The sequence below is a fragment of the Amblyomma mixtum genome, chromosome 5, assembly GCF_055824585.1.
Source record: "Amblyomma mixtum isolate Tamu chromosome 5, ASM5582458v1, whole genome shotgun sequence".
NCBI lineage: Eukaryota > Metazoa > Arthropoda > Arachnida > Ixodida > Ixodidae > Amblyomma > Amblyomma mixtum.
Genome location: NC_143016.1, coordinates 51,269,362 through 51,337,009, shown reverse-complemented (window position 1 = coordinate 51,337,009; position 67,648 = coordinate 51,269,362). Strand labels below are relative to the sequence as shown.

The following is a 67,648-nucleotide window of genomic DNA, read 5'->3' as shown; positions in this document are numbered from 1 at the left end:
CGCACTTGCATGTGGTTGAAAATACGCTATAGACCAAGTTTTATAAAAAATATCGATCAGGCTTCATAACGGTTATTGAGCATGGCTAAAACTTTTAATTTTACTATCGCTGTAAAAACTGTTATCCTGCTTCATAATGCATCCAGACGGGTTGCTTAATGTATTGCGGTGTGTTCGCCAGAAGGGCTGTCCAAAACTTTGAAGCTTTCTACGATGCGTAGCACCGCCAAATAAAAGAGAAAATACACAGTTTTTTTCTCTTGTGGCTTTGTCTGTAAACAAAATGTTTAAGTGAGGTACTTACGCCCTCCAGGCTGTCCTGCTGGGCAGCAGCGTAGGCGACGAGGCAGAAGAGAAGGATCTGAAACGAAGTGAAACAAGAGGCATCTCGTTAATGCACGTGGCGGACGCTCGTTCCTCTCGGTGAAGATCTACTCTGCGATGCTTCAAACCGGCTCCGATCACCAGTGGACTATCAAACTCGGCGACGAATACGAAAGCTGGCACCTTGGTGTACATTGTGGCTGGCTGGTTGGTTCCCTTGCCGGAGTGGTCAAATGAACTGGCGGCCTGGTGTCGGAGGCAGGAGCCTTATATACTAGTCTCGACTCATTCCGCTGTCATCACGCGCTCCGCTGATACGAGTCTCTTCGGTATTCCCGGCAGGTCGCGCTCGTACGGCGCGCCCAGGCCTGCCACTCTTGACAGCTTTCTCCTCGCACTGCATTAAGCGGAGGAGAGACAATATCTCCACTGTGGGGGAGGGTGGGATGCGACCTGCACTGCGACACAGCGTCTGCAGGAAAAACGGCGTATTGAAAAATAATAAAAAAAAATCTTCTAGTAGAGGACCTATGCGATTTCTCCACTTTCTTTTCCTTTTACCTCAAGTGTTGCCGACCTCGCTACCGTTCTTATTTTCCTCGAAACTAATGCTATTTAATATTCACGCAACTGTATTTTTATAGGCCGCCGTATCTGAGGTAGCAAACTAATGAATTCACGCATCAAAGGCGTTTATTTCTGCATGCCATTCCTGAGAGCCCAGTATTTCCCTGTGAGCTGCTTAAGAAAATCGGAGGGAAGGAATCACTGGAATGCGCTTTCTTCACACCGACGCCTGTGTCAAGGATTAAAAGAATATCAGGCTCGCCATTTTTACCAATAATCTGGAATGCTTGAATGCCCAGGGGTGATGATCGAAATGCGCCATGGGATTAAGCAGGTAACTTTAAAAGGTGCAGTGAACTGGCATGGCCCGAAAAACTTTTCTGTTAGAAAACTTTTGGCAGGTTAAAAGACAGCAATCGCTTTATAAGGTTTAGCAGTGTCATTGCCATCAACTTTAAGAACGTTTTCAGTGTACGATAAAAAGAGTACCCATAATATCTTTTGGCATGCTAAAAAAGTAAGTTTTTGTTTATAAATTACACTGACGATTCACTTAATCAGTCAATACCATTTTAATCATTAAGTGTAAAACTCATATGATTGAAGTTGTCTATAAGCTATCAACTAAAAAAAAACTTCGACGTTTATTTCTTTGTCGCCTACGAGAAGCAACTAATTTCTCCGACGCAACTGCAGAACGCTCTCTTCCAGCTAAAAGCTGTCACAAAAAACTGACAACGACTATGAATAAACCATGATCACTGTAACAAATGAAGGCCCGATGCTTTTCTCTATCTATCCAAAAATGAAATATCATGTTAGAAAGTCAGATTTGCATAGTTGGTTAATACATCGCAAAATACCAAGTGCAAAGTTAAATTTACAGGAAATGTTGATTTGGCCGAAACCTTAGCTTGCGAAGTTGCAACAGTGGCTTGTTTCTTTATATGTGACAAACGTTGTACTTGAATACACGATGCTTTTAAGTTGAACACACGTACAGAGAAGACAGCTGTACGGGACAACTTCCCGAGACGAAGTACTGTGAAGCTGTCCTGTGTAGCTGTATTTCTTTGTATTGCTTGTTTTATTACGAAAAAAAAATACCGCATTCATTCATGATATTTCGCACTTTAGGCCCTCTGTAATGACCCCTTTCTGTGAATTAACGCGCTTAGTATAAGATAAGCACAAACAGTTGAGAGCTTTGTTATCATATATTGACATCCTATCAAACGGAATTTCCCTTTGCCACCTGATCTTCACTGATTCAAAATATTCAGCTAATGTCAAACAGATGAACGTGTTTCAACTTTCCTGATCACGAACGTTAAGTCGTTTAACTCTTCAAAAAATACATTTTGATGTGCCGATTTCTTAGTGTTTACTTAAAACCACTATACCGGCGCGGTAAGCTGGATAGACGCTAGGGATCCAGTATTGAAGAAAGTGCTGCACACAAGACAGAACGAAGTAGGAAGGAGCGGTACTTTAGGCAACTCCCTCTGGTGACTAATAAAAAGGCCTGACTTTTATCTATACTGATACTAGGCCACCCGCCCACATGTCATCGCCCTCGGCGCCACGCTTATCGTAGTCACACGCGTAGACCACCGACATGAATAAGGAATCGAAGTGGAATTGTTGTTGCTAATTATATCAATGCACAGCTATACAGTTTTTCCACTAAACACCGAGAAATCTCTCGACCACTAACTAGGATGGGGTGCATCAAGCCATGGGGTGCACCAAGACGACAGAATGACCAAGAGTTTGACGGCATAGAACTCAGACGGTTCCGAACAACACTTCGAGAGAACACTTCTAACACCTAGATATTAAAACGTGCACAAAAAAGACTGTAGAATGCTAGTTTTTCGCTGCGGTCGCATAGATTTTGGGGGGAAAAATCAGCCCATTAGGAGTAGAGATCTTGGAAAGGATTTTACTCCGGTCTTTACTTGAATGAAGCTGTACCAATGGAAACCATAGTGGTGTCGGAGCTAGCTTAGGGAGATTAACAGTTTATGCATCTGACCATACTGCACTGGGACCAAACAGACGCCGGCGAAATTTCGGAGCTCGAAATGGGTAAGACATTCGTAGTATTCATCAGCTGTAACCGCAAAAGCTGTAATTCATATTTAACTTACAGGGGTACAAGTGCTAGTTTTAATGACGAAGCAGTGAACATCATTGCTGCCCCCTAGCTGCAAATACCAGACGGACAAAGAGCATTCAGGAAAAATGTTCATCTATAACGGCATTGCGACACGGCAACCTTCGAATGTTCCTATGACACAAAGATTTGCTAAGACTCTTTACGCTTATGGCAAGGTTAAGCTTTCGCATTGGTTTATTCTTTGCCTCTCCATCGCCTCCATCGAAATCTGACTGCCGCGGCTAGGATAGAACCCGCGTCGATGGGGTCGGCAGCCGAGTGCCATAACCACTGAGTCACCAGTATTTTTATTGTAATCGCCATATATATATATATGAAAGAAGCCAACAGCCACAGAAACCAAGGGGCACAGGGGATTTTTTTTTTATTTATTTTATTTTATGGTGTTGATCAATTTAGAATATTACTGAATATGTTATCGCCTAAAGCTAATTGATCAGAAAAGCAGAAGAAAAAACAACCACATGCCGCCGGTGGGATCCGAACCCACGACCTCCGAATTCGGAGGTCATCACTTCATCACTGGTTTTAATTTTTTGTTTCATGCTGTCATGCTTAGCGAAACTTGGTGCAGGGATGACCGCGAGCTGCCCAATTTTCCGTCCTACCAGTCATACAGTGTGAATCGAACAAATCGTCGGGGCGGTGGTGTAATGCTGTTGTTAAGAGAACATGCGAACAGCGAGTTGCTTTCCGACTTTTGTATCTGCTGTGATGATTTTGAAATTGTAGCAGCTTGCGTGAATGACTATACGTTTTCTGTATGCTACAGACCACCATATGGAAACCTTTCTAGCTTCTTTTCTTTTTAATAACAGCTGTTGTCATTTACTTCAGAAACTGGTAATTACTTGGTGTCTGCCGGGGATTAATAAAAAAAAAAAATTCAATATTGACCTGTTGACCATCCCTGCACCGCAAAAGGCCATGCTAACCATTTTAACCTCAGACGGATACAACCGAAAGCGAAACACTGCTTGATATGTTTATCACAAATGCCGATTCTACAAACGCTGCTAGTGGTGTAATATCATACGACCTAAGTGACCATTTTCCAATATTTTTTCTGTTAAGAAAGCATAATCTTATAGCGAACAAAAATCATCAGTACGTCTCCCTTCAGACCATTACACAGACTGGTTTATATGGTTTAGGGCGTTACAGCGTTGTGGTATTAAGGCAATTCTAGAAACAGATAACGTAGAAATCACGTACAGCAAGCTTATTGATGAGATATCTCGAATATACAAGCGCCATTTCCCGGAACAGAAGTTTAGACTGGGTAAAAAAATAAGAAAACCATGGATAACACCCGAATTGTTAAAACAAATAAATTGTAAAAATGCGCTCTACCACAAGTTTATTCGGACCAAGGATACAAGCGTAATAAAGGAATATAAATCATTTAGAAACCAACTGAACAGAAAATTAACAGTGCATAAAAAATTCTATTTACATGACCAATTTGACAGCTGCTCGAATAAACCTGATATTTTATGGCAGAAGCTAAATACCCTCTTGAATCGTCGCAGGTCATCTCCGCGTGTAGAAAAGCTACTTCTTGGTGGCAAAGAAATATCGGGGAGTGCTCTAGCGAATAAGTTTAACGATTATTTTGTGGGCTACTCCAATAGTTGTGCGTCGACTGATATTTCGACATTACTGCCTGATGGAAATCAATTTTCACTTTTTTTTTCGCCCTTTTACGCAACTTGAGGTACAGTCAGTTTTCCTTTTACTCAAAAATAGCTTAAGTTGCTACGTAGAAGGCATGCAGGTCAGGCCAATCAAGTATATGCTCGATATTCTTTCTCCATATCTCACTTGTATTTTTAATATGTCTTTGGCGAGCGCTATCTTTCCGAGGAGGATGCAGATTGCAAGAGTTTCGGTCCTGTTTAAGACAGGGGACTTAAACGATAACAAAAATTACCGGCCTATTTCCATTTTACCGGTGCTATCTAAGGGATTAGAGAAGCTAACACATATGCAAATGTTTAATTTTTCAATAAGCATAATCTTATTTCCTCTGCCCAGTTTGGATTTAGAAAACGCCGATCGACGGATTTAGCAGTACTTGAGCAAAAATAATTTTTTCTGTCACAGTTTGACAACAAGAATTTTGTGCTCGGCCTTTACATCGATTTCACTGAAGCATTTGATTGCATCCAGCGTTCCATATTACTTGAAAAGCTTGAGACTTACGGCGTTCGAGGACACAGTCAAAATCTCATAAAATCGTACCTAGATCATCGTCATCAATATGTACAAATAAAGAACTGCCGTTCAGATTTGAAACAAACCAACAGAGGTGTTCCTCAAGGCAGTATTCTTGGCCCGTTCCTTTTCATAGTCTATATATATGACAGTTCATATCTACAGAGATGCAAAATACATTTTATACGCTGATGACGCTAGTATATTTTTTTCATCACCTGAACCTAGTAGCCTTCAGAATGCAGCCAACTCTGCTCTAAGCTCTCTTCATAAATGGTCCGCAGCAAACAGTCTACAAATTAATACAAAGAAGACAAAAGCCGTAATTTTAAGGCCGAAATCGAAGCAAATGAACAGCAGTCTCATCACCCTTCTTTAGAAAACGAAAAAATCCAAATAGAGAATAGTGTTAAAATAATTGGAGTTTTCTTCACACAGAATATGCTTTGGAATGCGCACATTGAATCTGTTTCAGGGAAGCTATCCCGTGTTTTTGGTAAGACGGCGTGACACAGAGCTATATTACCTTTCAATATAAAGCTTCTTATTTACAATACTCGCTTTCTTTCTTCTTTATATTATCGTGTATTGGTATGGGGTACCACGACACGTACAAATCTTGAAAGAGCCGTCGCGGTGGCGCAGTGGCTATGGTGCTCGGCTGCTGACCCGAAAGACGAGGGTTCGATCCCGGCCGCGGCGGTCGAATTTCGATGGAGGCGAAATTCCAGAGGCCCGTGTAATGTGCGATGTCAGTGCACGTTAAAGAACCCCAGGTGGTCGAAATTTCCGGAGCCCTCCACTACGGCGTCTCTCATAGTCTTAGTCGCTTTGGGACGTTAAACCCCATATACCAAACCAAATTTTGAAAGAATACATATACTGCAAAAAAAAATTGTTCGAGCATTTTTTAATGTACCGTATAATTCTCATACTTCAGAGCTATTTTCGAGAGTTTGTCTTATCAGTTCCCGATCAAAGAATTTTAATTCCTTATCCAGTAAAGCTACTGATAGAGCACCCAGGCAACCAGGTACATATATAACATATATAACAGTTTCCCTCACCACGACAATCTCTCGAGTCAGCTAATTCCTTACTACATAGTCAAGAAACTCTTAAAGAAGTGACTGCACCCTGTTCACGAACTACAATCTCCTGCTATGTGTCCATGACTGCCTTGTCCTATGTTGCGATAATGTTCGGAAAATAGGGCGACCACGATCAAATCTAGCTGAAGTCCTGCCTGTGTGCATTCCTTTTTATGGTTTGTCTTTTGTGTGCGCAAATATATCCGAAAGTATGAAGTACTAACCCGCCCAAAATGAAACACATCTATTGTACTCTGTGGTTTTGTCCTGCTGGTGAATTTTTCTTCCCTTACATTCTGTGCATTTCTTGTTTTTGTCTGTCATCGGCCAGCACTGCCTTTCGAAGAGTGGTTACCAACCCAATCCGCGCAGCAACAAACCTTGCTCGAATTCTCTTACAAGTTCTTTCTAATATAAACAAACTTTTCCGCTCCCCTATACGAGTGCTGTGCTTGGAAGTGACTTTAGGCACATAAGTAAATCATGACCTGAAAGGTAAGAGCCCCATATCTAGTACAGTTATTATTGTTTTTCGGGATACTTACCAATTTTACAACATGAAGATGCTAGGGTTGGCCTTTCGTGTAAAATATTATATGAAAATCTCCCAGCTATCGACTGTTGAAGGTGATCAAGGTGCCCGGTTTACACAATTTGTGTGCGTGGACTATTGCGTCTTTTGCGAGGTTAGTGTCTGGGTTGAGATTAGCATTTCCCTCCCTACTTTTTCTCACTGCAGCTGGATGTATGTACATTTTGAGTGCCAATTTGATTTTACATTTCTTTTCCCCATTATATATGCACACTCAAACGTCGTAACTCAACTAGAACACGCAATCAAATTTTACGGTGTGCAGTTTTTGAAGCTGAACGGGTGCTGAAGAGATTAGAAGAGGTTTCTTAGGGACAGAATTTTTGTCACCGAAAACAGCGCTTCGTTTTTCTTTTACTCCTTAAAGCATAAACCGTTGATTAAACGCTGAACTTTCTTCTTTTGGGGCACAGTCACTGGTAATAAAAATGTAAAGACGCCGTGGCCTACATGTGAACTTATGAGGAAAGTATCATGATTCTGCGAGCAGCATTCTGATCAGCTTGAACTGGGTTTAACGTTGCATGATAAGTGCTGAAAAAAATTCGCCGCAGCTGCCAAAGCCTACAGGACAATTCGCTGTGAAGTAAAAAATTACCATGAATTTTCTTAAAGCAATATGTCACATGGTCTGTGCATCTTCTATGGGCTTCTTTCGGGCTGCTGAGGAATTGCGATGACAAGAGTCTTCATATTATATTTGAGCCCCAGACAGATACAACAGATCTGGTGCGGAGGATACATTTACTAACGGTACTAATAGAGAAACCTTCGAATACATCTTGGGATTTTTTTTTCGTTGCAATGGTTAGTACTTAATTTGAGAACTGAGCAGTAGTCTCTTTAAAGACTCGAATAGCTTACAATTATACACAGAACAGCTTTATTGTCAGTAAAGAAATAAGCACATCTTGTTAAAATTTGTCTGTTTCGTTAATGCTATTTGCCGGTTTTAGATTGGCCTGTTGCCATAAAGCGTTGCCTTGTAGCCGTTCATAAAGCCTGAAATTTTCTAGCGTGCTATGAGAAGCGTAAAAGTAAGCCTTTAACCTTCAGTACAAAGGTCATTGAGAATCATAGTTGTCACATATATACCTTACAAAGGTTGCCGACATCATCTACCTGGTCGTTTTCTTTTAGCAATATGTTATTTTTATTGATTTCATCAATGATTTATTCCTTATATGTTTTCTTTTAGGCGAATATTAGACGACACCTTTCAGCTCTGGGAACACTGTGATCCGGCTTCCATGCCATTTGCTGTGGGAAATTGAGTACAACTATACATATCAGGATATTCAAGGTGAGGCGCCTGTTACAGAAAACATAGAGTTTCTGGCACACTTTTTCTGTATACTAAATGTTTCTTGAAAGGTGCCTGAAAATACTCGTTTCACTATATTAAGAGTGCGCGCCACATTCGCTTGTCTGTCGAACGCACAACCGCACCGCATGCAAGACTTATGCTTCCGTTATAAAAGCACAACTACTAATACAACGCCTTTAGTTTTCGTAGTCATATCTTGTGCGCCCGGCTAGGCTTTCTTGCCGGCAAATCCAACTCGTAATAGTTGGCCAAATGGAAAGGAAAAGTTTACCGCCGCATGACCACCACATGAGCGCCGCCAGCAGCGCCAAGGCGGTCTGCAAGGTTGCCATTTGTGCACAGCTCCTCGTTGTGCACAAATGGTAGTTATGTTCGCTTTCCGTAGAAACTTGAATCGGTTGCCCCCGATTCTCCGCGTCTTGCCAACTGCTGTTATTTGCACAGTGCAAAATTGCAAGCCCGTTTCTATTTGTGCTTCCGTTTTCTCGGAGCTTCTCTGTTTATCACTGCACGCGTCGAACACGCGATGCAAGCCGGAATAATTGGGACCACAAAATCTGTCGGGTCTCCACTGTAGCCGCTTCAAATACAATATCGAATATTCCGGAAGCTCTTCAACTGGAAGCGTTTTGCGGACTCTCTGTCGTCATCACAGGTCTGATTCTTTTGACTCAGAAAAAAAAAAGCTTTATAATGTTCCCATCTGCGCGAAGATGCACGGCCTTGGTTCCTATTGCTATTCAATTTCTGTAGCAAAGGCCTCATCTTGTATTGAAGGCCGAAGACCATTGTCTTAACGAAAGAAAGTGATAACATGTCATCGGCCGCAAAAACTAGTCGTAAATTTGAGTAAATGAGCGGAAACTGAAATGAGCTAAAAACCTATGGTGATTTTGGTAACCCGCGCTGGTCGGCGAAGAAGACTAATAGCAACTCTTCATTCGACTGCAACAGCAAATTTTCATCTAACATCAAAGTAAAGAAAGATTCACTTGACAAAATTTCTATTTATGAACATTAATTGCGCAACACACCGAAGCACTGAAGTTAACGCCCCGGATGATGACCACTGGCTTATTCAAAACACGCCTGCAAGCAGCGACGTCTGTATAGACGGCGATAAGCCGGGTCAATGACCCATGAAAAGCCGGCAGGTGGGGAGAGATAAATTATGCGGGATGTGTCACTTAAAAGTAATCTGGAGATTGATGTAAAAAACTAATCTAAAAGGAACGCCGCGTCCTCCACTATTTAACTGAGAGCACTTGAGAGTCAGTTGGCCTAGACTGCAGTAATTTTGTAACCCTGCCTATCCAACTAAATAATTAAGGCTAATTAGACAACTACTGAACTCTTGGGCTTCAGGAACAAAATGCCAAAAGGAAGGCTGTGATTACCCTGGAAACCAAAACGGCTACAGTGCTTAAACTAAGTTGGACTCATGTGCCATCTTCGCCAAAAGTAAGGAGGCTGCAGTTAACCGTGGAAAAGACGGATTGGTGGCGGATTGATATTTGTGTCGCCAGCCTTCTTCAGCTGAAAGGAAATATAATAAGTGACGTGAACTTCGGCCACGGCTAGCCGGTTGGAGATGACAAGTCTCCAGATATAACAAGAAGCGGTAAGGGAAGCTTGGTTACTTTTGTCAAGAGGGTAACTTTGTTTTCACGGCCTCAGAAGAATGCTCACGAGAAACGCAAACTAAACTACCACGCACTAGCAGAGCTCCTCTAGCGCTCACAAAGAACTACATGCGTCCTCTACCTGTGAAGACTGTTTCTGATTACTTTTTCCGTGGCCGGCAGAAATACGCCAATAGCGTGCAAAACCAGCGCGCTTTCCTTATGAAGCCCGCAAGGTGTTAAAATTAGCGAATCGAACCTCACGACAAGCTCTGTTGGAAACTTAGCAATTTTTTTCAGAAACTTTGTAGGAAGGGCTAAAAATTTTGCTCAGGATCTTTTCAGTTTTCAATGTTTTGCATTCTGGCTTCAATTCATAAGCGGAGCCTGCCTCTCAAGCACTCATAAATTTTGTCCAACGTTGCGTGAAAGCGCGACGGCAGGCATGGGCAGTATTGAAGCGACAATTAAAATTAGGGGTTTTTGAGAATGGAAAGGGTGCAAGTACCTGTCTCACTTCTCGGTGGACATCTCAACTGTGACGTAAGGCAAGGGAGGAAAGTGGGAGTGAAAGAAGAAAGATCGAAAAGGGTGCCGTAGAGACCATAGTGGAGGGCTGCGGTATAATTTCGAGCACCTGGAGATCTTTAACGTGCACTGACATCAATTCGCACACGCGCGCCTTTAGCATTTCGCCTTCAACGAAACGCGGCCACCGCGGTCGAGTTCGAGCTCAGATACTTCTCCTCAGTAGCCGATCGCCCTCACTATTGAAGGAAACTGTATCTTCGATACTGTCTTTCGATACATTATGTGCATCGCCATCAGTTGCCGCTTGGCAGAAAAGAAAGTATCAATGTTTTGGTATCGAAAATACATTAATGGAGTATGCTGTATTTCAACGATATTCGATACTCAAAATTACCGAGGAGAGAAAGAGAACATTTCTACTGCGGAAACCAAGCGTGCAGTGCTGTCTCCCCACCAATTTTAGGGCGCCGAAGTGGCTTCCCTTTTCTTTCGCTCCTTGTTTAGTCCGCTTCAAGCAGGAGGCATCCTGACTTGGAAGTGAAATGGTTATGCCTACCTTCTTTTGACGGAAAGTATCTTCGCGCAAGAGGAAAGCTGGCTTTTAGACAACATGGCTTCCCGCCCAGGGCCCCACTAAACCATGCAACATTATTTTTGTTGCATGCTCAGCAAACACAACGGGGTTGTAAAAACAATATTTTATGAAATAAAAAATGCGAAACAGCTGGCGACGAGCTCAAAGAGTAGGTAGCAAATGAATATTCCATGGATGTTGTACTAGTGATGGGATTATAATGATGAAAAGAAAACCAACATTTTAACGAAAACTTTCAACTGATTTGATGAGGACGTAAGGGCTAGAATTCGAACCTGTGGTCGTGAACTTCAGCTGAGCTCAGCATCCACTACAGTTTTACGCATTAGTAATTTTACCGAAGAAGGAACTGAGAACTATGTCGTTTCACATAACCTATCATGTGGTTAGCAAGGGAAGTACGTGCCATTACAGTTAAAACAAAGATTTCTGACATGCTTACCTAATACGGCGAATATAAATGAAAGGAACATGGACCTTGTATGTGCACTAAATATATATTTTTCTCTCTGTTATGTTCTGATTTATTTTTATTCACGCAAATACCACTCATTTTTTACACATTCGGTTTTTCGCTAAAGCCAAAACATGTCAGAAAATGAGCCCAGCGTTATTCAATAAGGGTTCCAGTGCTGCAAAACAGTTTTGGTTACCAATTATTGTAAAGCTTGAACTACTTGTGCATGTTGTGAGAAATAATTGAAAGGAACGTTTCTTTTTTTCCCTCATATCTAATTAAAGACTGCTTGTCCTTTGAGTAGGAGGCAGTGCCTCACCACCATAAGGGCGCTGAACTCAGCTTCTCTCGTGCAACCGGTAGCATGTACATTGTATCGGCTCCAAGCTGAAGCTGACCACTTTTATGGGGAACAGCTGCCAACTCTGCTAAAGTACAGTCAAAGCTTGACGAAAAAGCTGAAGCAGACCACGTCAACAACAACAAGTGCCGGCCACTTTTGGAGGAAATTACGCAAGTGTTTACGCACAGGTTCGATCATCTTTTGCAGCTAAAAGCTAGTGCAAAGAATGCAATAGTTCCTGCTGCTCCTCATCCCTATCGCAAATTGCAATGGCTGCAAACAGAAGTAGAACGCTTCCGCCACCGTGCTGAGGAACCTGCAGAACAGGCTGTTGTTGACTTGGCAAGCTCGACTAACGTCACGCATTCTTCCACACACAAATCAATAATATGATCTTCGGCTGCGGGATCAAATTCATCGCCTGGTGCATTTCTTTCAGTAGATCAAGGGTTATGGGGCGCGGCTGCTAGCCCAAAACACGGAAGAAGAGAGGAGGGGGGGGAGGGCGATTACGGCCGCGGCAGTCTTATTTTGATGGCGGCGACATGATGAATAGCCCCAGTCGCTTTGGGAAGTTAAAAACGCATAAACCGCATAAAACTATAAACTTTCTTTGCGTTTAGAGCAGCCAAAGCAACAACAAGCCATAGCTTTAAAGAGGTGCTAGTGAAACTTGAATTTCTTGCCTACGCGCACGATCCTCGGGTGGACGCGACCATGCTTCGCTCTTATCCGTTGGTAGAAAGCGTCTTCATCAATTACAACACGGCAACGTGCTCTTTTTTTGCTCCCGTAGAAAGCTTGTTTTCATTTGTTTCGCTGATAGCAAGGCCGAATAGCGGGGCTCTTTCCTACCGGCGGTTTGAGCAGATGCTGTTACTTAAAACTTTTAAAAAGTAATGGTAGCCTCGCAAGTAGAGAGATTATAATGTTTATTTTATTGATGATTTTGTTTTTATTTTACATTTCATTTGTTGTTGCTTAATATATATTTGGGGACGTTTTATTTTTGTTATCTTGTTTGCAGCTTCCTACACAGAACGTTCATCATGAAACGTCTGCTAAATCCACTGCTGAAGAAATAACTTATTGGCTTTCCTAAACGCTGGAGCTCGCATCTTTTAGTACCGGGCAAAGCCAGAGACAATTGCTGCATAGAACGAACAAAAAGCCTAAAAAAACTTTAAAGTTGATACGATTGCTGTTTAGTGGTGACAGAAAACTTCGCGCGAAAAACATCGGCTTAAAAAAAAAAAAACGATTTCGCTAGTCTACAAAATATGGCCCCGGATTTTTCTTTCCTTGCCTTCTCTGTTTATGGCATTAGTCCAATGCTTAAGTGTTAAAGAAATCAATGGCGCCGAAGGTGCACCTCGAAGTTGGAGCATAAATAAATTCCGGCAGCCGGGCTTGTTTAAGCCCTTCACAAATAGTTCGCTATACTATACACACTAAAGAATCTGGAAAAGACGGAGAAATTAACTTAGGTAATCACCGTATTATGGGTTGCGATAATGTACCGAGGCATCGTGATGCACTATCTCTTTCCTCTAAGTTTGTCTTGCATCGGCAACAAAAATGCACTTTTTCACTGCGTCGGGTAGCGTTATCAAAAGTAATTTTTTGAAGTATCGAGCCCGCCCTGCCTGACGGGAATTTGTCACTGCCGCTCGCACTGTATGTCCGATCTGGACATGTTCCGCGTGCTAGATTTTCCCACGTCTTCAGTTGCTGGCGCATCGAGGCACATTAAAGACCACCGCTCTAGCAATAAAGGACTGAATTCTTCGGGACTGCGTACGTAGTGCGGCTGTCAAGCGGTCGCTTTTGGATTTGTAGTTTTTGGATGAGACCAATTAACTCGCAACAGCACTCAGTTCGTTTCAGTTAAAATAATTTTAGCTGGTCCACACTGAATGGGGCCCCTTACCAGCGAAACCAGTGCTTCCAGTGTCGAGGCAGAAGGAAACGCCGGATCTACAGTGCCTCTGGCGCTCATTGCTGACATCTCAAGTGGCGGGATATGCTCTCTTGAGATGAGAAAATTGACGAGGGGCAGCGATGCAAGCATTCATGATGATGATGATGATGATGAAAACAGTAGAGTAACATAGTGCACTAATATAACGGATTAAATGACTGCGTTCGTAAAGTTTGAGTACAAGAAAGTTGCCATTTTTAATACCATTACCCTTCATGTGGCTTGTTGATGGGGTATTCTTTTATGTATTGTTATTTGTTTTGCTGCCCAAACCCGTAGGAGAGCTCATTCAACGCCCTGTGTCTTAGCTTCCTATCAGTGTGGAAAAATATTCTCTGTTCCGGAATTTGCCCTCATTGTCAAACGGCAGTTCCAAATTATAAGGCGCCCACAGCTTAAATGCAGGTCATGAATAAAAGCTTCTTTGACCGGAGCGTCATCAACAATCAGATATTTCTTGGCCAATTTGCCAACAGGCCTCTCGCATCTCATCGAAAATCTGATATACTTAATTTTCTGCAATGTCGCAACGATTACACTATAGCGCACATTCTAGTTTCCGCAAAATAACGTCTTTCCTGGCGATCATTCGAGGCACTTATGATTATACTTTTGTCTCCCTAGGGGTAAAAAGCCTAACCTTGGTGCCAACACGAAGTGAACAAGGGAGGAATAAGCCTGGAGGTGCTTAGCCTGCGTTTCGACAGCAGGACGTGTCTTCGTCTTGGCAAAGCGTTCGTCATAGGCTGGGGTTAAGTATGCCCTTTGCTCCGAGGAGGAAGTTCCGGTGTGGGAGGAGGGTGTAAAGTGGGAAGGGTGGTGGGGCTATCAAAATCCCTCCTGTGCAAATTGGCTAACTGTGGTTCAGATCAGTGTTGCGGAGACGTGTTGAACAAGCCCCTGAAGCTGTTTCGTTTTATTTAACAAAATTACTGATCCCACTACCATAGTAGGAGCACCAACATCATCTTGGTGATACCTCCCACTGCAGGACAAAGTGTGCTATTTCCCTCCAATTAATCCCGTCCTGTGCCAGCTGCGGCAACCATACCCGTGCAAACTTCTTAATCTTGTCAGCTCACATAAATTTTTTGTGACCCCTGCTTTTATTGGTATCCAGTCGGTTACCATTAATGAGCAACGGCTGTCTTTTCTTCGCATTACAAGCCCAGCAAAAGCCTATTTCTTTTTATTAGTTTCTACTAGGATGCCAATAACCTGCGTTTGTTCCCCGACCCGGTCGCTTAATGTTACGCCTATCATTTTCCCTTCCATTTTCAAATGGCACCCCCCTCCCCATCCCCACCTATTGCACTCCCAACAAATCCTCTCTAGGCAACTCCAGACCCGAACTCTTCCCAACCCTCCTCTTCTATCCTACTCCCGCCCCGTTTCCCCAGAGTACACTCTGCGTAGAATCGCAAGCCACCCTGGACCACATCCTCTTCGGCTGCCCTACCGATCCTCCCCCACAGGGACAGCCCACCATTGGAACATGGGAGGCCCTCATCGCGTCGCAGGACTCGGACACGCAACTTCGCTGTGTGAACAGGGGTGCCAGTGCTATGGCCCTACGTGGCCTGGACACATATGCGCGTAATGTGATGGCTGTGCGGTGACCCTCAGACCCTGAACGGTCCAAACATGCTGGCTCAATAAAGTTTTTCATTCCCCCACCTATGCACGGAATTAGAGATCCTTAGCAACCTATGCTGCATCGCATGTCTCACCACCATCTTGGACAGTTGCTCCGCACCAGTTGGGGACTGGGGGCGGAAGGTTATTCGGTGTATTCATCCATATAAGAGGTTGTGGCCAAGTTCTACACCACGGTGGCCAAATCTTGTTTGTTCTGGGGAGTGAGTGCGTTGTTGGTTCTATTGACCAGTATCAGGCCGCGTGCTGGGCCTGGTTATGCTATTCCATCTGCACAGGCATTTTTTTTAATCCGGTCGAGAATTGCGCCGCACTGGAATCCGAATCTCGGTCCTCTTGAACGCAAGGCGAATGCTCCACATCCATGCGATCACTTCGTAAGAGCATGCTGTTATAACTACTTCGAACACCATGCGTAGTAGCCATTCAGTGAAATTTATGCGCGTGTACCAGCAGTTTGTAAATAAGCACAGACCGCGGGCACAGGAATCTTGACAATCCAAATCTGTCAAATGAAAGTCCCCTCTCCCACGTCCTGGTACGGTGTTCAGTTACGAAATGATGCTTGGTACCGGCACTACTTTCTTAAAGACAAATTTGTTAAACCGCCAAATGAGCAGAAATTTGTCCATCTCTTTATTTTGCATATATAGGAAGGCAAAGTGTTGGATATAGGGTTTAACTCCCAATGCCGCTAAAGGTGAATTAACTAAAGGTTACTGAAGGTTCCATCAGAACAAGCCCACTGCTAGAAGAAAAATTTTAGCGCGATGTCAATACGTGGTTTAATTGTTCACCATGTTTCTTAACATATCTGCTTTGAGTACTATTTGCAAAAAACAAAAAATGAAAACACAGAGATGCTTTGTATAAATGGATCGAATAGTGAATAGTTTATTTCTATAATTTCTAGATAACTATAGGTGTTTCTTAACGGCTCTTGGCACGGCCAAGGGTGTAGGTGAGGGGAGCGTGGAAGGCGACTGGGTGGGCAGCCACGGCAATTGGGGTGACGTGGTGGGCGGTGGCGAAGGACACTGGGGCGGCGTGCAGGGTGAAGGTTGGGGCAGCGTGCACGGCATGGACGGCCACTGGGGCAGCGTGGACCACTGGGGTAGACTTGACCACAACAGGAGCTGGCTTCACGGCGACTGGAGCTGGAGCTGGGGCAACGTCGGCGGCGTTGGAGATGTACTGGGCATCAGCTGGGTTGGAGGTCTTGGTTCCTGGCTCGTTGGTCTCGACAACGACGTGGAAGCCGTCAGCGTCAGCGGTGTACTTGACGGTACGGGTCAGGCCGTTGGCGTCAGTGTAGCTGTAGGAACCGACCTTGTTGTTGTTCTCGTCACCGGTCTCCTGCTGGCTGATGCGGGTGCCGAACTCATCGGTGTTGTCGTAGCTGAAGGTGTATGGCTGTGGTGGCTGGCGGGGAAGAAGAAAAAGCTTGAGTGGCCTCTCTTGGCGCACATAAAATAGTCCATCCTCATTTGGGGCCGATAAATGGCGAGAGAAACATTAGGGAAGAAGCGTTTATCATCACACTTGTCTCCGGACACTATCTCACAGATAATAAAAGGAGAATAAAAATTAATTACACAGCGCCGTTCACCTAATATATGTTTGTTACGATGCCCTGGAATTTTCTCCGTATGATAGACATGCTTTTCTCCAAATATCTTGTGCACGTTCAACGTGCAACGCAAACCTATCGATCGTTAATTAAGTGGAGAAAGGGCTCATTTCACCAGGGTTATATGCGTTCCAGTCCGATGTACCAGAGTTGGAATGCCGCTGCTTAGTTCGAAGCTAAGATCTTTTCTGGGAAATTTAGGAATTGCGAAAAAAGGAATGTTTTTAAAAAGAGCTACTCCCAAACTAAGCTCCCAAGTTGACTCTGTGCAGCTTCTTTCGAAGTAAGCTGCCCTCTTGCGTATAAATATCAGACACGCACCAACTCGCCACTGAGCTCTATAGGCAAGGAATTCGTCCAGGTTAACAAGATTTCGCCACTTGAAAAATTGCAAAATTGCGACATAAGCTCTCTATGTCTTGGCGAATGTTCGAAAGAACCTTACCCCGTCAGCGGCTGGCTGCTGGGCGGCAGCGAAGGCGAGGACGCAGCAGAGGAGGACCTGCGCGACAAAGCACAATGGACAGGCGTGAACACTGGTTCAGTACGCCACCACAACTAATGCCGCAGCGTTTGGAATTATGGCATCCTTCATTCAACGGTAATCCCAGCACGAAAGAACACCGGCGCTCGGGTACATGCCTTGGAGAACATGGTGTCGGCAGACGCTGGCTCCGGTTTGATGGACAGTGCTACCGTTCAGCACTGGGTTTCTTATATACCCCCCACCCTGGTTCATTACGGATCTGGTCCCCACTAAAGCCAGTTTCCGGCGCTTTCCTCCAATGAGAGGAAGAGGCGACATTCCACAACCACACTCACTCCTCTGACGGCAGCCGCGGGGCATCGCGTGTGTAGGAGAGGAGGTGAAACGGTGGCCGGTCAGTTACGAACGAATGCACAGTCAGTTGGGTACACTCTCTCCATCGTCGCAGTAGAACCGTTAGTGCCGCACTGTGTTGGGCGGTTTTCTGTTTCTTGACACGTTCCGCCGATCCTTATCTTGTTCTTGTCTAGAGAGACGCGCTGGTGTTGTACAATAGCGAATTCAGTCTTCGGTTTCTCTTCGTGAAACGTATCGCTATTCGGGATGTCAGTCTTTTCCTTATACTTTCTTTTGAACACGCATCTACCTTTTGCAATATGCGAGTATGCGTCTACGTGCGCGGTGAACAAGCGCAAGGTTAAAAACCGGCTTGAAGGTCAGGCCGGACACATGCATCGAAGCGGCCAGGAACAGTACCGGGCTTCTTGTTGAGGACCGCCTTGTTTTCTTTTGGGCGGCACTTGAGACGCGAAAGTTAGGAAATAGATTGCGTTTATATGATATTACTAGTGGTTGCAAGCCACACTACCTGCTCTTCCAGTCTAGTGCGTGACTGTGTTCAGTCAAAGCAACTGCCGGAAACGACAGCCTTTGGAACTCGCTGAGCTCGAAGATTTACGCTGCCGTTCTGAATGCTAGTATAGGCGGCGCCTCTAAGCACCTACACTAACTCAAAAAAGAAACTAAGGACGGTCACACAGGCTTTCGTTATTGCAGGCCGTTTATCAAGCGCTGTCCGATGGCGTAACTAATAGCGCGAACCGATGCCAAAGGTCGGTCTCTAGCTTCCTAGCTGGCGCTTTCTATATTGCGTGACCATCCTTGGGTCATCTGAATAACACCCAAGTTGTCGGTACTGCTTTTTCTTCTTCAGAGAATTTCTTCCATACAGCACGCAACGGGTTTCGCACCGAGCATGTAACATTGATGAATTGTAAGAAAATCTTTTCTTTCGTACCGGTACAATGCGAACGTACCGGGCTGATGCCTGATCGCCCGTATACCTCTCATGTATGTTTTATACGAGAATTGCTTGAAGGTAAGTTCACTGAACACTTAATATCCGGCATGTCGTGGCGACTGTATTTGTTGATAGTACGTGTCAGAGCGGTCACCTTTTTAAATGGCCTTCTTTATTTATTTTTTATTATTACCCTCAAGGTATAAACATTACAGAGGGGAGTGGGTTGTATTCAGTAAACAAACAAAAATATGCACAGCAATAAGAACATACAAGTAACTGTAAGTGACAGTTGAGGTTGGTTACAAAAGAATCTAAACAAAGTCCCATAACACTTAATTAATATAACACAATGAAATTCGCGATAACGTTTGAGAGTAGAGAGTGGTGAAATTAAATAATATATGAACACACAGGAAGAGAGGTAGGTTTTATACAATGTTAAAAAAAACTGGCATGGTCTATATTGCGCACGGCAGACTGAAATAACCAAGATTTATTGATTGTTGCAACGGAAGAGGGAAGGCGGTTCTAGTCTTTAGATTTGCGGGGTATGAATGAATCGGGGAAACATTTAGTGTTGCATGAATTTATGCCAACTTTGTGAACGTGGTCAATGCGTGATGATACATATGAAGGCGGAATGAGCAATTTACCGTGTAAGTCATCATGGTAAAATATCTTATGAAAGAGGCATAACTGTGCATGCTTTCGACGAGATGTGAGGGGTAGCAGATTGAGATTAGTCTTCACTGAGGATACACTAGCGGTGCGGTGATAATTAGAGAAGATGAAACGAGCTGCATTATTTTTAATCATTTCTAGCTGGTTAATGAGATCAGTAGTGCCCGGGTCTCAAACTGACGATGCGTGTTCAAGTTGCGAATGAACTAACGTTTTATCAAAGCGAAGCTTGGTGCTAGAAGGGGCCGAGCGAAAGTTCCGTTTTAAGTAGCCTAGCATGCGGTTAGCTTTGTTTTCAATGAATTCGACATGACTGTTCCAGCTAAGGTTAGAGGCGATATGAATGCCTAGGTACTTGTCTGACTCTACTGATTCGAGAGCTACATTGTTAAGGTGATACGTAGGTGAGTTGCTAGATGACCTTGATACGCGCAGGAATTTACACTCGTTAACGTTTAGCGTCATTTGCCATGCTTTGCACCAAGAGGAAATGTTGTTAATGTCAGTTTGGATTGCGCGTACGTGATCATCGGTTATTATTTCACGGAAAAGGACACCTTTTGATAAAGACACCTTTGTATTATCACGGAGCCAGCAACAAAACTCTGACCTTGTACTCTGCTTTCTATAAGTATTGAAGGTATTGACAGGGGATATGTCATTTTTTTAATTCACTACCCGCAGTAGAGTCCCTGATATTCATAAAACAGCGCCTTAAAATCCTCCGACAAACATCCACATTTTGCAACAATGGGCACATGCTGAGGCATCTTCTTTTTTTAATCGAGGGGCGTGCTGTGAGGCATGCCAAGAAAGGTATATAGGGATGCAGGACGTGTATTGGGCGCATGTCATGACAGCTTCTCGTAGATACCCGGAGGCATGCTATCAGCTTTGAGTTTTGGGAATACGGCGTAGAGTATGACGCTATACCATCTTCAGGAAGCTGAAATGTGGAAAAGTTGCAGCAGTTATTCGCGCATAAAATAATGGGGATGATTGAAATAGCGCAGGGGTTATCGAATTTTGTTCAATTAACAGTATAGCGTATGTTTCTTTTTGGGTGTGGGAAAATACTCCGCACTTTTATGTTTTGCATTCAGATGGATGCAACATCTAAGTTTAACAAGTCGAAAATTTCTTAAAGAAACTCGGTCCCGAGAACTACTCTCAACTTACGCTCATGCCACACTTCTCGAATAATAATAAAAAAAAAAGTAGTTGCTATTGGCTCGTGCACTTGGCTTCTGTTGTCTTGACCGCAGCAGGCAGTATTCAGATTGCCGGCCGTTCACGGCAATTCCATCATACAAAAATGTTTGGGAATTAGGTGTCGGATTTGCTCACGCCATTTGGAGTTTTCACATCAGCGTCAGAAAATTGTGAAACAGAGTAAAAGTGAAAGGTTCATCATCATCGTCATTAACCTGACTACGCGCATTGCAGGGCAAAGGCCTCTCGCATATCTCTCCAATTAACCCTCTCCTGTGCCAGCTGCGGCCCCCATGCCCCCGAAAACTTCTGAATCTCATCCACCCATCTAACACTGTGCCGCCACCTGCTACACTTGCCATAGCTTGAAATCCACTCCGTTACCCTCAACCGACCATCGGGTATCCTAGCTTCGCACTACACGCCCTGTTCAAGTCTATTTCTTCCACTTGATTCCGACTAGTATATCATTAACCCGCGTTTGGTCCCTGACCAACTCTGCCCTCTTCCTGTCTCTTAATATTACACCTATCATTTTCCTTTCCATAGCTCGTTGCGTTGTATTCAATTAAGCTGAACTCGTTTCCTAAGTCTCCACGTTAATGCCCCATAGGTGAGTATCGATAAGATAGAGCTGTTTTATACTTTTCTCTTGAGGAATACAGGTAAACTGCCATTCACGAAAGGACAGAGTCTGCAAAATTCGTTCCACCCCATTCTTATTCTTCTAGTTCTTATTTTTCTAATTTGACTCTCATGATCCGTATCTGCAGTCAAAACCTGTAGTACGTAGACCTATTCCCTACCGCTTCCAGCACCTCGCTGCCACTTGTAAACGGCTGTTACCTTGCGAGACTGTTGAACTTTTATGCATATAAATTTTTGAACTACCGTATTCATATTCATTGCTTTCCTAAGCGTGACAATACGCATCTTTTGCCTTCGACGCCATTTCAAATCTGCAGAAATGATAAAAAAAACGGCTACGCATGCTGTTTCAATCTGCAATATTGTCATTCGAGATTCCTTGCTGTAGCTATTTGAAAAGAATTTCTTTGCTACTCATAACCGGCTTTACGACAGATATAATCTGCCCTTAATAATCGATCGCACGATCTCCTTCCTGAAAAAGTGGTTCCGCTGCATCAATGAGCGGAGAAATGCTCACATCTTGGCAGTACAGCAAAATCCTGTACGCAGCCTATCGGACGGAAACGAACACATAAACGCGGTAGGAAAAGCCGGTTCCAACTGTCGCCACACGTTTCAATATACCCCTTCTCCCGAACAGGCGCTGCAAAAGTGACTTGTGACGCTATTGGCCAAGTATAGGTTTTGCTGCTAGAGAGGACAGCATGAGCCTTAGGCGCAACCATAGATTGCACGAAGACGTTGTCCTAGGTCTACCTTATGTTATTCCGAAAACCCTCGTGAACCTGCTATAGAGACAAGTTTCGTGGTAGCATTAACCCACTAGTACAAACAAACATACTGCCTTGTGGGGTGCTGCCACTGCAAAGTAACTTGCTTCAGAGTTGGGATGCGTGATCTGTGCAGACTTGTCTCCTTTACGCGCGGAGGTAGAGTTGGTGCGATGCTTTATGACCCATCTGAGCCGTCGTTCTATATAGGAAACGGCTGTGTTGACACCTTGGTAGCAATAGTACTTTTCCTCTCCTCCTCATCTTAATTCTGATCGTTTTCTCATGACCGTTTTTTTCCCTTCTCTTCACTCTTGTGTTCAGTAGCCTCTTTATTCAGTGTAGCATTTATGTTTTAAGCACATTTGACATCATTTATGATGAATTCCGGTGAGCCTGGAGACGACCAGGATGTTAAGCGTACGCGAAGCATTCCGTACTTTTCCGTCAAGATACTCGCAGCATAAAAAAGAAAGCTTCATTTCTCGTGGCCTGTTCCCGGTTGGTAAGCCTACCGCCCGTAATATGTTTCCAGCAGCAAAACTCATATGCTGCCGATTATTTACAGCACCAGAATTCATATTCTCCGCTTTAGCAGACTATTTGGGACTTTTGTGTGGATTACTCCTTGTAGCTCATGGGACGTGATAGTATTTTTGTCATCTGTTAGAGCTGGTTGACTTGGCATAGCCCATTTTTACTTACATCAGACGGTTTCCCGCTTTATATTTCTGCCGCATTCTTCCCACCTCATAGTTCGCGCGTTCTTACAAACCAGTGTATTCAGTGCTTTGCCATCACTGGTTGCATGTTTAATGATTGTGACAGTCATTTTTTTTATGAGAGTTTTTGCATGAACTTATGTTATTGTGCGCTCTCTCATTGCCTGTTTCTAAAACTAATTTTACTTTTCAGGATCGCGAAAACATTTCTGCAAATATTTGGTTTCAATCCTCTTACTTTCGCGCATGTATACTTTGCTTTGTCAGGACGTTATGTGCAATAAATGCCATTTTCATTTTGCACCAAGACCTTCGTCTGCAGGCTGCATGAGAAAACTTTGTCCATGAAGATATATATGGCTTCGGAAAAAAAAACTTATTTTGCGCCTGCGGTGAATTAGCGCCCGTGTGATGTTCGCGAAACTATTGAGCATTTTTTCAATTGCTAACGCGTAATCCAGATCTGGGATGCACGCCGGTGGACTGCTGCAGCGAAACAATTTGATTTGTCATAGCGCACGGCAATTTGCTGCCCTGTAATGTACTGATGAGCCCCAAGGTAATTTTTTTAAATTTATTTTTTAATAGAAAATGCATAGAAATTGCTAGATAAGCAAAAGTGCATTCAAACAAATAAGAAAACACAAGAATTCTAACAAAACAAAATTAACCGGCAATTAATTCAGGTTAATGAAATTTGTGAGCTTAAGTGAGAACTGCATTAATAAATTCGTTTAAAGGAAGGAAGCGGAATGTGGCAGGCAGCACATTCCAAGCCTCGATGGTATGAGGGTAAAAATATATTTAAATGCATCGGTTCGAGCTTATAAAGGGACGAGGTTAAGTTCATAGTAATATCTTGCGGTCTTATGTTGAGCTGAAATAATGGTACATGAAAGTCGACAATGATCCTGTGTGACACAATACAAAGATTTCAAAGATTTTAAATGGCGGCGTCTTGATAACGTAGTAGTTGCAGTGTAGGAAGAGCGAAGGTTTGGACAAAAATTGCGACAGTACTGATGACAAATGAAGCGAACGGCTTTTTTTTTAACACCTTATAACTTGGTAATATCATTTAGTTTGTGAAGTTCCATATAACGCAGGCGTAATCAAGTAGGGGACGGATTAATGATTTTTACGCAGGCGTCTAAATAGCCGGATTCTTAATGATTGGTGCACAGACAAGGTCATACCAATTATTAAAGCTGGCGATCGCACATCTCCTCTTAAAGGGCCCCAGAAACACAATCGTAGTTGACTGTTTTGCCTGTTGATCGCATACAGTGATTACAATGGTGCTATTAGCGTCGGTAATACCACGTATATTCCGTTTTTTATTATTTTGATGTGCTCCCAAAAACAAATTCATGGCTCTGATGGTGTCCCCACACAGTGGCGGGTTTTAGCAGCGGATATGACATCACCTGGCGCGAGCTTGATGATTGAAAAAACAGCAAATATACTGCAACTTGTGTGAATAAATAGAGACACATTTTGTCACCTGTCGGTGTTTTATATTAGATCAACAAAAACAACTTGTTCGTCTTAGATAAAAGCCCTGCAAAGCAAGCAAAATAAAAATGCACCACCAGGGGCTCTGGCATGGAAACGACGCTACCAGTCTCGGCAAGAACGCGTTACAGAGAGCAGGCAACCATGGAGTGCAAATTTCCGCGACGTTCTCTGGCAGGCTGTTTTGATTGGTTGCGCCAGGTGCCGTCAGTGGGAGAGCGAAATAGGAGTGGGAAGCCCCGCCAAAATCGAGTTGAGGGCAGCGTTTTGTTTGCTTGTATTTTGAAATTTCTTCATTGAATAACTCCCGTTCCTGTGCATCGATTCCTGTAATTCTTTTTAAGTCAGCATCTGTGTGACATAAGGAATCCACCTGAAGTATAGCCGGTATCCTCCCATGCAGTGTTTCGCAGCCTCTTTAACTACCGACCCATTTCATTAACTAGTATCTTCTGCAAACTACTGAAGCACATCATACATTCGCAAATCACAACATATCTAGAAGAGCATAACATAATCTTCAAATAACAGCACGGCTTTCGCAAGGGATGTTCGTGCGATAGGCAGTTAGCGGAATTTACTAATGACTTGCCATCCTGTATTGACGTCGGCAACCAGGTCCATGCCATATTCCTAGATTTTTCTAAATCTTTTGACCGCATTCTTCACCACAGGCTACTAACGAAACTAAAACATCTTAGCATTAACACATAAGTTGTTTTATGGATAAAAGTTTTTTTTGTAACTCCGAACACAGTTCACAAATATCAACCACTGCAATTCTCCTTTTATTCCAGTCGCGCCCGTCGTTCCACAAGAGAGCGTCCTTGGTCCATTGCTTTTTCTAATATATATCAATGATTCAAGACTGTTCGCTCATAACTGTGTTATTGACCGTAAAATTACTACCGAAACTGACCAACAATCGTTGCAGCCAGACCTAAACGCGGTAATATGTAGTGTTCTGACTGGCAAATTACCCTAAATCCTACCATGACTAAGTGCATGTCATTTACACGTTCTTTTTCTGGCATTCTAACCTCATACCTTATACATAAGAACATTGTCGAGCTTACTATATACTTCATACGAACACCTACGAGTAAATTTTCAAATGAATTTAACATGGCATCATCACATGAATGTTACTCTTGCGACTCCTAATCGCCCATTCGGAATCATTCGGAATCACGAAATACAGACTAAGGCAAGCACCCACACATTTAAAAAAGCTTGCATACGCCACCTTAATCAGATCTAAAATTGAATATGCATGTGCAATGTTGGACCCGAGCCAGGATTACATGATACGTAACAATGAATCCCTGCAAAACCATGCTGCTCGTTTCATTTTTTTCGGACTATTGCCCGTACCCCAGTGTTACATCTTTAAAAAATTGCGCCGAATTAGATCCCCTACTACTAAGACGAAAACACGCACGCCTACCTCTGTTTGACAAGCTTTATCACCCCGACGTTTTGCATGACGACTTCTTTCAGCCACCTTGCCTCATTTTCCCTCGCCGTGATCTTCCTTACAAAGACCGTCGCCCAGTGTGTCAGTCATCTCTCTACTCGCAATCATTCATACCTAGAACCATAAGTGACTGGAATAACTTACCATCAGATATTGCTATCAAGCTTCACCCAAAAAAATTTCACAAAGTGCTGTATATTCACATTAGAATGTGACATCCATGTGCACCACTGTACTTTTATAGAGTTAATTTGTACCACAGCATTTAACGCAGTCAAATGCTAGTTTTATTTGTAAACTCAGAGAAATTAACAATGTTATGTGCTATGTACAGGGCCGTATCCCACTTACGTAAACATTAAATAAACATTACGGTCTTCTCTGGCTCAAACCTTGGCAAGCATAGTGCTGCATAAAGGTGTCATGGCAACACTCTAGTTAGGCAGGTATGCTTCATCCCTCAGCAGGGCAGATCCAGTGGGCAGGAGTGACTCAGGATTCCTCAACGCGGTCAATGAGCACCTTGAGGTGAGCAGAGGGGCATGCCTGAGGCACTCATGATTGACAAAGGAACACGGAGCCCTCCTTCATGCAGAGCGTGGTAAGGGGTTCCGGATCTTCCGGCGAGACGTTCGCCCCTACCATAATCGAGCTCAAGCACCGACACAGCGGGTCCCCACTAGTACTTGTGTGCAGCAGGTGTGGAGAACAGGCGGCAGCGTAGTGTGGAGGACCGGACGTGAGGCACTCATGCTCAACAAAGGAACACGGAGCTCTCGTGTAGGCAGAGCGTGGTAGGGGTCCGCAGGACCCTCCGATGACGCCTTCGTCCCCACCCCAGTCGGGCTCAAGAACAGGATCAACGGATTCCCGCTGGTGAATGTGAACTGCACAGGTGGAGAGCTAGCTGGAACACAATGTGCAGGCTACGAAGTGAAATATGTCCAGAACGCTGCCCAGGAAAAGCGGGCTGCAAAAAATATAACAAGAAAGCAGCAAAAAAGAACAAAATAGCAAAGGCTATTAGAGGCACTGGACTGAAGTAGGAAAAAAGAAAGAAAAACAAAGAGTAAATTGACAATACATACATCTGCGCGCGCTCGAAGTAAGAACTTTTAGATGAAATAATGAGATTTTAAGAAAAAAGGAACAAAAAAATGCCTTTGAAGTTTTAACAAGCGAAAGCTAGCAACAGAAAATGACTACTGATACAATAGAAAACCACAATTCTTGGAGCCTGAGTTACCGGGGAGTGTAACAAAAAAACTAACTATTCGGCGAAGTGTTCTCTGCCCATTCGTAACTTCGGCTTGCAACAACGGTTTAGTGAAAGTGGGACAGAGATATATTGTATTGTAGCCGTCCACTAATTGTGTCCTTGTAGTCGAGCAATAGAAGTCCCAAAACCATTCGTTTTGGAAGCGCTGCTTTATGGCAGTGTTGATAAGTTTCAAGCAATAACTGTGTCCCTCCGCAGCGTTGCGAGGCAGTGCGTGCGCTTTTCAATTGAGACCCAAAAAGCGACGACAACGACCTTCCGCGCAACCTCGGTGGCACAGTGGTTACGGTGCTCGGCTGTTGACGCCCAAGACGCGTGTACGATCCCGGCCATGGTGGTTGCATTTAGATGGAGGCGTGATGCTTGAGACCCTAGTGGCGTGGAATGTCAGGGCACGGTAAAGAACCACAGGTGGCCGAAATTATCCGGACCCCATTGCCACGGCGTCCCTCATAGCCGGAGTCGCTTTGGGACGTTGAACCCTATGAAACAAAATCAAACCTAACTATCTCCCTAAAGTAAATCCAAACAAACTAACACCAAAAGCAAATACAAACAAATTACAAACTCTTTCGAACTTGCGCTCGAGAAGAGAACAAAATTTTTATTTCAAGTATAAATCTCTGCTTGAATTCATTCTTCAGATCAAGTGAAGCAGCGTTGCCTTCCCCACGTGCGCCGAACTGTATATGTGTACTACTGTACTACAGACGCCAAGAGCCACTTTCTGAGAAGACAGAGCAGCTGTCTGTTGATACGCCTTTTTCCCCAGAGATGGCGCCTCCAGTCGGCAAATATGCGTGACGAGGAGCACATCTGTAGAGCACGCGCCATCCGGACTGGCTCAGCTCGCCGTATATCTATCTCCTCTTATTTCCTCGTAGTTTGAGAGCTTCATTGTTGTTTCATTTGATCTGCATAGTTTTTGATCTCGTTAATGAAAATGTCTGCTTTCATATCCTTTAGAAAGCAAGTCTTATTGCGCTGGAAAAGTGCAGATTTTATTTGCAGCGCTCGTATACCATTTATACGCAGCGGATAATTAGCTTATCATGCTATGCACTTTAAAATTTTAAAAGTTTGTCTCGTAGGCTAGTTCAGAAATCTCTAGTTGCTTCGCTAAATTCAGAGTTCGAGTTGCGTGTGGTGCCTTTAAAATAAAGAACTTTGACTTCTAATGAAATTTTCTCCTTTGCCTCTTTTGATGGGATCACTCATTGGCCGCAAATGCGGGTGCTTGAAATAGCTTCAAACAAGCAGCCGGTCTGGTAGATCTGCACTACTCAAGCTTTGAGACAAATAGCTCCGGCTGAAGGTAGGTTAACACGTTGAAATTGTACGCTACATATCGAGGCAAAGAGAAACGAAGACACAACGAAGGCTGTCTATATGAAAACTGAGTTGATAGTCAGCACTCTTCGCTACACTCAGAGGAGAACGGGGAGGCCTTCGAGCATTTTTTTTCCGGCAAACGACACGTACACTATGACGCGATCTATTTTCTTGTTTAAATGTCTCCTCATTTCTTAGTTGTCCACTCACGTAAAAGGTGGAGGTGGCTCCACAGGCCAAGCTGCCATGTTTTGAACGTATTTGCTTCTATGAAAGATGCGCTACTGCAGTACTTCTACCTTGGGCACTCTTCGAAAGCCCTTAGAAAAGTGCCATTAAAGAGTAGCTTCATGTAAGCGCTCAAGCCTTTAGTATTTAAAGCTTCTCCGCATATTTTTATTGACATTTCGCTGCTCAAGCGAATAGTTCAGAAATAATTTTACCTGGTCTATTAAGTATTTCGTCAGACTGAGAAATACCGCCGACTTGGTGAAGAGACTACAATCACTCCTCTGTTGGTTTTACTAGAGTAGGATGATATGTCTTTTTAAAGTCTTGAATAAGTGTAGGTGACAGCCTGTGTGTGGTCGTTGTGATATATTTGTACGCAGTCAGATTGGTATCTCTTTGTTATAAACAAGTTGCTCTCACAGACGCTGTGCCCCGAAATCCTTTCTGTCGTATCATCACAATCCTATCACCGACTGCTGCCTGCAAAAGTGGAGAGCAAATCGAAAGTTATAGAGGAATAAATGCACGTTTCTTGGCACAAAGAAGCGAGGGGTATCTTTTTCGCAATCTCCAAGTGAAGTTTACAAGCTGGCGTAGGGCATCAAACGTAGATTTCCTCGAAAAGCTGCGCGTGGGACGTGCCCCAAACAACAACGACTAAAGCGTCGCTTTCTCTGGCTCTGTGCCTGCATGATTGTGGACTCTTCGAAGTGAATGGAAATGCAGAACTCGCTCTGTCGTATGTGTGGTATCCATTTCTAAATTAAAGCGTCAGCTTAAGAAGTGTCCGTAAAAGCGGAAATGGCGACAGCCGTCTGTCAGGTGCCAGTGACAGACGGCCCACCTGCTACGGTGGGTAGGCTGTCGCCTACCCACCGAACTTCTTAGGGCTACGTAGTAGGGCTACGAACTTAGTATACTACATATACGAGCTTACAATGTTACTCGGGATATAGCGAACCTTCGTATGCCACCTCGGATACATCGACATTTGGTGTGCAAACCTCTAATATAACGAACATAGCGCGCTAACCTCGGATATAACCAACCTAAATATGCCACCTCGGATATAACAAATGTGTCAACCTCGGATGTAACGAACATTCGGCTGCTTACACATGCAAAGGATCCCCCGAGACTCACCCAAGAGTTTTATATTTTTGCATGTCCGCACTGTCGCAAGGCTCTCGCTACGGAAAGGGTGCCTGACCTTCGCCTACAAAAATGGGTACAAGCAGCCCCTGTAGAAGTAAAATGTAGAAGGGTATAATAAAAGACAATTCATTTCTTCAACAATGGGCGTTTGGGCTGCACTTCCATTGCCATTGTGAAAGTTTCACTGCAACTGATATGTTTCCAGTCAGTGACGTCATTCTCTTCGCAGAGAAACGCGACCACAAAATGCGCAATCAAGGTAGCAACAAAGTTACAACAACAAATAAGAAGAATATTGCTGAGATGTACGTAGTTCGTTTGAAACAAGCGCGATAAAGGCAATTATTGATGGACTCTTAACAGTGCGCATGCTAGAGGGTTCCATTCACGTATACTCTGCGTAAAGAATGAAACCGGAAAGTGCCAGAGAGAATGGAAACTTGTTTAGTTTGGGCGTGAGGTGATAACGTACATACTTACGTCCTTTGAGATCTTGATAGGTATCTTAATTGCCCACTTTTAAATGACTGCGCATAAGTTGACACATGGTTTGAAAGCGCCCTAGTTTGGCTCTTTTTTGAAGTGTTGGCAGTCCTGAATGAGCGAGTAATTGTCTCAGTGAGTCGATTAAACTTTGTTTGTGATGTACACAACTTAGCGCCTTTGTTTGTGCTCCTTCAAGTTTTTTAATTAGCTTCTTGGTGGAAAGAAACCAAACAGCAATCAAACGCACTAGGTCTGGTCTGAAGAATTTTTTTCATGTAAGTAACATGGTTTCAGGTGGGGCCAATTCGAAGCGCCTATTAATAAAAATAACTGTTTAAGGGCGGTTGACGCGTCATTGCTAACATAAGTATCCCATCTGAGGTCAGAGGCAAGTACTACGTCTAGTTGTTTGTATTCGCTGGCGGATGGAAGAGGAATGTTGTTTAAGGTGTAGTGAAAAAGTGTTCAGTGCTTCTTACCGCTTACAGATAAAAGAACAGAGTCGTTAGCGACCATAGACACCTGCCATTTTCCGCACCACTTGCTCACAGCTGTTACGGTGTTTAAAGCTATACGTCACTGACAGAGTTATTTTCCTGGTAATGTACTCGATCACCGGAAAAAAGTCTAATATTGTGGGAGATGCTAATAGGCAGGTTGTTTATAAAGTTAAGACCAATACTGGAACTAGAACGCTTTGTTGCTGTATATCAGTTGTTACATTAGCTGTCGCGGACATCTAGTTGTTAATTTGGGCAAACTGAGAACGGTCAGTGGGGTATTTACTAATCCAGTTTAAGATAGGGCCTATTCCTAAGGTTATTTTAAGTTTCGAAATAAGTTTGGTGTGCGATACGCGGTCGAAGGCTTTCGAAAAGTGTAAGAAAATGATGTCCACTTGTTTCTGCTGATTAATAGCGATGGATATATCGTGCGTAAGTTCAATTAGTTGAGTAACGGTTGATAGCTTTTTAGGAAATTCACGCTCAAAAGGTGTTATTGTTTGGTTTTCTTCTGATACGCTGCTGTGAACTTGAGGACAATGTGTTCAAGTAGCTTGCATTCTGAACTAGTTAATGTAACTGGTCTGAAATCTAAGGGATTTTAATTGCTACTTGATTTCTATACACGAGTTATTTTAGCTTTTTTCCGGTCTTTAGAAAGGGTAAGGGATGATAACGCCTTTCTAAAAGGTAGAGCCGAAAATTGTGTTACCTATTCGACATATGTGAGCAAGAATGCGTTGGGAGTGCTATCACCTCGGTCCTTTTTTAGTATACAAATTTAGTAAAAGGTCTGACTCCCATTTAATGTATTCAGCGGTTAAAATTTCGCCACACTAACAAATAAAAGCCACTGAGCCAAGTATTCGGAATTTTCAAAGCTCAGGGTTAGCCTGTTGTCTTAATTGTTTTTTACTCGAGAGCTCCGAAAGAAACTTCGATCTACGAAAGTGGCTCCATCAGCGTCATCGTAGCATGGCGGAATGAGACAACACCCTAATTCCGAGACTGTCTACTAAAAAAGAAGCCTAGTTGGGCATGGCCCTTTAGTTAATTAGGATGCAAATATTCGGATATATCGAAGAATGAAAAGGAGATAAATTCCATCAATTACGCCATCTCTTAGGGCAGAAACTCAGAGCTTTACCGCGCAAAAAGCGTGGACTACCAGTACACACACTCCAAGTTTCACGTGAACCCCAGAGCGCGCACTCCCCACCTGTTTGCCCCGCAAAGCTTAGGATTACCTGTGAAACACTGTTCAAAGCACAGGAAATCTCGACAAACACTTCTAGTTTGCACGCCTACCATACAATACCGCTTGGTGCTGAACACGCAAAAAAAAAAATTACGGACGGCAATAGGGGATATTCAAAATTCCGCAAGTGCGCTTTCCCGCATAACAATGTTGCCCCTAACAAGATGGCCGACTTCGCTATAAAGGAACTACATGGGCTTCAGGACAGGCGCTAAAGGTGTGGATAGAATGTAAGAAACGTATTTTGGAAGAATCAAACAAAAAACCAGTCTTTCTTGCTTTGTTTCAGCTGGAAACGTATGGTCCGCCATCTTGTTGGGGGCTACATTGTTATGCGGGAAAGCGCACTTGCGGAATTTTGAATATTCCCTATTAAGACTACTTAAGTGCTGCGAATCCGAAAGCATTTGAGTCTCATCATGGGCTACTAGTTAACTATGATTATTGGCAAGTACTGGTTAGTAAATGGCGTCAATGGCTCAAAGGCCATGAGGGTAACGGCCTTTAAGTCAAAGGCATTTAGGGTGAAGGTCTTCGAGTCAAAGGCTTTTAGGGGCAAGGGACTTATGTATAAGGCGTTTGCCCTCAACGTCCTCACCCTAAAGGCCCTTGACCTAAGGGCCATTGCATGCCTATACATGGATTAGGTCCTTTGTTGACTCTTGCTTGCTTTTCAAACCTTTGTGCGTCCCAAGCTTGAGTATGCTAACCCTATTTTTGATCCGCACCACAATAATCTTACTAACGCCCTCGAATTGGTTCAGAACCGCGCAACACGATTCATTCTATCTAATTATTCCTACCACTCAAGCATCTCAGCACTAAAAGCTCGAATCAACTTGCCCCCCCTAGCCTCGCGCCGTAAGATAGCACGTCTTAACCTTTTTCATAAATTTTTCCATTCTTTGCCTCTTGATAACCCCTACATAAAAAGAGCCCACCGCATCGCCCGGTTCAGCCATAGTAACGCAGTGTATCCCCTACATGCCCATACTGTGACATTTCAGCAGTCATTTTTTCAGCGTACTGCACGAGACTGGAATGACCTGCCCACCGAAGTTGCCATTATCATCAACCCACTAGAATTCAAGCGGAGCGTCGCCAGCCTTTCATCTTAACATTTTTTACCATTGTTTGCCAGATACCGTCCACTCCCTCATGTAATGTCTCAACCGAGACCTTTGAGGAAATAAATAAATAAATAAATAAATTATGGTTGCTATGGCAGCTGTGCTGATGCCGTCATTCGAGCTTTAGAACCGTTTCGTCTGGACAACAGCGCCGAGCTTTGTTGCGGATAAGCCATATTATGCACTGACATTAAATCCCCGCAGGAATTGCGATTGTTTGGTATACAACCCGCTGATTTTCTATGGCCGCCGGAAATAGCAGGTGTGACCGCAAGAAGCATTTTATAGGTCAAATTTTGAATCGATGACCAAGAGTCGACCATTATAATCACCATGTTCGTGCAAAATCTCACGGGACTCTAGATTTTTTTTTAAGAACAAGTTTAGATATCACAAATGAGTTCTTTGGCATTTGCTACCGGTAGCCAAAAGATGGCGTTAGCTGCTGATGTACAGTAAAGCCATCTCGTCCCTCCTGCTCCTATGCCGGCACTCCTTCTCTTGGCTCCTCCCGGGAGCCGATGGTGGCGGCACCTAGGCCGGGTGAAGCTAGCAGACGCTCCCAATGCTGGCCCTTTGGCGCGCAGTAGACCCCGCGTGCGTTTTCTGCCTTGGCTTTACTCGAAATGAGATCATGGCATGGGAGATTAAAAAATTCGCTGTGGCTTAGCTTGGTTAAGCCCGGTAATTGCGAAAGCAATATCCGTACCTACGCCATGGTTCAGCTGGTGGTGTAGCTGGTGGTGGTGCTTGTGGTTAGACACTTGGCAATGCATCTGTTATACAGTCCAATCCAATCCAATCCAATGCAATCCAATCCAATGTAATCTAATCTATTCTAATCCAATCCAATCCAATCCAGTCCAGTCAGGCCGCCGTTCATGTGCACCGCCGTCGCACACGGACGGCGCGAGATCGCGAAGCAATGTTAAGCCGCTGGTGGTTGGCACAGCTACTGCTTTCTAGCGACGTGAGTCGAGCCTAATCTCTTCAGCGTAACGCCACAATCGCGCTCCTAGCGGAGAGCGCAGGAGTTAGGCGCCGGTGGTGGCACCGCCGCGGCTTGCGACGGCGCGAGTTGGTCGCCCTTCTCTTCGGCGTGATGTCACACATGACGTCACACAGAGGTCAACTAAAGGTCAATGGTGGCACCGCCGCGCCACGGCAAAGGCTGAAAGTTCAAGTAGTAAAGCTTTCGCTTTAAAAGTTAGTGATCAAAATAACTGCCTCCAGCAGCGTTGGATTCATTTATCGAAACTTTTTGTACTGCCGTCTATTTGATTGGGTGCAAGCGGTGGAGGTGGCGTGCGCAGCCTAGAATATCCTCAGAGGGTTGTTTCTCAACGCTGGCGCTTTGACGCACAGTGGACCGCGCGCTCGAATCAATTGTTTTCATCTTCGGCCTTCGATTCAACCGCAATGAGATCACGGTGTTGGAGATTTAAAAATTATAGGTGGGGCTAAGACAGAAAAAAACAAGGCTTTCGTAGCCCGCGAGCGAACGAATCCATCTAAAACCATGCCAAACGGCATTAACTGTGAAGAAAGACTGTACTAGTACGAGCTTCACACCAAATCCTCCGAAAAACAAACGAAACGACTGACAACTGAAGAGCGGCACTCGCATCGTAAATACGGGGATCCAGCTCATTATCAATGCTTTCCCGGCCGATCCTATGTAGCCAAACCTTTCGGCGAACCGCATCGCTTTTTGCGGACGGAATGACGAAAAACCTTTCCCACTGCCTCCTCGGTTGTTGCACCCGCAAGCGCAAGAAAAGCTCGGCGACGCCGGAGCGCGTAGACACCATCAAAGCTAGTGAAACACTTCTGTCAAAACTGTGTTGCACCAAAAGGAAACACGAAGGAAATATGAACGTCGGTGCTCGTGAGTTTTAGTGCACAGGAAGTCCGCAATCGGCTCCTGTTGAGTCTTCGTCCATGTTTCAGTCTACGTTTGCCTTCGATCTTTTCCAAGCAAGAAAGTTTAAAGAGACATTTTGTGTATAAACAATAGCATCAGTAAACTAACGTTACGCTTTCAATTTTCAGAATCCAAAACCAAGCGCAGATCTTTGAGATTAAATTTCTTGTCGCAGCAAAAGAATATACAAAATCAAAGGAACACAGAAATAATTTTAATCATACTCATACCAAACAGTTGTGGACAAAAGTATTCCTGAACGAGAAGAAGTTTGTGAACGCCATTTTTTCATACATTGCAAGATTTCACTATAACATCAATATATCTGTAGATTTCTTGATGGCAGGTTTGTACTTTTTTGCTGTTAACATTTTTGCTGTCGTCAAAAGCATTCCCATTGGTTTTTTATGGAAACCTTAAATTTTTTGTAGTCAAAATATTTTCTTAGAAAGTTGGATATGGCCTGCCGATGCCATTGAAATGTTAACACGGGTTTAGATTGTAGAATATAAGTGGTCAGATTATTTCAAGACCATGAATTTTTAGAAAGACGCTGCTTTTGAGCTACTGCGGTTCTTAGGTTCTCCTGTTTTCCTAGGTCGGCTAATTTCGCCTGCATGGGCGCTGTTTTACATGTCAATGTTGTTTTCCAGAATCTTTGTAAAATAGCAAGCTTATGAAAAAAAATCTATTTTGTTTAATAGTAAATACAGTTTGGCTCTTAAACATTAATATAACATAATTTAATATTTGTTGTCTTTCTGGCCAACACGGAAGCAACGTTTCTCTGTTACGAGAGAAACAGCGTTACTTAGATAATGGTGTAAATCTTTTATGATCAATGTAGGCGTCAGGTATGTCAAACCTCTTTTCTTGAAGAAGTCTCATGAAAGCGCTAATTTCCCATATCGTTCGATATAGTTTTCTGGGTTCACTGCAGTATAGGGCATACACAGCCGGAGTGCAAGAAGAAACGAATGCAAAAGATGTTGCGCTTTTATTGTTCTCCCCAACAAACGAGGAAATCAAAAGCACCACAGATAGACGAATGCTCTTCGTTTCGAACAGTGTTCGTAGGGACAGCACACATAAGTTTCACGAGAACAAGATGAGCATGAAAGAGATAATGAAGCAGGTTCCGTCGTTTCGCGAAAGTAAAAATCAGCAGTGGCGGTATTCATTGAGTATATGCGGTGTTGCTGTGAACAGCCGCTAGCCTCCACAGACAGTGCTTTAGCAGACAGGCTTCAGTACAAAATGTTATTTAACTTACATTTACACAAGCAGCCTTGCTGTGGACTCATCACGAGGACCGCGCAGGGCTTCGTCGTTGCATATATTAGCTTATGTACAGTGTCAGCACCTTAAGATTGTACGTGTCGTTTAAAGGAACTCTTCCAAGACGCTGAAGGATAATGATTGTGGCACTGCGTACTACTAGATCAAACATTGCCAGCAGAGAACAAAAGGCAAACAGACCAACAGAGCAAGAGAAAGCACCAGCCGATGTGTGAAATAGCTGTGCATGGCTGTTGTGCATGCTATCCATTCCTAGCGTTCAATGGCTGGGAAGCGTCTACAAATCAGAACCAGAAAGCAAAGACCGGGCAGAAGGAAGTACAGGAAGTCACTTAGCTCTTGGCACGGCCAAGAGTGTAAGTCAGAGGCGCATGTGCGATGGCGATCGGGTGGCCACCTACAGTCACGGGGGTCAAGTGCTGAGCGGTGCCATAAGAGATAGGCGCCGCGTGGATGGCGAAAGGCGTGGCGTGCAAGGTGACCGGTGTGGCGTGCAGGGCGTGGACCACAGGAGCGGACTGGACGACATAGGGCCTTGGCGCGGGTCTCACGACGGCCGCTGTCTGAGCGGGCCTGGGTGCGGCTGGGGCCGGCGGGGTATCGACGGCGTTGGAATAGAACGGAGCGTCGGCCGGGTTGGAGGTCTTGGTTCCGGGCTCGTTGGTCTCCACAGTGACGCGGAATCCGTCGGCGTCGGCTACGTAGCGCACAGTACGGGTGATGCCGTTAGGGTCGGTGTAGCTGTAGGAGCCGACCTTGTTGTTGTTTTCATCGCTCGTCTCTTCCCGAGTGATGCGGGTGCCGAATTCGTCCGTGTTGTCGTGGCTGAAGCTGTATGGCGTGGCGGGCTTTAGGGTGGTTGGGGCGCGAAAAAAACAAAGTGCAGGTGGTGAATGCATTGCAGGCAAATGTACGACTCTACCACTTCTACTCATTTGTTTTGGTTTATGGGGATTTAACGTCCCTAAGCGACTCAGCTATGAGGGGCGCCGTAGTGAAGGGCTCTGGAAATAGCGACCCCTGAGGTTTTTAATGTGCACTGGCATCGTTCAGTACACGGACCTCTGGAATTTCGCCGCCATCGAAATACGGCCACCGTGGCCGGAATCGAACCCGCGTCGTTCGGGTTCAATGAGCCACCGCGGCGGCCTGCCACTTATATTGCTTGCTTTGCTCAAATATCCATCGTTTACGAAAATAAAATATGACCTCTATCGCTAAGAGAGCTTCGTTTGGCTATTCATTTTAGGACGTAACAGGGCTTCCTTGCTATCGGTAGAACTTAATGGCGCAAAAAACTGAGAAGAGATTTTCGAACACTAATTCTGCGCTCGTGCTTTCCTTAATTTTTCTTATTATTATTATTTTGCTACCCTGAAGCAAGAAATGTCTCATATAGTCTTACTGCGCGTTAGCACTAGGCAGAGGCACAATGTTTCCGGAAGCATACTCACGAGTTCTCCCGGAAGCGCCTGGCCGGCGGCGTAGGCCACCAGGCAGCACAGAAGCACCTGGAAGAGTACACAGTGCACGTTACATAAATGGCAATAACGTCGTCCCGCTGGTCCAGGGCCTGTCATATTTTTCGGCTTTAGGCACACACACAAACACACAAGCACACCGCACGGCAAATTTCGGCACAACTCCACTCTTGTCGGCGCACCTTGCTGAGCATGCTGAAGGCGAGATGTCGGGGAGGGTATGTTTAGACCGCTGGGGACACTGGAGTCCGAAGAAGGTGTTCCTGCTTCCGCGTCGCGTGAGTCAAGGATGTTTGGCGGTCCGTCTTAACCCGTGCACGTTTTTATACCCCGCTCCTTGAACGCCTTGCTGAATCCCAGAGCGAGCAAGCTTGAGAATTTTTAATTTCTTTACGTTTTTCTGTTGGGCTCTCACTAGGACGACCTTCCAATGAACGGTTCGGAGAGGGGCGAAATATTTTTTTTTTTAAACAGGTGGACACGCTATAATGTCGCGCTAGCGACGTCCACAGAGCAAGAGCCAGAGGACAGAAGTCGCGTAGAGGGGAGAGGGCACGGGATGTCCAGTCGCCGCGTGATCCTTGCCAACTTGCACGCATTCCGTTCGCCTTCTGCTTGTGGCACTTCGAATACTATACCGTCCATCCGGAAACTAGTTTCGTCAAGTGCGATGCGCAGCCAGATATTGCGCTATCTCAGTTGTCGCCGAGAACTGCAGTGGAAACGGGATCTATATGGTAATGGAAGCGGTTCAGGCAAAACGCGAGCCGCTTTGCCTGCGTCCGAACCGCCGATGGAATTGTTATTCAGTGCGACCATTGTGCCCTTCGGTGGAGTCTGCGAGTACGTGCTTGGGGAAGCAACATGCGTATATTCGAGGCCGCAATTTGGGCAGGGAAGGAGGAAAGAGAATCCTCAAAAATCGCTATAGTATTTCAATTTTTGTAATCTATTACGACTGAGGGTACCCACTGCGAAATACATTGTGCTATTGGGTGGAGTCCGCTTCATTGATTGGTTGTCTCAATGAAGGCCCAGACGATCACTATCGTGCCATTTGTATTCACTCGAAACTTAAATATTTGAGAATACTGCTGATAGCGGCAACGTTCGGGAACTGAGCGGCATATTCAAAGATTCTGATTAATGAACCGTTCCTTTCAAAAGAATAGGGTCTGAAAGGGCGGCAGAAGAGGTTTTCCGCGGAATTCTGTATTTTAGTCCTCTAGGGCTCACTTTTAGATTAAACGTGCGTTTTTACCCTTGCTTGCCAGAGCGTTCTCTAAAACACGTACAGGCGCCCAAATCTTTAACTGGCGAAATAAAAACTGGTATGGCGCAAGAAACGGGGACACAGAAGGCACACAAAACACAGGACTGACGCCAACTCGTCAGTTGGCGTCAGTCCTGTGTTTTGTGTGCCTTCTGTGTCCCCGTTTCTTGCGCCATACCAGTTTTTATTTCATCATGAACCAACTCGCCCAAACTAGAGTTTTACTTGACCATATTTCTCCTACAATGGGCCCTTTCCTCTTTCGAAGCTTCCGCACCGAACCTGCCATTACGTGTCTCAACCTGATTGCTGTCTCAACCTGCCAGTCTCGAGTTGGCGTCAGTCCTGTGTTTTGTGTGCCTTCTGTGTCCCCGTTTCTTGCGCCATACCAGTTTTTATTTCATCATGAACCAACTCGCCCAAACTAGAGTTTTACTTGACCATATTTCTCCTACAATGGGCCCTTTCCTCTTTCGAAGCTTCCGCACCGAACCTGCCATTACGTGTCTCAACCTGATTGCTGTCTCAACCTGCCAGTCTCGAGTTGGCGTCAGTCCTGTGTTTTGTGTGCCTTCTGTGTCCCCGTTTCTTGCGCCATACCAGTTTTTATTTCATCATGAACCAACTCGCCCAAACTAGAGTTTTACTTGACCATATTTCTCCTACAATGGGCCCTTTCCTCTTTCGAAGCTTCCGCACCGAACCTGCCATTACGTGTCTCAACCTGATTGCTGTCTCAACCTGCCAGTCTCGAGTTGGCGTCAGTCCTGTGTTTTGTGTGCCTTCTGTGTCCCCGTTTCTTGCGCCATACCAGTTTTTATTTCATCATGAACCAACTCGCCCAAACTAGAGTTTTACTTGACCATATTTCTCCTACAATGGGCCCTTTCCTCTTTCGAAGCTTCCGCACCGAACCTGCCATTACGTGTCTCAACCTGATTGCTGTCTCAACCTGCCAGTCTCGAGTTGGCGTCAGTCCTGTGTTTTGTGTGCCTTCTGTGTCCCCGTTTCTTGCGCCATACCAGTTTTTATTTCATCATGAACCAACTCGCCCAAACTAGAGTTTTACTTGACCATATTTCTCCTACAATGGGCCCTTTCCTCTTTCGAAGCTTCCGCACCGAACCTGCCATTACGTGTCTCAACCTGATTGCTGTCTCAACCTGCCAGTCTCGAGTTGGCGTCAGTCCTGTGTTTTGTGTGCCTTCTGTGTCCCCGTTTCTTGCGCCATACCAGTTTTTATTTCATCATGAACCAACTCGCCCAAACTAGAGTTTTACTTTAACTGGCGTGCGCGAGCGAAGACTTTTCTGTGCGCCAGCGCCATACGACGGAGCGAAGTTGGAAACAGAATGAGGCTAAGCGCACGCTCGCAAAGCACGCTCAGCTGGTCCCATCGTCTGCTGGGCTGTTCCTTCCTAAGGACGTCGCCCCTTATTATCGCGTTTCGACGAGTAGGCAGCGTGAGTAGCCGAATGGTTTTGGTCGCATTTTATGTTCCGAGTACAGCATTGCAGCAACCAAGAGAGGAAAGAAAATTTAAAGATAGGCCGAACACGCCCAATCATGCGATAAGCCGGAGAACATAGATCTGTCATTTGTTACTTGCTGACGCGAACGCTTTTCTTCATCTGTATGAAGGGCGCTTATCAACTCTGCAGGCTTTATGCTTCAACGTGGCGACGAAACTAAAAGGATGCTGTGAAACTGAAGTGAAGCAGCTCTACAGCCGTTCTCGCGGCATTTACTATTTCATACAGATGAAGAAAAGCGTTCGCGTCAGCAAGTAACAAATGACCGATCCATGTTCTCCGGCTTATCGCATGATTGTGCGTGTTCGGCCTATCTTTAAATTTTCTTTCCTCTCCTGGTTGCTGCAACGCTGTTCTTCGGAACGTAAAATGCAAACAAAACCATTCGCCTACTCACGCTGCCTGCTCGTCGAAACGCGACAATAAGGGGCGACGTCTTTAAAAAGGAACAGCCTAGCCAACGACGGGCCCAGCTGAGCGTGCTTTGCGAGCGTGCCCTTAGCCTCATACTGTTTCCAACTTCGCTCCGTCATATGGCGCTGGCGCACAGAAAAGTCGCCGCTCGCGCACGCCAGTTAAAGATTTGGGCGCCTGTACCACCCCACTTTATTGGTTTTTCTTCAGACATTTTGACTTAAATAATTATTTGCACATCATAAACCCAGAAATCATGTAGTCTGTGAGCCTCTTCAAGTTGCGTAAAAAGTTGGCACTGTGAACTTCACAGCCCGAAGCTGTTATAAATCTGAGAGCCTGACAGCGGGAGATCCAAATACGCTTTTATTTATTTTTTTTTGTCTAAAAGCTACATGCCGTATCGGAGCGTAGAAGGACTGGAACCAGCAAGCACGAATTCTTGGCCATCCAGCGGCGACGCGGGGAGAGTGCGTGGCCGTAATGTCGTCTTATCAAGAGATTCTAAGCGATCAGCTTTTGCCAGAATCGTTTATCATGTGATGCAGGTGCTTCCTAGTGACACGCGGTTTGTTTCCTGATAGAATGCTTCAACAAAGTCCCGGCTGTTTTTTCTGCCTGTTGAAAACAAAGAACACTGAAATGGATATGAAGGAAAATGTAAAGGAGGTGATAACAGAAAAATGACTACTTATTGACATTAAGAGCAAATTACAGCATATACGGCCATGCTGCAAAACTGGTTTTCTTTTTGAATCCACTCCATAACGGCCCTGAATAATGGGGAGTGAAACGCGTGGTCTGCCTATATGTTAAAAAAAATAAATTCATGACACCTTCGTGCTCCTCTTCATGCGCTCTCAAGGATACCTATAATTTCTCTTTCAGACGCAGTGACATTTAACAGGACAATCAATGCCTTGCTTTCACTCCTACCGAATATTGATGAAATGGGATAAAAAATTCGGGTTTTTGATGATTTGAGAGCTCACCGGTACAAGTGGACCATTTGGACTTCTTCTGAGGAGCTGAAGCAAATGCGAGAATCGGGTGTTCAACTGAAGCGACAGCAGCGACGTAATATGCTCAAGCGTACACTAGAAATGGCCAAGAAGCATAAGCTTTGCGGCACCGCGTTTTAAGACGCTAAGGCAATGTGGGAGGCAAATCACTGACCACTGCCAAAAAAATGGGTAATGCGAAATCATTTTTTCTTTTGCATCAAATAGAGCTGTTTCATGCACTTCCATAGAGGCAGCGCTTCAAAGAATCTCTCTTGGCGAGATTCAATGAACGTTGACAAGGTCAGCGTTCACGTCACCTCGGTGGCCCCAATTCCTTTGAGATAACTCTGCCGAGACGCCAATAACCGCTGCTTTCGTCGATACCAGATCCGCCGCCGTTATTCACATAAGAGAAAATTCTTTTTCGATCTAAAAACGCTGTTTCTGAGGAAGCTAAAAGCTTGCACCTATATCTGGCACTTACAGGAAGCGCATAAATAACTACCAGAAGATAGAAATATATGCCTCAATGATTATAGCCTACATCTTTGGTTTTTATATCCAAACAGTTATCTCTCCCGCAGTACAGCTTCTCTCAAGCACGAAACTTCATTTTTAGCACAAACGTGCGCAGAGGCACCGATGTTGGGAGCGAGGCATCCTGCATTACACGATACCGCAAGTGCCCTATAAGCATATTTAACGCATCAAAATGTTGCCGCATGATCAGCTAAACGCAATGTTGATTGGCGTTATAAGAAAACCAGGCCGTGCAAGCAATAGGACCTCTATATTAGCGTGATCACCGCCCACGACTGGGCGACTGGTATCATTGTGTTTGTCCGGAACAATGAATAAAATAATTCTTGTTTCTTCTGGCGCATTCAAGTCCATTTTCTTGTACAAAAATTTTGAAAATTGAAATATACTCTTATGGAAGTATTGAAGGCAGTGGTACATTCTTCTGATAGGTAGCAAAATCTTCCTTTTAAAGTGTTTCCATCGATCGCATCGAACAGTTTAGACTGCCATAAAAAAGCAACAGGGAACACTTTTGACGATAGCAAAAACGTTAATAAAACATAAATTTAAGACTCGTCGGGTGATCTGAGGATATATTGATTGCTATAGTGAAATCTTACATTATATGGAAAAATTTCTTTCATGAACAGTTTGCCGCACAACAATGCTTTTGTTCAGAACTGCTGGGTACGTTAAAAGCAATTCCATTTCTATGCTTCCTTTCCCTTCTGCGTGTCAAGAGCCGGAAACCGCAGCAGTAACCGTGAGTGGTGAGTTTTTCCTTCCGATATTCGCAGTTCCGCCAGTGCATTTTATTTGCATTAAAGCACGTTACGCTGCACTTCGTTGAGCCTGCGAAGAAATAATTCTTGGGAGGAAAGAGCGTGCCTAGCAGCTCTGCCCAGGAGTAGCGTGTGTTGCTGCATCCACGCATGTCATTTTCTCATTTTCGCACTTTGGTTGCAGCTTGCGACAGCCTAGCTGTCACAGGCGGACGCGGATAAAAATAAACTAACAGATAAAAAAAACGAAAACGTAAATCAAAAGCCAATGAATAAAGTAAAAGAGGCGCAGTGTGCCTGAAGTGAAAGATAAATTGAGGACCAGGAAACGCGTGGAGGATTCTGATTTATGTGACAAAAAGTTAAAACCTAGGTGAGAGACTCGGGCAAGGAAAAAAAACAAAACCAACGTCCTGTAAAATAAACTGTTTGAACCAAAGAAGAGTGATAAAGCAGGTAGGGAGCATGCAGTGCTTGGAGCAGTCGCAGTTCCTATCGATCTTCCACGCACAGGGGCACAGATGAGGCAAGCACAATGCGCCATGGAAGAATTGAACAGTAACAATTTTTTATTTCATAAACTATGAAAAAAAAACATAACAGCTTTAAATAAAAGAAAAAACAGGGCGTAGATTGATGCTTGAGTCCCGATTCGTTTCCTTCAGGACTGGCCAGCCAGTGACCACCTCATCCTGTCCTTTTCCGTTGCGCAACTGAGACAACTTAGGCGCTCTTGGCGCGGCCCAGGGTGTAGGTGAGGGGAGCGTGGGCGATGAGTGGGGTCACGTGCTGGGCGGTGGCGTAGGAGATGGGGGCGGCGTGGACGGCGAAGGGAGCGGCGTGGACGACTGGGGTGGCGGCCTGGAGGACGATTGGCTTCGGGGCTTCGACCTTGACCTCAACGGGCTTGGCCACGACGGCGGCGGCTGGAGCTGGGGCGACCTCGATGGGGTTGGCGATGTACTGGGCATCGGCTGGGTTGGAGGTCTTGGTTCCTGGCTCGTTGGTCTCGACAACGACGTGGAAGCCGTCAGCGTCAGCGGTGTACTTGACGGTACGGGTCACGCCGTTGGGGTCGACGTAGCTGTAGGAGCCAACCTTGTTGTTGTTCTCGTCACCGGTCTCCTGCTGGCTGATGCGGGTGCCGAACTCGTCGGTGTTGTCGTAGCTGAAGCTGTAGGGCTGTGGTGGCTGGGGAGGGCGGCAAGAAGCAAAGAAAGCGGTCACAGCCCCGTTCTTTCCCACACGACACGATAACTCTAAAGCAAGAAATGAAGCTAGCAGAAAACTGTGATATCACTTTTTTTTGTCTTCACATTTTGTGCTTTTGTGTCTGCGCGTCATTATGAGAGGAAAGAAATATAAACGAATCTGACACTTGTTCACTAATGTGACCACTTAGAACTTCTCGTCTCTCTCAGATCGAAGCAGTATTATTAGTGAATCAGGAGATTTGATGGAGAATATGACGTGTTCAGCAGCTGCATAACAATGACAATAATTTCCTGATCAGTGAATGATTTATGAGAAAAAGAAGGGAATGCACTTCATATGCTGAGCAAAATTCACTTTGAAGATAAACAGAACTCCATAGCCGTCACTGCGCTTACGATATAAAAGGCGTCAGGTAGTAGACCACGGTCTCCCAGACAAAGGCAATTGTTTTCACTCGCATTTCTTACAACAGCAGCACATTGCATTTACATTTGAGCCTCGAAAACATTTCGCAGTCGGCCCTTGCGGCGCCTCGGAAAGAGAATTTAGCCCGAAAAGGCATGGCAAAATTATTTATCTGCGCAACCTTCTTGCACCACTTCCGAGCCGTGCTACCCAACTTCAGTGAAAGGCTGCTGGCGTTTGCTGTGTAAGCTGCTTCCATACGCAGAGCTTAGCGTCAAGTTTAGAGGATCGCTGGATAATTCCCCTTCTCCACGCGAAGCCTGCTCTTGTGCAGGCATGTATTCCTCTGATAACTTCCTTCCTTCCGAGAAGCTAGCGGCATTGCAGTAGACCTGTTTTCTTACGTTAGCCAGGAGACAAAGATGATGGCGCCTTGGCCGGCGGCCGTGGGATTAGCTCCCAGAGAGCACGCATTCCGCTGCTTCTTCATTGCGTACACGCATATAAATGCTCCAGCAGTCTAGACACGCAGGGCACGTAGGGCCGACCGCCAGCTTTTCTTTTTTGTCGCGAGCCAGCTGGTTTTCGTGCTTTGAGGTTTGCCCTGGAGATTCGACGCGGGAAAGGAAAATCCAGACCAAAGCGCACTCACAGCTGTGCTCCTAGCGGGTCTACTCCGCAAGCCGGTTTTTCTTCATGCGATGTTAATCACGCCTCTTTATTCTTCATTTGATTTAAGTCAGAGCTTTTTCCGTTGATTAAGATGATATTTTCCTTGGCTAAGACTAATTTACATTGCCTTTTTTTTTCCTTTCTAAGGCAAACAATGTAAGCAGCCGGAAATTTTGAGCTCTGTGACAACATTGTAAAGGATGCTAAATCTAAAAATATGTCGTCCTTACATAAATTGTACAAATACAAGCTAGCCCTGAAAATTTCTCGCCATTATGGAACAGGCGGCGCATTTAGAATAAAATATAAAGCTGGCTACAATAGCTATGTTCCGCAAGACAAACGGCAATGAAAAACTACGCTTTTTGAAAGCATGCTTACTTGGTGTAGAGGCTTTTTCCTCAATGAGGAATAAAGGCAATGCGTGGCTTATTTAGGGGGTTTCGTTTTCACTTTGGGTCATTACTTCATTATGGAAGTTGCAAAAATGATGCGCAAACTCCGCTGACTTCTGTTCAATTTTCTCTGTGGCGCTTTTAATGCATATAGTTGTACTTTATTCATCCCTTAAATCATTATGTCATACAAGTACACCACTTTTACTCTCTAATAACGCTCTTGTATTATGCAGTTGTCTTTCCTCATGCACAAGTCCTGCCTTTTGTGGCATTCCCCAAGAGATTTTTTAGGAGAATGCCTTTAATAAAAAAAATTGAACCGAGGTTCTTATTCCACGTGTGCACAGAAAAAAATGTGTGCACAAAAAAAAAAAGCCAGGCTACCGCAGTTTTTCTTTTCAAGTTAGCGTGTTCTGCGTGGCAATTAAAACAAGCCCTCTATTTTAGACAATTATATTGCGGTTCATTAAGTGCTATTAACCAATTATTATCATCAAGATTTAAAAAATACTGCAGCCCGAGGGCCAAGCATAGTGGGCAATATAAGAACAACCAAAGATCACCACAGCCAACTTCAAATGAAAAAAAAGGGAAAACAGACAAACACTACAAAACACCTGTATGATGAACATAAAGGCAGTCAGAAGTAAAAGGTTGCTGTATGAACAACATTGTCAAAAAGAAAAAAAAACAGGAAGAAATATTATAAAACACCAGACGAAGGAATGCAAACAGAACTCTGATGAGAGGGAACAAGCGTTCTTAAAAAAAGCGCGAAAAAGACGAGAGCTGCCAAGCTGTTCCACTGAGCGATAGTGCGAACAAAAAAAGAGTTTTTAAAGAGGTTTGTACGGGCAAAGTACGGCGTAAGGCTGTTGTCATGAACATTCCTAGTATGCCGGGTTAAGCGTGAGCGCCGGTAGTCCTTGGAAGAGAAATTAAACCGTTGATGATAAAGTGAAAAAAGAAATTTTAACCTAGCGAGTTCTCTTCTTTTATCTAAGGATGGAATATTATTTACAGACATGATGGCAGACGGTGAAGCATTCCTATGATAACTGTTGAAAATAAACCGGATTGCTTTTCTTTGTATCATCTCTAGTGAATGTATATCTTTTTTTGAGAAATGGATCCCTTGACACACTAGCATATTCAAGTTTAGGTCGAATGTATGTGTTGTATGCTAATAGCTTCACGGACTGTGGGGAAGACTTTAATTTGTGGCGGAGAAAGCCAAGTTTCCTTGCAGCCGCACAGCAAATTTTGTCGACGTGATTAGTCCAACTAAGGTGCTTATTTCAAGTTACGCCAAGGTACCTGTAGTTATCTACTTGCCGTAGGTTTTCGTGGTTCAGTATGTATGTAAACTGGAAGGGATTCTTCTTTTTCGTGACCCGTAGGAGAACAGTTTTATCTCTATTTACTTCAATTAACCATTCCACGCACCAATCTGCAACTGCGTTAACGAGATGCCTTAAATAAGGAGCCCTAAATCATTTAGATATAGAAAATCGGCGCTTTGGCAATGCTATACTAGTATGTAAATATTGTTTTCTCCTCTAATCCTTTATATCCAATTTGTTCTAGCCATAGCTAATCTAAATTATTATTTCATTAAATAGGGAGCCCTAAATTATTTAGATATACAAATTCGGCGCTTCGGCAATGCTATACTAGTATGTAAATATTGTTTTTCTACTCTAATCCTTTTTATCAGATTTGTTCTAGCAATATTTACGCAACTTTCTGTTCAAAACAAGCGTGATAGAAGAGATAAACAATAGCAATTCTTTAGAGATCTTAGTAGTCACCGCTAGCTTTCATGGTTCAATTGTACCATTCTATGGCTTTAAAGAATTTAACTTTCTCGACGCACTTGCATGTGGTTGAAAATACGCTGTAGACCAAGTTTCATAAAAAAATACCGATCAGACTTCATGACTGTTACTGAGCATGACTAAATCTCTCGATTTTACAATCCCTGTAAGAACTGTTATCCTGCGTCATAATGCATCCAGACGGGTTGCTTAATTTATTGCAGTGTGCTGGCCAGAAGGGCTGTCCGAAACATTGAAGCTTTCTACGATGCCTAGCACCACCGAATAAAGGTGACGAGGCCTCCGCGGACAAAAACGTGTCATTTTTTTTCTTTCGTTGTTTAGTCCGTAAACAAAATGTTTAAGCGAGGTACTTACGCCCTCCAGGCTGTCCTGCTGGGCAGCAGCGTAGGCGACGAGGCAGCAGAGAAGGATCTGAAACGAAGTGAAACAAGAGGCATCTCGTTAATGCACGTGGCGGACGCTCGTTCCTCTCGGTGAAGATCTACTCTGCGATGCTTCAAACCGGCTCCGATCACCAGTGGACTATCAAACTCGGCGACGAATACGAAAGCTGGCACCTTGGTGTACATTGTGGCTGGCTGGTTGGTTCCCTTGCCGGAGTGGTCAAATGAACTGGCGGCCTGGTGTCGGAGGCAGGAGCCTTATATACTAGTCTCGACTCATTCCGCTGTCATCACGCGCTCCGCTGATACGAGTCTCTTCGGTATTCCCGGCAGGTCGCGCTCGCACGGCGCGCCCAGGCCTGCCCCTCTTGACAACTTTCTCCTCGCACTGCATTAACCGGAGGAGAGACAATATCTCCGCTGTGGGGGAGGGTGGGATGCGACCTGCACCACGACACAGTGTCTGCAGGAAAAACGGCGTACCGAAAAATAATAAAAAAAGAGATCTTCTAGTACTGGAGCTATGCGATTTCTTCACTTTCTGTTCCTTTTGCCTCAAGTGTTGCCGACCTCGCTACCGTTCTTATTTTCCTCGAAACTACTGCTATTCAATATTCAACCAACTGTATTTTCAGAGGCCGCCGCATCTAAAGTAATCAACTAATGAATGTACGCATCAAAGCCGTTTATTTCTGCATGCCATTCCTGAGAGGGCAGTATTTCCCTGTGAGCTGCTTAAGAAATTCGGAGGGAAGCACTCGCTGGAATGCGCTTTCTTCACGCCGACGCCTGTGTCAAGGATTAAAAAGAAGAGCATTAGTCTTGAAATCTTTACCAATAATCTTGAATGATTGAATGCCCAGGTGTGATGATCGAAATGCGCCTTGGGGTTAAGCAGGTAACTTTAAAATGTGCAGTGAACTGACATGGCCTGAAGAACTTTTCTGTTAGAAAACTTTTGGCAGGCTAAAAGAGAAGAATCACTTTACAAAGTTTAGCAGTGTCATTGTCATAAGCTTTAAAAACGTTTTACTTGTACGATAAAAAGACTACCCATAGTAGCTTTTGGGATGCTAAAAATTAAAATTTGTGTTTATGAATTACACTGACTATTCACTGAAACAGTTGATACCATTTTAATCATTAATTGTAAAACTCATATGACTGAAGTTCTCTATAAGATATCAACTAAAAAAAATCGACATTTTGTTCTTTGTTCACGGTGAGAAGCAACTCATTTCTCCGAGACAACTGTAGAACGCTCTCTTCCAGCTAAAAGGTGTCCCAAAAAACTATGACATAAACTATGAATAAACCATGATCACTGTAAGAAATGAAGGTCCGATGCTTTTCGCCATCTATGCAAATCGAAAATATCAAGTTAGAATTCAAATTGCTCAGTTATTTACTCGGCAAAAATACCAAGTACAAAGTTAAATTTACAGGAAATGTTGAATTGGCCGAAACCTTAATTTCGCGATGTTGTAATAACGGCTTGTTTCTTTCTATGTGCCAAACATTGTACTTGAATACAAGTTGCTTTTAGGTAGAACACACGTGCAGGCAAAGACAACTGCACGGGACAACTTCCCTAGACGAAGTGCTGTGAAGCTCTCCCGTGCAGTTGTAACTATTTGTTTTGATTGCTTTATTGCGAAAAAAAAATACCGCATCCACTCATGATATTTCGCACTTTAGGCCCTCTGTAATGGTCACATTTTGGGAATTAACACGCTTAGTATAAGATAAGCACAAATAGTTCACAGATTTGTTATGCTATGTTCACAGCCTATTAAACAGAATTTTCTTTTATCACCGCATCCTCTTCAGCGATACAAACTTTTCAGCTAATGCCAAAAAAATGAGCGCTTTCCTGATCACGACCGTTAAGTGGTCCTAACTTTAAAAATATACATTTTGAGGTGCCGATTACTTAGCGTCTACGTAACACCACTATATCGGAACGGTGAGCTGGGTAGACGCTACGGATTCAGTATTGAAGAAATTGCTGCACACATGACTGGTCGTAGTGCGGAAGAAGCGGCACTCAAGGCAACTCCCTCTGGTATTTAAGAAAAAGTCCTGATTTGTGTCTACACTGACACTAGGCCATCCGCCCACATGTCAACGCCCTCGGTGCCATGTTTCTCGTAGCTGCGCGCGTCGACCCCCGATGTGAATAAGGAATCCAAGTGGAATCGCTTGCTGCTCTGGACGTCAATGCACCGCTATACAGCATTTCCCTTTAAACCAGGACATCTCTCTACCACTAGCTAGGATGGGGTGCATCAAGCCATGGGGTGCACCAAGACGACAGAATGACGAAGAGTTTGACGGTATAGAACTCACACGGTTCAGAACAACACTTCCAGAGAACACTTCTAACACCCAGATATTCGAGCGGGGGCAGAGAAGACTGAACAATGCTCAGCCCCATAGATCAGCCCTATAGGAGTAGAGATCATGGAAAGGATTTTACCACGCTCTGTGCTTCAGCGAAGCTGTACCAATGGATACCTAGTGGTGCCGGAACCAGCTTGGGGAGATTAACAGTTATTGCATTTGACCATACTGCACTGTGAGCAGACAGACGCCAGCGAACATTCTTAAGGTTACGTTAAAGACAACATAAATACCCCCGAAAGCAGGATAATGAATAGACGCCACTGTAATTCCTTTGGTAGAGCCCCAAAGCACATTTCGCAGATTGTGGGCTGGGTCACACCGCTCTCATGCGGTAATGTTTTTTTGGCTTGGTAACCAGTTACCTTTGGCGTATAAAATAACCACACTGTTTTATTCCATTTATTAACACCAGAAATTTAGAGAAACGAATAAGAGAGTTAACATTCCTTATGCAATCCTTGATTTCACTGACTGTTGGCTTCTTTGATTTACTGCTCAGTGTGAGATAGGCTGGCACATCTACACTGTTGTTTTCACCAAGTTTCGGAAAAATTTCGGACCTAGAATTGAGTAAAACATTCGTACCATCCATCAGCTGTAGTCACCAAAGCTGTAATTTATATTTCACTTACAGGGGTACAAGTGCGAGCATTATTAACGGAACAGTGAACAGCATTGCTGGCCCCTAGCTGCAAATGCCAGTCGGACAAAGAGCATTCAGGAAATATTTTCATCTAGAAGGGCATTGCGACAGGGAAAATTTCGAATGTTCCTGTGACACGAAGATTTGCTAAGACTCTTCATGCTTTAATTACATGGCAAAACTAAGCTTTCGCATTCGTTTATTCTTTGCCTCTATGTACCTCTGATGCTATGTGGCAGAGCTATACAGCGAGAAAAAAGTGGACATAAAAAGACAACACAAGAAGTGCTGTAGTTTAAACATTTTTTGTTGGAGTCAAGCAGCAACACAAGCAAAACAAAGAAGAAAATGATTTCAAGTTTTCACGCGCAGTAAAAGCTGCTGACCATAGCCATGATTCATAAATAAACCTCGCGGTGGGTTAATGCGACAGACGGCTGGCTGACACATTCGAGAACTTTTCGTAAAATATGCATTCCCCCAGTGATTTCAGGGCTAATTTCGATAGAAGAAATTGCCAAAAATACTGTTGACCGGATCAGGAGACAACCTTTATAATTGTTAGAATGGATTTCCTGGTTGAGGTCACTACTAATTTCTAACGAGCACTTATGCTCCCGCAGACGGAGGCGCGGACAAAAGTAAACGGAGCACGCAACTGTCTTCGAATATTTTTCACGCGTCACCTAATTGAAGTTTCCAGCAGTGGTACACGAATGCTGGCAGAGGAGGTTGGTGGGCTTTCTTGTAGACAAACAACGATTCTTCATTACCCATGGAGAAGGCGTGATTACACTTCGAACGCAATAGCGTGCTCCGTTTACTTATGGCCGCGCCTGTACACTGATACACCGGTCAGACTGGCCCAGGAATACTTTACTGCATGATAAGGGGATTAGATAAACCACATCAATTTTGCAAGGCAATAAAACTTTCAGATATTATACCGCACATGTATTCAACCAGGTTACTGCGTTTTACTTTAAACCTCACAGATTTACAGAGAATCTATCGCGCTGTCCAAATATGCAATATGAGATCACACCAATCAGTCAAGCTATGTGTTTATTTATTTATTTATTTCTTGTACACCTAAAATGCCCCTGAATAGGGGTATTACATGAGGGGAAACAATACACAAAATGAATCTTAAATGAATGACATGGGGCTTAAAACAGAACATTTTCAATGGCTTTTTTAAAATGGACGGGCCTGGTGTGGAGTGCGGCATCGGCAGGCAGGCCATTCCAGTCTACTGCAGTCTGGGAAAAGAAGTAATGAAGGTGCGCAGTGGTGCGTGCGCGGGGGGGGGGATAAACGGCTTTTCTGTGACTGGTGCGAGGGGACATGTGATGAGCTGGTTTTAGATCTGCAAGGGATGAATGATAAAACTTGTGGAAAAGGATGAGTCGGTAGATTTTGCGTCGCAGCTCGAGGTCAGGCCGGTTAGCTCTTGACTTCATAGCAGTCACACTAGAATGATACGAGTTGTCTGAATGGATGAATCTAGCTGCACGGTTTTGCACTGATTCAAGTGATTTAGTTAGATAAGAAATGTGAGGGTCCCAAACTGCGCATGCATATTCCAGCTTGGGACGAACCAACGTTATGTAGGCGAGAGTTTTAATAGACGAAGAAGCTACTGGCAAATTACGTCGTAAGTAAGACAGGACACGATTAGCTTCATTAGTAACGGCAGCGATATGGGTGGACCAAGAAAGATCATGCGATATGCTAATTCCCAGGTACTTACATGTTGATGTCGGAGAAATAACGGAACCGCAAAGTACGTAGCAAGGAGTTGGGTAAGTGCGTCGCCGATGAAAAGAAATTAACGAAGTTCTTTTCACATTCACCGACATTAACCAGGTTTTGCACCAAGTTTCTATGTGTGAAAGGTCAGTTTGGAGGGCATGAGCATGGGCTTGATTGTTAACAGGACGGTAAATAATGCAATCGTCGGCAAATAGGCGAATGGAAGATGAGATGTTAGATGATTTATATATATTAGAAAGAGTAGGGGACCAAGGACAGTACCCTGAGGCACACCTGAAAGTACAGGAGACCTGGAAGAGGCGGTATTGTTAACATACACGAACTACTGGCGGTTAGTTAAGAAATCACATATCCATTCATATATGTGCATATCAAGGTTAAGACACGAAAGTTTTAAAAATAGCCGTTTGTGAGGAGTCTTGTCAAAAGCCTTTTCAAAGTCTAAAAATATGGCATCAACGGGATTGTTATTATCGAGGCTAGAACTAAGATCATCAATGAATAATGCTGCTGAGTGTCACAAGAGCGACCCTTACGAAACCCATGTTGGTTGGGATGAAAGAAATTATTAGGTAATAGAAAATTTACGTCATGTGAGTGAATTACATGTTCCATTAGTTTAGAACAAACGCAAGTGTGTTTTACCTCTGGTGGCTATTTGTCTCTCTCGAATAGTATTCTGAGAGAAGAGTGTAAATTGGCTGGCGTTAGCCATGCCTTGAAATGTGGAGGTAAAAATTCACTGATTACCGGCCCTTCTTGCTCAGCTCAGCCTCATGTACGCATCATGAAGGCATCATATCGTCCCAAGTCATGCAGTACTTGATGATTATTGATCTCATCTGTTGTAATCGGCATGTATTTAAACGTAGACATTTACTGAATTCCCAGCTGTTTGAGTTATTCTGTGATACTTACTGTTCTGGTTTATTCGGCTATACCTATTCATGCCAGTTTTATTCACTTCGCTACAGCTTTCGACCACGTTTCGGTTAATCGACCACAGGCGATTAATCTGCAAGCTGCCGAAATTGAACTTAATTGCGGACGTCATCAGGTTGACCAAAAGCTGTATCTAATCGTTTTCAATTAGTTATTATCAACAAAACTCCGAGGTACTCCAGGGCTCCGAGCATGTCTAGTCTTTCTTCTCTGTAAATGAGTCAAATTCTGAAACTAACTCGTGTATTCGAGTATTTGCCAATCACTGGGTCATTTCGCGTCAAAATAACAGCCCTTCTGGTTACAGTACTTGGCAGAATGACGAAAACCCTGCTTCTGCATAGTACAGGAGGTAGCTCACTAATACCCCATCAAACACAAAGCACTAACGCTTACTGCAAAAAGACACCCAACTATATCAGAGAAGTCGGCATTGATTATGTGTCAACTGAAATTTCATATAGCTTCTGATCTGACATTGAAAGTTTAACTTGGACGTTTCCAGAAAAAAAAAAGCTTCTAAAACTTCAAGCTTCCGCAAACGTATTTTTTGCCAAGATAACCCTGGAACAAACATTTTCGCCTGCACTGCGAAGGCTATAAGCCCGAACATGAGCACATGTCCTTTATCTGAAATCCGCTTTAAGCATACCGCAGTTCAGAACAAAAGATCCTTATATTACTACTCCATGACTAATCTTATCTAACTAGCGTAACAAAACCTAAAAGAAAGGTCTAAATTTTGCTTCTTCAAACTAGAAGGAGCGATGCCCTCCATGTGTCATCGATATACTTTAAAATGGCTTGTTACGCTTTCGAAAAACATCTTTGTGCCCTGCAAGCCACATAACATGTTTCAACCCGTTATGTAAAGTCAGCTTCTCATTGGCATCCACCGATGTATTGAAATATTCACATGGGCGTTTGGAATCTAGGAGTGAAACGGTTCCCCGGCAGATATAGCATCGGTAATTGAACACGAATAATTCGTGAATGCTCCAAATAAGGTATATTGTTAAAAGCGTTTTTTTTCCTTTGATTTCCTTTTTTTCTCATCTTATGTATTTGGTCGTATCTTGCTGTAGTGTATGCTTTGTATAATAGGCGATGGGCAACCTCTTCTCTAAATAAGTTGTTAATATTCTTTAATATTGACTAATATTTTGTAATACTTCCTTATAATAATATTTTTTATAGTGACTTAAACATCTTGAAATTGCTGTACACTTCTATTATTTTCGGAAATAATTGCGCACACACAAGGCAGGACACCAAAAGGCACATTCATGGGCCCAAGCTTAAGCTCAATTTTTATAGCTTAAGCTCAATGCGAGTTTGTCTTATCAGTTCTCCATCAAAGAATTTCGATTCCTTATCCAGTAAAGCTACTGATGGAGCACCCAGGCAACCAGGTAGATATATAACATATATAACAGTTTCCCTCTCCGCGACAATCTCTCGAGTCAGCTGATTCCTTACTACAAAGTCAAGCAACTCTTAAGGAAGTCACTGCACCCTGTCCATCACTGCCTTGCCCTATCTTGCGATGATGTTCGCAAAATAGGGCGATCACAATGAAATCTAGTTGAAGTACTGCCTGTGTGCATTCCTTTTGTGGTCTGTCTTTTGTGTGCGCAAATATATCTTAAAGTGTGAAGTACTAACTCGCCCAAAATGAAACACTTCTATTGTACGCCGTGGTTTTGTCCTGCGGGGGAATTTTTCTTCCCTTACATTCTGTGCATTTCTTGTTTTTGTCTGTCATCGGACAGCATTGCCTTTCTAAGAGCGCTTACCAACCCAATTCGCGCAGCAACAAACCTTGCTCGAATTTTCTTACAAGTTCTAATTTAAACAAACTTTTCCGCTCCCCTATATGTTGTGCTTGGAAGTGACTTCAGGCACATAAGTAAATCATGACCTGAAAGATAAGAGCCCTATATCTAGTATAAGTTATTACTGTTTTTCGGTATACTTACCAATCTTACAACATGAAGATGCTAGATATTATGTAGAAAATCTCACAGCTATCAACTGTTAAAGGTGATCAAGGTGCCCGGTCTACACAATTTCTGTGCGTGGCCTATTGTGTCAATTTGCGAGGTTAGCGTCTGGGTTGAGATTAGTACTTCCCTCCCTACTTTTTCTCACTGCAGCGCTATGTACATTTTGATTGCCAATTTGATTTCACATTCCCCCCCCCCCCCCCCCCCCATTATATAGGCGCACTTAAACGTGGTAACTCCACTAGAACACGCAATCAAATTTTACGGTGTGCAGCTTTTGAAGCTTAACGGGTGGTGAAGAGTGCAGATTGGAAGAGGTTTCTTAGGGACATTGCATGGATAACGTTGCATGATAAGTGCTGAAAAAAATTCGCCGCAGCTACCAAAGCCTACAGGACAATTCGCTGTGAAGTAAGAAATTACTATGAATTTCCTTAAGAAATATGTCACATGGTCTGTGCATCTTCTGCGTGCTTCTTTCGGGCTGCTCAGGAATTGCAGTGAGAAGCGTCTTCATATTATATTTGAGCCCTAGGCAGATACAACAGATCTAGTGTGGACCATGCATTTCGCTAACGGTACTAATAGGGAAACCTACAAATATATCTTGAGATTTTTTTTCGTGTGTGATGGCTAGTACTAAATTTGAGAGCTCAGGAGTAGTCTCATTAAAAACTACAAAACCTTACAATTACACACAGAACAGCTTTATTGTCAGTAATTAAATAAGCACATCTTGTTAAAGTTTGCCTGTTTCGTTAATATAAAACGCCGGTTTTAGATTGGCCTCCGGCCATAAAGCTTTGCTTTGTAGCCGTTCATAAAGCCTGAAAAGTTCGAGTGCGCGGCGAGAAGCATAAAAGTAAGCCTGTAACTTTCAGTATATAGGTCACTGAGAATCATAGTTCTCACATATATACCTTCTAGAGACACACGTCACAAGCATGATTTTACGATTAATGAATACTTTTGTGCTAACAACACATATTATTTTTCTTTCTTTCCCCGAGCAGTAAGGGAATGGAACGCCCTAGGTAAATCTATAACTGCGCAGCATTCCTTAGAAAAATTCATAGATCTTGCAGTCTCATCAGTTTTGTCATCAAGCCAGATTTGATGACCATCCATAGTCTGTATTGGTCTTATGTTGCTTTTTTTTTCTTTTTTGCTCACTCCATTATGTACCAAGTGTATCATTGTATTAATGAATACTTTGAGACGTGTTTGAAGACATGTTTTGAAGGCCAGAGTTGACTTTCTTCCGTTTTCTGTTTTTTATTCGATGTGATTCCGCATATGAATGCTGATTTCTTGTCTTTTAAACCTGATTGCTGGCTTTTGTATTATTGTGTTGTTAACTTGCATCTTTGTTATTTATAAATCCACTCCTGTAACAGTCCCAAGAAGGGACTAACAGTATGTTCAAATAAAAATAAAAAATAAAAATAAATATGTTGCCGACATCATCTACCTGGTCGTTTTCTTTAAGAAATACGTTATTTTTATTTATTTCATCAATGATTTATTCTTCATATGTTTCCATTTAGGCGCGTATTAGGCGACACCTTTCAGCTCTGGAAACACTGTGTTCCGGCTTCCATGTCATTTCCTGTTGGAAGTTGAGTGCAACTAGTCATATCAGGATATTCAAGGTGAGGCGCCTGTTACAGAAAATACAGAGTTTCTGGTACACTTTTTCTGTAGACGAAATGTTTGTTGAAAGGTGCCTGAAAATATTCGTTTCACAATATTAAGAGTGCGCGCCGCATTTGCTTGTCTGTGGAACGCACAACCGCGCTGCATGCAAGACCTATGCTTCCGTTATAAAAGCACAGCTGCTAATACAACACCTTTAGTTTACGTAGTCGTATCTTGTGCGCCCGGCTAGGCCTTCTTACTCACAAATCCAACTCGTAATAATGGCCAGTTGGAAAAGAAAAGTTTAACGCCGCATGACCACCATATGACTGCCGCCAGCAGCGCCAAGGCGGTCTGCAAGGCTGCCATTTGTGCACAGCTCCTCGTTTTGCAGAAATGGTAGTTATTTTCGCTTTCCGTAGAGACTTTAATCTGTTCCCGCCGCTTCTGCGCATCTTGCCGACTGCTGTTATTTGCACAGCGCAAAATTTCAAACCCGTTTCTATGTGTGTTTCCGTTTTCCTTGAGTTTTTCTGTTTAGCTTCTTGAGATATTCACTACACGATTCGAACAGGCGATGCACGCCGGAATAATAGCGACCACAAACGCTGTCGGGTTTGCACTGTCACTGCTTTAAATACAGTGCCGAAAATTCCAGAAGCTCTTCCACTCGAAACGTATTGCGGAGTCTCTGTCGTCATCACAGGTCTGATTGTTTTGGCATGCAAAAAAAAAAACTTTATAATGTTCACAGCTGTGCGAATACGCACGCCCTTGGTTCCTATGGCTATTCACTTCCTATGGCAAAGGCCTCCTCTTGTACAGTATTGAAGGCCGAAGACCGTACCCCTCCCATTGTTTAACGCACGAAAGTGATAACACGTCGTGGGCCACAAAAATTATCATAGATTCAAGTAAATCAGTGGAAACTCAAGTAATCTAGAAAGCTATGGTGACGTTTGTAACCCGCACGGGTTGGCGAAGAAGACTGTAATGGCTACGCTTCATTCGACAGCAACCGCATATTTTCCTCTAACACCAAAGTAATGAAACATCATCTTTAAAAAATTGCTATTAATGAACATTAATTGCGAAACACACCGAAGCACAGAAGTTAAAGCAATGGATGATGAGCACTGGCTTATTCAAGACACGCCTGCAAACAGCGACGTCTGTATAGACGCTGATAAGTCGGTGCAATGACCCATGAAGAGTTGGCAGGTGGGGAGAGATAAATTATGCAGGATGTGTCACCTAAAAGTAATCTAGAGATTGATGTAAAAAACTAATCTAAAAGGAATGCCGCGTCCTCCACTATTTAACTGAGAGCGCTTGGGAGTCAGTTGGCCTAGACTGCAATAAATTTGTAACTCTGCATATCCAACTAAATAATTAAGGCTAATTAGACAACTACTGAACTTTTGGGCTTGAGGAACGACATGCCAAAAGGAAAGTCGAGATTACTCTAGAAACCAAAACGGCTACAGTGCTTCAACTAAGTAGGCTGCATGTGCCATCTTCGCCAAAAGTAAGCAGGCTGCAGTTATCCGTGAAAAAGACGAATAGGTAGCGGATTGATGCTTGTGTCGACAGCCTTTTTCTGCTACCAGGAAATAAAATCAAGCCGTTCGGAGAAGGCAAGTCTCCTGAAATAATAAGATGGGGTAAGGGGAGCCTGGTTGCTTTCGGCAAGAGGGTAACTGTTTTTACGGTCTTCATAAGAACGCTCACTCTTCACGGCCTCAGAAGAATGCTCAGGAAAAACGCAAACTAAACTTCCACGCACTGGCAGAGCTCCCCTAGTGCTCACATAGAACTACATAGATCCTGTACCTTGCGGGTTTTGTTATTTTCTGTGTCCGCAAGAAATACGCCAGTAGTGTGCAAGACCAGCGCGCTTTGCTTATGAAGCCGGCAAGGTGTTAAAATTAGTGAACTTTGCAATTTTTTTCAGAACCTTTGCATGAAGCGCTAAAAAGTTTGCTCAGGCTGTTGTCAACTTTTCAATGTTTTGTATTGTGGCTTCAGTTCATAAGCGAAACGGGCCTCTCCAGCAATGGTAAGTTTTATCCAATGTTGCGTGGAAGCGTGACGGCAGGCATGGGCAGTATGGAAGCGACAACAAAAATTAGGGGTTTTTGAGGGATAGAGAAAGTGCAGTAACTGTCTCACTTCTAGGTGGGCATCTCAACTGTGCCGTAAAGGAAGGGAGGAAAGTGGGAGTGAAATAAGAAAGTGCGAAAAGGGTGCCGTTGTGGCCGTAGTGGAGGGCTCCGGTAAAATTTCAACCACCTGGAGATCTTTAACTTGCACTGACATCGATTCGCACACGGGCGCCTTTAGCGTTTCGCCACTAACGAAACGCGGCCGCCGCGGTTGGGTTCGGGCTCGGGTACTTCGGCTCAGTAGCCGATCGCCCTCACTGTGGGCGAAAAATGATTCTTCGATACTACCGTTAGATGCATTATATGCATCTGCAACAGCTGCCGCTTGGCGAAAAAGGAAGTATCAAGGTTTCCGTATCGAAAATACATTAATGGAGTATGGTGTATTTTAACCATATTCGATACTCAAAATTACGGAATACCGAAAGAGGACATTTATACTCCAGAAAACCGGAGTGCTGGCTCCCTGCCACTTGTAGAGCTTCCAAGTGGCTTCCTTTTCGTTTTTGCTCCTTGTATGGTCCGGTTCAAGCAGGTGGTGGTGGTGAAAACTTTTAATTGATGAAATAGAGTTCGGGAGCCACCCGCTACATGGTTGGCGTCCCTAGTCCGGGACACCGCATGACAAGGCCCGGTCTCTCGCCCGTTTCACCAGAGCCCTTTGGGACTCAAGCGAGGAGCAGTTGAGGAGGGCAGTCTCCCATGCCTCTCTGGAAGGGGTAGGGGAAGGAGGAGGTGGGGATTTTGAGTACATGCCCACACCATGTGGAAGATATCACAGGTCTCCCCACAGTGCGGACATCGCCCATCCGTGTTAGGATCGTAATGTTTTATGATTGCAGGACAGAGTAGAGTACCTGTCTGCAGGCGCCTTAAAGTTCGCTCCTCCGTCTTACTCAGCCCGTTTTCTGGGGCCGGGAATAGGCGGTGGTTGTCGCTATAATGCATGACGGACTGCTTCAAGTAGGAGCCATCCTGGCTTGGATGTGAAATGGTGCAGCCTGCGTTCTTTTGTCGGAAAGTATCTTCGCGCGAGAAGAACATGGCTTCCCGCCTTAACTACGAGGCACCACTAAACCATGCAACATTATTTTTGTTGTGTGTTCAGGAAACACAATGGGGTTGTAAATATAATATTTGATGAAATAAAAAATAAGAAACAGCTGTCGACGAGCTCAAATAGTAGGTACCAAATGAATATTCCATGGAAGTTGTACTAGATGAGGTTCAAGGGATGAAATTAAAAGCAACATTTTAACGAAAACTTTCAACTGATTTCATGAGGATATCAGGGCTAGAATTCAAACCGGTGGTAGTGAACTCAAGCTGAGCTGAGCAAACCCTATAGTTTTACACATTAGTAGTTTTACCGAAGAAGGAACGGAGAACCATGTCGTCTCACATAACCGATCAGGTGGTTAGCAAGAGAAATACGTGCCATTATAGTTAAAACAAAGATTTCTGACATGCTTACTTAATACGACTAACATAAATGAAAAGAACATGGACCTTGTATATGCACTAATTATGTATTTTTCTCTTTGCTGTGTTCTGATTTATTTTTATTCACGCAAATACCGCTCATGTTTTACACATTCCGTTTTTCGCTAGAGCCAAAAATGTCAGAAAATGAGCCCAACGTTATTCAATAAGAGTTCCAGCGCTGCAAAACCGTTTTTGTTACTAATTATTGTAAACCTTGAAATACTTGTGCATGTTGTGAGAAACAATTGAAAGGAACGTTTCTTTTTTTCCCTCATATGTAATCAAAGACTGCTTGTCCTTTGAGTCGGAGGCAGTGCCTCATCACCATGAAGGTGCTGAACTCAGCTTGTCTCGTGCAACCGGTCGCATATGCATTGCATCCGCTGATACAATGCTTGGCGCATGATACAGCTTGGCGCATGATAGCGTTAGCTGCTTATCCGCCATTAAACCCGACACAACAGAACACAAAGAAAGTGAACAAGGAAGAAATGAGCCTGGAGGTGCTTAGTCTGCGTTTCGACAGCAGGACGTGTCTTTGTCTTGGCAAAGCGTTCGTCATTGGCCGGGGTTAAGTATGCTCTTTGCTCCGAGGAGGAAGTTCCGGTGTGGGACGAGGGTGTGTTGTGGGAAGGGTGGTTTGGCTATCAAAATCCCTCCTGTGCAAGTTGGCTGAGTCCGGTTCAGATCAGTGTGGCGGGGACATGCTGAACGAGCCCCCGAAGCTGTTTGGTTTTATTTAACAAAATTACTGATCCCACTACCATAGAAGCAGCACCATCATCACCTACTATGGGACAAAAAAAATACCGACGATTACGTTACTTCCGAATGCGAAATTTGAGCGCAGCAAATAAGCTGTTTCACCTTTTCGATAGATTGAGGCAAAGAAATCGAGCAACACATGTATGCGCTATCACAGATTTTTTTTTTATTTTTCACACGTATTCGCAATTTCGGCTCGGGCGGTGCACATATACAGATCCGCCGCCACCGATCTGGCTCTCTGATTGCCACCGCACAGGGGTTGCATTGGAGGAGGAGCGAAGAAAGGAATTAAGTTCGAGCCGGCGCTTTGACAACCGGAGACTCGCAGGAAGAGGGGGGAGGGGGGCGGCGTGTACACCCAGCGGCAAACGATGGGGGCAGAAGCGCGCGCAGCAAGCGGACAACACGATAAAGGGAGGAGGGAAGAGATAGCAGCGACTGACTGATGCCGCTGACGCCGATAGCGCTGGGGGGATGAAAGGGGGGCGGAGCTGGTTACGAGGCCGACGCCGACGACGACGCGAAACCCAGGAACGGACGCCAAAGAGCTGCGCTCTAAAACGTCTGCCGTTTCTCTCCAATTGACCCCGTCCTGTGCCAGCTGCGGCAACCATATCCCTGCAAGCGTCTTAATCTTGTCCACCCAAATAACTTTTTGTTACCTCTGCTTCCTTTGGTGTCCAGTCCGTTACCCTTAATGAGCATCTGTTGTCTTGCCTTCGCATTACAAGCCCAGGAAAAGCCCATTTCTTTTTCTTAGTGTCGACTAGGATGCCATTAAACTGCGTTTGTTCCTTGACCCACTCTGTCCTCTTCCAGTCTGTTAATGATACATCTATAATTTTCCTTTCCATTTTCCAATGGCACCCCCTCTCCACCCCCCCCCCCCCCCCCCCCCCCCCCCCCTGTGCCACTCCCAACAAATCCTCTGGAGGCGACTCCAGACCTGAACTCTTCCCACCCCTCAGCTTCTAGTCTACTTCCACCCCGTTTACCCAGAGTGCACGCTCTGCGTAGAATTGCAAGCCACCCTGGACCATATCCTCTTCGGCTGCCCTGCCGATTCTCCTCCACAGGGATAGCCCACCATCTGAACATGGAAGGCCCTCCTTGCGCCGCAGGTCCCGGACGCGCAACTTCGCCGTGTGAGCAGGCGTGCCAGGGCCATTGCCTTACGTGGCCTGGACACATGCGCGTTATGCGATGGCTGCGCGGTGGCCCTCAGAGCCTGAACAGTCCAAACTCGCTAGCTCGATAAAGTTTTCCATTCACCCACCCATGCACAGAATAAGAGATTCTTAGCAACCTACGCTGCATCATATGTCCGACCGCCACCTTGGTCAGTTGCTTCGCACCCGTTGGTGACTGAGGGCTGAAGATTGATTGGTGTATCCATCCATATAGGAAGTTGAGGCCAATTTTTACACCAGGATGGCCAAATGCTGTTTGTTCTGGGGAGTGAGTGCGTTGTTGGCTCTGGTGACCAGTATCAGGCCGCATGCATGGCCTGGTTATGCTATTCCATCTGCACAGGCATTTTCTTTAATGCAGTCGAGAATTTCGCAGCACTCGAATTCAAATCCCGGTCCTCTTGAACGCAAGGCAAATACTCTACATCAACGACATCGCTTCACAGCAGCATTGTGCTATAAGTACTTCTAGCACCGTGGGCAGGAGCTATTTAGTGAAATTTATGAGCAGTATTTGCCGTTTGTAAATAAGCACAGACCGTGTTCTTGACAATCCAAATCTGTCAAATTAAAGTCCCCTCTCCCACGTAGAGCGAGAAACCTAATTTCAAGAGGAGGGAGGCTTACTGCTGTCATCTCTGTGGTGTCCTAGTACAGTGTTCAATTACAAAAGTATGTTTGGAAGCGCCACTACTTTCTTAAAGTCATATTCGTTAAACTGCCAAATGCAAAAGTTAGTCTTTCTCTGTATTTTCTCCACATGCGAAAGTAAAAGTGTTGTTGGCGATCTGCTTTAACTCCCAATGTCGCTAAAGGTGAATTAACTAAAGGTTACTGAAGGTTCATCAGTCTATCATAACAAGCCCACTATGTATGCCAGTATATACCAGTATATACCGGTCTATGCGAGTATATACGTAGCGTGAGGTATTGGTGTATCTTGATTAAGCTTGTCGTTATTAGTTAGGTTTCCCCCCTGTTAAACCTTGAAATTTCGGTGCTTGTCATCATCATCATCATCAGCCTGACTACACCCACTGCAGGGCAAAGGTCTCTCCCATGTCTCTCCAATTAACCCTGTCCTTTGCCAGTTGCGGCCACTGTATTCCCGCAAACTTCTTAGTCTCATCCGCCCACCTAACTTTCTGCCGTCCGCTGCTACGTTTGCCTTCTCTTTGAATCATAGAAGGTTGCGGCCATGTACTACACGAGGGTGGCCAAATCCTGTTCTGGTGAGGAAGTGCGTTGTTGGTTCTGGTCACCGAGATGAGGGCGCACTCCAAGCCTGGTTATGAGATTCCATCGACACGCGGAGAATTTTTTTTCCAGTGGAGAATTGCATGGCACCGGGATTCGATCCCCGGTCCTCTTGCACGCAAGGCGGATGTTCTACCTCTACGCCATCGCTGCAGTTATGGTGGCATCCAAAGATTCGCGTTTCCGCAAGGAGGCAGCGTTTGGAAGACTCCACAACTCCCGGAAAGGAGCGGGACAGGGCAAGCTAGCCGTCGTTACTTGTAACCGTGACTAAATTGAAGACGAGACAATGTACAGTATCAATTGTGAAGCGTTTATTTATTTCCTGTGGTTTCTGTTCTTGTTCTCCTCGTTGGTGAAGCCATAGGCCCTCGGCGTTCGTTGTGTTCATTGGCGTTGGCGTTGACAACGTTTTATACTCTGATCATTTTAAGGAAAAGAACTGCGCAAAATGGTTCTCTGGGTCAGTGGACGCTTGAATCGTGCTTATTGATACGTGGGGTGATGAAAGAGAGATGTGGGCTGCAGGCATTGACAAGATTGTGCCAGAAACGCGGCGCTAAAACCATAAGCCATCGGCATTCATTGTGTTCATTACAGTTGGCGTTCTTCCTTCATGGAACACGGCGCAGTAGCTCTGTATCCCTCCACATTTATACACGCGGCGCAACCTTCTCACGCATGCGCAGTAGCCCGCAACGGCGAGCGAGCGCAGCGAGGTGCGCCAGCTGTGCGTAGTGACGCCACTTGCTCCTCGCGAATGCGCACTTTGGTCGAGCAAGAGAGCATGCGAAACGGCGAGGCTGTGGCCAATGTAGCTCACGTTACAAAATTGGAGCGGGATGCCAATGGGTGGTTTAATTGTTCAGCATGTTCCTTTACATATCTGCCTTGAGTACTATTTGAAAAAAAAAAAAAAACAAAATAAAAACACAGGGATACTTTGCATAAAAGGATCGAATTCTGAATAGTTTATTGCTATAATTTTTAGATTACTCTAGGTGTTTCTTAACAGCTCTTGACGCGGCCAAGGGAGCGTGTGCACTCACATGCCCGGGTACGTGGTGGGCGGTGGTTAACGGGACTGGGGATCTGTTTATAGCGGTTGATGCAGTATTGAGGGCAGACGGCTTCACGGCGACTGCGGCTGGAGCTGGAGTTGGAGATGTACGGGGCGTCGGCTGGGTTGGAGGTCTTGGTTCCTGGCTTGTTGGTCTTGACAGCGACGTGGAAGCCGTCAGCGTCAGCGGTGTACTTGACGCTACGGGTCAGGCCGTTGGCGTCAGTGTAGCTGTAGGAACCGACCGTGTTGTTGTTCTCGTCACCGGTCTTCTGCTGGCTGATGCGGGTGCCCAACTCATCGTTTTTTTTTCATAGCTGGAGGTGTATGGCTGTGGTGGCTGGTGAGGAATAAGAAAAAGCATGATTGGTCTCTTTTGACGCACATAAAATAGTTCATCCTCATTTGGGGCCGGTAAATGGTGAGAGCAACATTAGGGCAGAAGCGTTTATCATCACACTCGTCTACGGACATTATCTTACAGCCAATACAAGGAGAATGGAATTTAATCACACAGCGCCGTTCACCTAATATATGTTTGTTACGATGCCCTGGAATTTTCTCCGTATGATAGACATGCTTTTCTTCAAATATCTTGTGCACGTTCAACGTGAAACGCAAACCTATCAATCGTTAAGTAAGTGGAGAAAGCGCTCATTTCACCAGGGTCATATGCGTTCTAGTCCGATGTACCATAGTCAGATTGCAGCTGCTTAGTTCGAAGCTTAGATCTTTGCTGGAAAATATAAGAATTGTGAAAAAAGAATGTTTTTAAAAAGAGGTACTCCCGAACTAAGCTCCCAAGTTGACTCTGTGCAGCTTCTTTCGAAGTAAGGTGACCTTTTGCGCATAAATATCAGACACGCACACACCCACCATTCTGCTGTATAGACAAGTAATTCGGCGAGGTTAAGAGAATTTCCCGTCTTGAAAACTTATTTAAAATTGCCAAATTGAGACATGAGCTATCTATGTCTTGGCGAATGTTCGAAAGAACCTTACCCCGTCAGCGGCTGCCTGATGAGCGGCAGCGAAGGCGAGAACGCAGCAGAGGAGGACCTGCGCGACAAAACAGAATGGACAGACGTGAAAACTGGTTCCGTACGCCACCACAGCTAATGTTGCAGCGTTTGGAACTATGGCATCCTTCATTCAACGGTAATCCCAAGGTCGCCGATCGCCACCTAACCGTGGGGCATCCCTCAGAGCGTGAGTCGCTTTTGGATGCTTAACAACATCGACAAATCCAAACTTGAGCTGAAAAAGTTGAAACAACGCCAGCATTTAACCGAGATCGCGGCACTGAGAACACAGGCCGCTTAGTTGTGGTGCGTGGCACCAACAACAACGCGCTGCAGTGAGTGCAGTGCGCTTTCCCGCAACGCCATCTGAGCGCATTTATTTTGGGAGCGCCTACGAGCAAAGCAAGCACGGTGCGCTGTAGCAGACGACGACACGAAGCACCGCCTCCGGGCCCATGTGCGCCTGAGCCGCGAAGCTTCGATGTGCGGCCACACCGGATGCTCTGACGCGCCGCGGAGCGCGGCCACGCTGAGCCGTGTTCGCACATATTTAGGACGTCCCTGTACCCCGCGTAAACAAAACTGGCCATTCTGAGGCAACTTGCATGAAATTAGGCAATTACGAAAACTACTGCAAGCGATTATTTGTCAACATGCAGTACAATGAAGCTACCTACTAGCTTCCGCGTACAGAGCGGAAGTTCCAACGGGTACGAGCAACTACTTATCACCTAGCATAATGAGCCCAATACAAAAACATATGTGCACTTACTGTCTCGAAGTTATAACTGATAATCGATATGATGAGGCTAGTTTGAAAACCGGCACCGAATCACAA

The 67,648-nt window shown here is 44.4% G+C and overlaps 2 protein-coding genes and 2 pseudogenes across 3 annotated transcripts in view; all 4 read right to left on the bottom strand.

The window, feature by feature from the left end:
- Nucleotides 1-519, bottom strand: part of LOC149342124 (cuticle protein 16.8-like) — a 3,256-nt gene extending 2,737 nt beyond the window's left edge. Inside the window, exons 1-2 of the mRNA XM_089542109.1 lie at nt 508-519; nt 305-361 (exon numbers count right to left, since the gene is read on the bottom strand). Of these exons, the coding sequence (XP_089398235.1) occupies nt 305-361; nt 508-519 (69 nt within the window). The remainder of the gene's footprint in view (nt 1-304; nt 362-507) is intronic.
- A 15,896-nt stretch (nt 520-16,415) lies between these two features.
- LOC149342123 (cuticle protein 16.8 pseudogene) lies at nt 16,416-28,792 on the bottom strand (annotated as a pseudogene).
- Nucleotides 28,793-36,862: 8,070 nt separating this feature from the next.
- LOC149342122 (cuticle protein 16.8 pseudogene) lies at nt 36,863-38,110 on the bottom strand (annotated as a pseudogene).
- A 6,151-nt stretch (nt 38,111-44,261) lies between these two features.
- Nucleotides 44,262-53,156, bottom strand: LOC149342121 (cuticle protein 16.8-like). Of its 2 annotated transcripts, XM_089542108.1 has the most exons (4): nt 53,145-53,156; nt 48,627-48,647; nt 48,424-48,480; nt 44,262-44,729 (listed from the first exon to the last, which is right to left on the bottom strand). In XM_089542108.1, the coding sequence occupies exons 2-4, from the start codon at nt 48,636-48,638 to the stop codon at nt 44,262-44,264; spliced, it is 537 nt and encodes a 178-aa protein (XP_089398234.1). In that variant the 5' UTR covers nt 48,639-48,647; nt 53,145-53,156. The 2 variants fall into 2 exon arrangements, with proteins under 2 accessions (XP_089398234.1, XP_089398233.1); XM_089542107.1 differs by lacking the exon at nt 53,145-53,156 and having other exon boundaries at nt 48,627-48,638.
- Between the last annotated feature and the right edge of the window lie 14,492 nt (nt 53,157-67,648).

Excerpts from the sequence above, each read along its gene's own strand:
- LOC149342121 (XM_089542108.1), bottom strand. Across the intron at positions 44,730-48,423 it reads AGCAGGACAGCCTGGAGGGC|CCACCACAGCCCTACAGCTT; the intron begins GTAAGTACCTCG and ends CGCCCTCCCCAG.